We start from the raw sequence: 72,089 nt of genomic DNA on the forward strand, positions 1-72,089 counted from the left end.
ATGTTGAGTCTAGAAAATTTTGAAACGATGTTCATATATTCAATTGACCTTCGACTGCTCTCGACGATTCACGAACAATTAATTGTAAATAGATATGTGTGTATGTATATATAAATAATAATTCGGAATATAATTTGAAGTATTATTTGTTGTTGTTATTAAAAATTAATAAAATAAAAATAGGATATTATAATAATTATTACTTTTAATATATCTCTATATATAAATAAAGTATATTAAAAATAAATATTAAATGATTGTAATACTCGTTTGATGTTTCGATTGATATTAAGTAAGTTAAATTCAGACTTATGTAATTTTAAAATAAAAGGTGATCCGAAAATGTGTTATATAAGTTATAGGCTTATTAAAATTATATTTAGGACCTAATTATTTAATTTTATCATTTTTTTTATATTTTACCCATAAATGAGAGGGACAGTTGATGTAATTTTTATCTATTAAATTAATGACTAAATTTTATACCATAATGACCTAAATAAATAACGATACTTAAATTAAAATTTTGGGATTTTTAGGAACACTTTTATATTTTAACTATTTAGCAATGGACACGATATAATATCCCAATCAAACCGTCGGTAGATAAATTACAAAGTTAATACTGCTTAACTATTACGTCACTGTTTCTTAAAGTCTCATTCATGTTCCTATTTTCTTTCAATCATAGCACCACTTTATATATATTTATTATTATACCTATATTTATGTATATATAATATGCTTAAATCTCTGCATATGAAAACTATCATCACCATCCCTCTCTTTACTCTTGTTCTGTCAGCAAGTCACCCAACAACAATGAACCACCATCACCGCCAACTCCTTCCATCACCACCTCAAACCACTTCACCATAGTCACCACCCTTGTCCCTAACGGTTCTTGCTTCATGTTCGATTATGACTTACCGAACATTATAAATTACGGTCACCACAACCAAACTCACATGGCATCACCAACATACACCTTATACTACCAACAACGAACCATCATCAAAACCCGCTTGTCTTAATTGTGTTTAAGGAAGACGCTAATCATCACCTTTGATTAACCAACACCACCTTGCCTACTCTTTTAATCAATCACCATGACACCACACTACTCGTATGACACCCTCAATCTTCTCCACCTTGTCGCCCCTCCACTATCGTGAACCTACAACCTCCTTCACGAAACCACCTTCACACTACCACCACTGTCGACACACACCATCTCACGACCACCACCCTCCACCTACTTCAAAACCGTCTAAACGTCACTGTTTTGATTTTACTCATCAATAACCGTCCACGGTAACCTTTCATTCCTACAAACAATCACCAATTATCACCTCTTCCTATATATGATTATATGTACACCCACTATCATCATCCACCTACAAGTTTTCACCCATCAAACAATCATCACCTACGAAACCCTTTAAAACACTCGCGATCACCGTTTTCTCGCAAACCCCATGATGGTTTACCTGCTAGTCGCTACTATGTAAGCAAGATGGTTAATACTAGCCTTTTGTTTGTATTAAAGATGGTGTATAATTAATGATAATGAAAAAGGAGAAGTGAGGGTGACAGCCTAGTGAAGGTATCGAATAAAAGATTATTTACATGAACCAATTTGACAATTTATATATTACATGTTGGATGTTTTCTTTTTAAGATGGGACCGATCAATACAGTGCAAAGATGTTTGGATAATTTTTTTATTTGAGATGATTGAGTGGATTGTAATGAAACATTTTTTTCCCTCGAATGACGAAGTAGAAGAAGAAACACAGTGATACGATAACGACCTTGAATGATGGACCAAAGCCTTTTGGGTTGGCTACTATTATCGCAATATTTTTTTTTTTACTATAAGATTGTTGATGATTCGAGTGGACCGTTGATGAAATACATGTACGTTGATGATATCGTTATTAGTGGAAATGGAAGAAGATGATTGATGTTATGATCAAGTTGTGATGAATAATGATGATGATATCGATTTATGATGATGATGAGATGAGGAAGACAAAGAAAAACAGTTAAGGGTTTAAGGGATTTTGTTTATGAATTAAAACAGATAAGTAGATTAGCTCAAATGGTTTGGGATGTTTGTGTGATACAAGAGGTTGGGGGTTCGAACCCAGGCTGTGGCAATATTTGTTTTTGAAGAAGAAAAAGGAAACTGTTAGAAACAATTTAAAGGTTTTTAAATCCTAAGTTAGATCATATATGAACGAACGGAGGAATGGTTAGACGAGTTTCGTGTTGAACGAGAGGTTGCAAGTTCGAGCCCGGTCTAAGACATATTTTTTTAGGAAAAGCTTTTGAGGTAGCATTCATATTATTATTATTATTATTATTATTATTATTATTATTATTATTATTATTATTATTATTATTATTATTATTATTATTATTATTATTATTATTATGGTTAGTATTATGTTAACTATTATGAATACCCTTAATATAATTAAAATTATTACCTTTATTGTTTTTATTAGTATTATCATTAATTAAAATAATTATTAATACCATTATTATTATTATGATTACCGTTAGTATTATTATTAGAATCAAAATTATAGGAACTATCATCCAAAACTATCATTAATATTAAAATCATTAATAATGAAATTTATACTATTATCATTATTATATTTACTAGAATTATCATAGAATTATTATAACTACTGATTTAATAAACAAATGATATATATATATATGTAAAGATATAATTAAAATACATAACTTAATCATATAAAATTTGTATGTATTTTAAATATGCCAAAAATAAATATATTTAATAATAAAGTATATATATAGGTTATTAACACAAAAGTTATATCATTAATAATAAAATATATACTTGTTCGATCATGAAAATGTGTGTTAATAAATATACAAATGTTATAGGTTCGTGAATCCGAGGCCACCCATGCATTGTTCAGTTGTTTAATGTCGTTATATGTATTTTTACTACAAAATACAGTATGGTGAGTTTCATTTGATCCCTTTTATTCTTTACGTTTTTAGTCTGAGAATACATGCAAATGCTTTATTAAATATTTTACAATATTTATATGCGTGAGTTTCATTAATCCCTTTTTAAATGCTTTCGCAATATATATTTTGGGACTGAGAATACATGCGCTGCTTTTATAACTGTTTTACGAAATAGACACAAGTACTTAAAAATACATTCTATGGCTGGATTATTAAACCGAATTTTCCCCTTTTTATTAAGTCTGGTAATCTAAGAATTAGGGAACAGACACCCTAATTGACGCGAACTCTAAAGATAGATCTATCGGGCCCAACAAGCCCCATCCAAAGTACCGGATGCTTTAGTACTTCGAAATTTATATCATGTCCGAAGGAGGATCCCGGAATGATGGGGATATTCTTATATGCATATTGTGAATGTCGGTTACCAGGTGTTCAATCCATATGAATGATATTTTATCTCTATGCATGAGACGTATATTTATGAGAAATGAAAATCTTGTGGTCTATTAAAATGATGAAAATGATTATTTATGTTAAACTAATGAACTCACCAACCTTTTGGTTGACATTTAAAAGCATGTTTATTCTCAGGTATGAAAGAAGTCTTCCGCTGTGCATTTGCTCATTTTAGGGACATTAATTGGAGTCATTAATGGCATATTTCAAAAGACGTTGCATTCGAGTCGTTGAGTTCATCAAGATTATTATCAAGTCAATTATAGTTGGATATATTATGAAATGGTATGCATGCCTGTCAACTTTTGATGTAATGAAAGATTATCTTTTCAAAAACGAATGCAATGTTTGTAAAATGTATCATATAGAGGTCAAGTACCTCGCGATGTAATCAACTGTTGTAATCAACTGTTGTGAATCGTTTATAATCGATAAGGGTTTTTATCATTGTTTTTATGTTATTCAATCCTCTCGAGGAAATTCATTTCCAAGAAAGTTCAAAGTTTTTGAATAAATCCTTTAATTCTTTGTACAATTTCCCAAATTGTATGATCCGTTCAATCCTAAAATCGTTAAACTTAATCCGGAACCTCAAAGAATTAATAAAGGACAAAAACAACAAAAAGAAATAGGAAGTACTAGTAATTTTAAAACACCGAAAAACACTAAAAAATAGAAACAAATAGGTAACCCTAGATAAACCTTTAGTGAAGTGATCTCATAATAGAAATTAATGTATGAACTTACGTTCCTCCAACGCTGAATTAACTCCTTCACATCCTGAACCCGAAAGAAAATTCCACGAACGCTTAAGAGCTCAAGAAGTAGAATCTCTTGCTATAAATTTAGAGTCACTTTCCTTAGAATCCGACTCTGAACCAATAATTCAACCAATCATAGAGCCGATTATTAAAGAAGAAGAAATGGCTGATACAAATCAAACGATGGAAGCATTAATGAAGGCCACAAGAAAAGGTCAAGGCCACGCAATCATCCAACCCACGATGAGTGATGGCTTTGAAATAAAAGGTCAATTTTTACACATGATAACTAATACATGTCAATTCGGTGGAGCCCCAAATGAGGATGCTAACGAGCATCTTCGTAAGTTTGTAAGCATTTGCAAGCTTTTCAAAATCAAAGATGTCACCGATGAAGTTGCATGTTTAAAAATCTTTCCATGGTCCTTAAAAGATGATGCAAGAGATTGGCTAGACTCATTACCAGAAGGTTATATTGAAAACTGGAATGATATGATGGATAAATTTTTGTCAGAATTCTTTCCTGCTTCAAAAGCAGCAAAATTACAAAGTGACATAAATCACTTTAAACAAAAGTCTAATGAAACTCTTTATGAAGCTTGGACCCGATTCAATAAAATGCTTCGAATATGTCCTCAACACGGGTTGAATACATTCCAAAAGGTCCAAATATTCTATAAAGGAGTCAAGGTGGCAACTAGAAAAGATATAGATGTTGCAGCCGGTGGTTCGATCATGAAGAAAACACCTGAAGACGCTCACACAATCATTGCTGATTTAGCTTCCCATTCTCATAATTGGCATCAAGAAATAGAATTTTCTAGATCATCAAATGTTGCTAGTATTGAAAGCAATGATGAAATTGCTTCTTTAAATTTCAAATAGCAAATCAAGCAAGGCAAATCGAGAAAGTAACCAAGGAAATGCATGCTATCAGAGTAGGATGTGAACTGTGCCAAGGTCCCCATCTTACTAGAGATTGTGATCAAAGTACAATGAAAGAACAAGCAAATTTCTTAAGTTACTTACGAAAAGGTGAAATGAACTTCAGTGATTTTCCAGCTATAGAAGCAAAAAACCGAAAATATTCTCCTATAAACAGCTATCAAGTAGGAGGACCTTCAGGATCAAATAATAATAACTATCAAAATAATAATAACTATCAAGGAGGAAATCCAGGTTACCAAAATAACCGGAATTTCCCAAATCAAAATCAAAGAAATCCGCCACCAGGTTATAATAACCGAAATCAACCTCAACGAAATTATCAAAATAATTTCCAACACAATCAGCCACAACCACTAGCACTTATGCAACCACAACCATTAGCAATTATGCAACCTCAACCTGAGAGGAAATCTGGTTTAGAAGATCTCTTAAGAGATTTTATGGTTAAGCACGAGCAAAATGCAGAGCTCCAAACTCAGCAAATCCGAAATCAACAAGCCACAATACAAAACTTAGAAAGGAATGTTGGAAGGATATCACAGTTACTATCAGAGAGACCACCAGGTACTCTCCCCTCAAATACTCAAGTGAATCCCAACAACCCCCAAACAAGGAACGAGCATGTAAATGCTATAACTACTAGAAGTGGTTTAACTACTAAACCGGAGACTCTTAAGTCCCCGGAAGTTTCTTTATCTCCTTCTGTTTTACAAATACCGGTTGATGAAAATGAGCAAGTTGACAAAGAACAAGAGAAATATGATCCACCTGAGGTCATACCAAAGAAAAGTGAAGAACCACCAGTAAAGGTGCATAAGGAACCTATTCCATACCCAAAAGCATTAAAAAAGGACAGACTCGCAAGGCGATATGAAAAATTTGCGGACATGATTAAGCAAATTAGCATTAACATGCCACTCGCTGAGGTTCTTAGGGATATGCCCAATTACGGGAAGTTTTTAAAGGATCTCATATCCTCGAAGGGTAAATACCACGACGTTTCTGCCACATTCCTCCATGAGGAATGTTCGGCCATCTTAAAGAAACAAAATGTACCTCCAAAATTAGGAGACCCTGGTAGTTTTATCATACCATGTATGATGGGTGATTCGGTGGTTTACGATGCACTAGCCGACCTAGGTGCAAGTGTTAACCTAATGCCTTACTCGTTATATTTAAAACTTGACTTAGGAGACTTAAAACCAACCCGAATGGGTATTCGATTAGCAAACCAATCATTTGATACTCCCATAGGTATAGCCGAGGATATACTTGTAAAAGTTGGCTCACTTATCTTTCCCGTCGACTTTGTTATTCTAGAAATGCAAGAGGACACAAAAGTTCCTATCATTTTAGGACGTCCTTTCCTAAACACTGCAGATGCTATCATTAATGTCCAAAAAGAACAATTGAGTCTAGGTGTGGGAAACGAGAGAATAATTTGTCACATTGACAAAGCCATGAAAAGACCCACTTCTACCGATGACTCTTGTTTTCAAATTGATGTTATAGATCTTTGTGTAGAGAATGAATTAAAGGAGCTACTTGAAATTGATATCCCGGGGTTAGCCCCGGTAAGTGAGAATGAATACTTCAATATTGATAAAGATTTTGATGAGTTGATGAAGGTGGTCACGGATGACGAGACCATAATAGAAGAAATTCCCATGGAAGAGGAATCGTTTGAGGAAATCAAAAATGAAGATAGATTTCGTATAAAAAAATTCCTTAGAAGAACCACCCGTACTAGAGCTTAAAGAGCTACCCAAACACTTGGAGTATGCTTATCTCGAAGGTACATCTAAATTACCAGTAATTATTGCTTCACATCTTTCAGATAATGAGAAGGATAAGCTAATTTCTGTATTAAAAACCCATAAAAAGGCTATAGCCTGGAAAACAACCGACATTCCGGGAATAAACCCGTCTTATTGTACACATAAAATTCTCCTTGAGAATGACTACAAACCCGTAGTACAAAGACAACGCAGGCTAAATCCCAACATGAAAGAGGTTGTTAAAAAGGAGGTCGTCAAGCTTCTTGACGCCGGGTTAATCTACCCCATCTCCGATAGTCCATGGGTCAGTCCAGTACAAGTAGTACCCAAAAAGGGGGTACAACCGTTATATTAAATGAAAAGGACGAACTCGTCCCAACTAGAACAGTTACCGGCTGAAGAGTCTGTATTGATTACAGACGTCTAAATGATGCCACAAGAAAGGATCATTTCCCGTTACCTTTTATTGATCAAATGCTTGAACGATTAGCGGGAAAAGAATATTATTGCTTTTTAGACGGTTTCTCCGGTTACTTCCAAATTCCAATTGATCCCAACGACCAAGAAAAGACCAAATTCACTTGTCCTTTCGGTACCTTTGCCTATCGCCGCATGCCGTTTGGTTTATGCAATGCACCCGGAACCTTTCAAAGGTGCATGATGGCAATCTTTGATGATATGGTAGAGGATTGTATGGAAGTCTTCATGGATGACTTTTCCGTGTTTGGAGACTCCTTTGAATCGTGTCTTTTCAATCTAGAACGTATGCTTATCCGATGTGAGAAAGCAAACTTGGTCCTAAATTGGGAAAAATGCCACTTCATGGTGAAGGAGGGCATTGTACTTGGTCACAAAATATCTCGTGCGGGAATAGAGGTAGATAAAGCTAAAATTGAAGTTATCTCTAAGCTACCTAAACCATCAAATGTTAAAGCAATTAGAAGCTTTCTTGGTCACGCAGGATTCTATAGGCGATTTATCAAAGATTTTTCTAAAATCGCCCGCCCATTGACCAAGCTTCTTGAAAAGGATGCTCCATTTGACTTTGACACTAATTGCGAGAATGCATTCTCGATTCTAAAGTCAAAACTCACACAAGCTCCCATTATGGTATCTCCAGATTGGAGTATGCCATTTGAGCTAATGTGTGACGCAAGCGACTATGCTTTAGGTGTTGTTTTAGGACAACGTCCCGATAATCATTTTCTTCCGATTTATTATGCAAGTAAAACTCTAACGGGAGCCCAAATTAATTATACCACCACGGAAAAAGAACTCCTAGCGGTTGTTTATGCATTTGATAAATTTCGGTCATATTTGGTGTTGTCCAAGACCATTGTTTACACGGACCATTCGGCACTTAGGTATTTATTCTCGAAACTAGATGCAAAACATCGTCTCATACGTTGGGTTCTTTTACTTCAAGAATTTGACATTGAGATACGTGACAAGAAAGGAGCTGAGAATCTAGCTGCCGATCATTTATCCCGACTTGAAAACCCCGAATTAGATAAACTTGATAACACAATCATCAAGGACACATTTCCTGACGAATCTCTAATGAGGGTTGAAAAAGAATCTGAAATCCCATGGTCTGCCCATTTTGCAAACTATCTTGCTTCAGGCATTCTACAAAAAGGACTTACTTATCAGCAAAAGAAGAAATTCTTTGCGGATTTAAAGCCTTATTTCTGGGAATACCCAGACCTATTTCGTGTTGGTGCGGATCAAATAATTCGCCGTTGTGTGTACGGACAAGAAGCTCAACAAATTCTTGAGCATTGCCATCAAGGGCCAACCGGCGGTCATTTCGGACCAAGCCACACTGCAAGAAAAATCCTTGAATCGGGCTTTTATTGGCCCACGATCTTTAAAGATTCCCATAATTTCGTTCGGACTTGTAACGCATGCCAACGAACGGGTAACATCACGAAAAAGGATGAGATGCCTCAAACCGGCATCCAAGTTTGTGAAATCTTTGACATTTGGGGAATCGATTTCATGGGACCCTTTCCAAGTTCACATAAGTGCAAGTACATACTAGTAGCCGTTGACTATGTATCCAAGTGGGCTGAAGCAAAAGCTTTGCCTACAAATGATGCTAGGGTGGTGGTAAACTTCTTGAAAAATCTCTTCTCACGCTTTGGAATCCCAAAAGCACTCATATCCGACCGAGGAACACATTTTACCAACAACCTTCTTGAAAAGGTGTTGAAGAAGTATGGCGTAACTCATCGTTTCTCTACTTCGTACCACCCGCAAACAAGTGGTCAAGTGGAGAACACGAATCGTGCTTTAAAACGCATACTTGAAAAGACGGTTAATAACAACCCTAAAATCTGGCAACGCAAGTTAGATGACGCGTTGTGGGCTTTTAGGACTGCGTATAAAACACCAATAGGTACCACACCATTTAGACTTGTATACGGTAAAGCGTGTCATCTACCTGTTGAAGTTGAACACAAGGCGTACTGGGCTATGAGAGAATGTAATACTGACCTTGTACAAGCCGGAGAAAATAGGTTATCACAACTTAACGAACTAGATGAATTAAGATTACAAGCCTACGAAAATTCTAAAACATATAAAGAAAAAACTAAAGTATGGCACGATGCACGATTAAAAAAGAAAGAATTTGAACAAGGGGATAAAGTATTGGTATTCCAATCACGTTTCAAGTTTTCACCTGGTAAACTTAGATCCCGATGGAATGGGCCATATATAATAAAACAGGTTTTTCCATCTGGATATGCAGAGTTGTATGGTAAAGACGGTGGAACTTTCAAAGTGAACGGACACAGACTCAAGTTATACTTTGAAGAAATCAATACTACGGAAAGAGACGAAACCACCTTCTACCCTAAGGACAAATAAATTCAGGGTAACTCTAAGGTTTTAAACTCCATTCTCGATTTTTATTCTTATCTTTAAGAGTGGGGTTAGATTGGTCTTTCCCTAGCAGACCCTAAAGAACTAGTCTTCTCCCTCCATTCTACCTTTTTAATTTCTTTTTGTTTTTATTGTGTAATTTCAAGATGCGCAGTCAGTATATCTACAACCATTTCATTTTAAAGTGCGATAAGATTTTACCGAGGGATGTGGTGTTAGATATTAAGAAAAGATGCGATAAGGCGAGGAAAGAAGAAAGACAGAAACTAAATGAGACAAACTATGCAAGAGGAAAATCTAAATCAGCTAAAAGGCGTAGAGCACGTCATTTGGGTAAATGTGTAAAATGTGGAAAACCGACTCACTCCGGAGATTGCCCAAAGAACCAAACGGACTCTAATTACGAGTACGTAACCTTATGCCGAGAAGGGCCTTTAAAATGTGCAGAAGAAAACCTCTTAAACCAGCGAGGTTACGCCTACGAAGCAATGGGGAGCGAAATAATGCGACTCCACTACGAGGCGAGCCAACGAGGCTTCACTCTTTAAATCTTTTTCTCGCCAATTGTGTGTTTGTGCATTTTTTTGTGTGTAATGTTTTGGTGTGTTTGGTTTGTTTTTGTTTATTGTATGTTCTATTAAAAAGGTCTACCATTTAAAAGTGATGAACCTTGAGTTCAATATGTTTTCATTAAAAACGATAAATGTTAAGTGTTACAACTGAATTATCGTTTTTCAAATTGCACGAAATTTCTTATTGGATTCATAAGATATCTGTTAAATAGTAAACCACGAAAAAAAAATAGAAAAAAAAATATCCTTTCTACTAAATTGAAGGTGAAACGCCTTGAGCTTAACTTGTTTCTTTGAAAATGAAAATGTTTAGGTGTCACAACTGAATTTTCATTCTTCAAAATTGCACAGAATTATTTTTTGTTAAATTCTAAAAGTCTATAGTAGATTGAAAAAAATTTACCTTTTTATCAATAACCGTAAAAATATATAACTTGTAAATCTTTGTCGTGGATAATGATAGGTTTGACGACCGAATTTATCTCTACCTAATCGATAGGAAACAAAGTTTTAAGTTTGAAAATTAGTTGATTTAGGGGTATACAAAAAAAATAGAGTGTATTTTAATTTGTGTAATTTTTATTTTTCATGTACTTAAAATTAAAAATGTTAATAATTTTAACACAAAAATATAGTTATTTTATTTTATTTTAAATTTGTTTTCGAAAAACATTAAAAACTTTAACTTTTAATGGATTGAATTTTATAAATTGAAATTAAAAATTTATAAACGGATTAAGATCAGGTGTAACAACCGAATTTCTGTTACAAATATAAATCTATAAAGGATATTTTAAAATCAATTGTTTATAAGTTGAAAAAAAAAAAAAAAAACAAAGCATACGCGAATCGTGTAGACCTACACGAAACGCGTGGAAGACAAAGCTTACGCGAAACGCGTAGACCTACGCGAAACGCGTAAGGTCAAAAGTAGCTGAACATAACAGACGGGCAGAGGGCTGTTCTTCACACACTCTCTTTCATTTTTTTCTGCTGTGGACGAGAAGAAAGCACAAAAACTCGAAAATCACACCCAAAAACTTAAATTAACACTTCCAATCTTCTCCAATTCTTCAATCTTTCAACATGCCTAGATTGGTAAGGGTTCTAAACCCATTTTACTTAGTGTTCTTCAAGTTTTTCATTATTTTTCTTTATAGCTTTAATCCGATTTATATGCATGTTTTTGCTGAATTTTGCTTGTTTAATGCTATATCTATGTTGTTAGTAGGATAATAAACCCGATTAGCATAAAAAAATGATGTTTAATTGGTTATTGAAAATTAGGGTTTATACAAAATTGGGGAAAATAGGAAATTGATACTGAGGTGTGTTAATTTGGTTGTAATTAGTTGTTTTTGAGTGTTTTGTTAGTAGTTAGAACTTTTGAACATGATTTTGATTGTTTGACTGTGTGATTTTTAATTTTAGCCTAAATTTGTTAATTTTTTGCAAGTTCATTTTAATGAATCAAGTATGAACTTTATTGCTGTTAAGGATTATTTAGAAGCTGAAATACACGCAATGTGATTGAATTGAATTCGATATACTTAGAAAAATTGCGTGTTTTCACTTGTGAATTAAACTTTGCATATGAAACTTGATTTTTGAATTATGATTTTTGGTTTGTTTCTGCTTTATTTTGAATTATAGAACTAAATCTTCCAATGTTGTTGAAATAGATTGATTCATGTGGTGATGAAACAAGCTTGTTTGTTGAATTTAAACTCTTTGCTAACATTGACACATCCTATTGGGATGATTTCCTTGTTTTTAAAATATTATGCAGGGACCATTTAGAATGAGGGCATTTAACCAACAACAAGCACAAGATCAAGTTACCCCCGAAATGGAACAACAACTCTTGAACCTACACCCGATCCTGCAATTTCCTAACGAAGTACATCAAAGGGTGCAAAAAGTTAAGGATTTACTCATTCTGGTAAATCGAACCATCTCTCCAGTTTACGTTGTTGATTGGGATCCCTTAGGAGACCCAGTCAATTTAGATACACCGATAAGGGAAATTTTAACCCAAAGTTTCACGAATGAATTTGGGGAAATTAGATATTATAATGACTTTGAGAGATTGTTTAGGTTAAATTCTCCTGTATACAGAGAATGGTGTTTAGAATTTTATTCTACTGTTAGGATGAATATACACCCGGAAAATATCGAAGATACTAGTTTCCTACAATTTAGATTGGGTGGTATAGATAGGGTAATGTCCCTAGGCGACATGACTATGGCTTTAGGGATTTATGACGGTAATGAGATGAATGCTCCAGGTTTTTGGGAATATATTTTTACAGGAGCTAGGTATACAGGAGATTATGATTCTTTGAGTGTCTGGCGCTCTTTTTCCCAAAAGAATACTTATGTAGCAGGCCAAGAATCATACCTTAAGATCACTGATGTTCGCTATCGAATAATTCATAAATTTATAGCGAACACAATTAACCAAAGGGCATTCCTTAATACAGATAAGATTAATTATGTTGACCTTTGGTATTTGGATGCAATTAGAGATAGGGATACATTTATTAGTATACCCTATGGAGTGGCCTACTTTTTAGCCCATTTTGGTAAGGGTGCTCGAGGATCCAGTGACATGTCGGGGGGTCACTATGTCACGTGTTTGGCAGCCTGGTTCGGTCTCGACCCGAACGAATTTGACCCTCCAATCCAACCAATAGCTCAACCGGTTCGTAATTTGGGATTGGAGGTGTATAGGACAGCTAAGGCTATACGTGTAAGGGGTGGGGTACGTAGTTTAAGGCAACAGGAAGTTGCTGCTCATGCACCTATGGAGGAGGATGATGAACCCGCGAGGGAAGCAAGGAGGAGACGCAGAGAGACAGATCAGGCTAGCTCGTCTCATACAGGTACTTCTGATTTTGATATGCTCCAAAACTCATTTAACGCATTGAGTTTAGATGTACGTAATTCATATCAAAACTGGGGAGCGAGATCAGAAGATCAGTACACTGCTTTATCTCGGCAATTAGGGGACATTAGGCATACCCAGCTAGATCAATATAATATGCTGTCCAACATCCGATATGATCAGAGGGGAATGGGAAATCAATTAGAGTGGGCGCACCAACAGGCATATCTATACGCGTCTAACCCGCAAGCTTACGCACCCTCAGCCTTTCCATCATATCCCCCATGGCAATCACCCGATGACCCTCTACCTCCACCCTATGACCATAACGCCGCCATAGCCGCGAGTCAGGATGCATATAGGCGTTTCTACGAGGAACAACGCCTAAACGAGCAACGGCAGCGACAGCAACAGGAGGAGGGCGAACGAGGAGGACCATTTTGGAGCCCATTTGACTAGTTCTATTGTTTTAATCATTTTTATTTTTATGGTGTGTAATAACATAATTGAATGGTGTGTATTGATATTTTTTATACTTCTTATGTTTTATTATATATTAGTAAGAAATTAGTGTGGGGTAATATTGTTTTGTATGATTGAAGTACAACCCCATGTTTGTATGTTTTTAACATGGTTTTGACAGGTACAGAAGAAAATGCAATTACACGAAACGAAACATCGAATTACATTGTGATACAAACGTTGGATAAAATCATAGGTAAAACAATTTGAAAATCCAAATGGGTTAACAAAGGAAGTTCCAAATACTTCACACTATTTGTCCTCTCAAATTTATACATTATTATCTGATTTTATGTAATGAGGGCATTACATAATCTTAAGTGTGGGGTGGGAATATATAAATTCCCGAGAACTTATAATTTGGTGATTTTTATCAAGATTTATAAAATTTTTAAACAAATATATCAAATGAATTTTTAAGGTAACTACGAGCAATTAAAGATCAGGTGTCAAAAACCGAAATTGTTGTCTCAATACATTAAAAACGCATAAGTTTCTTTGTTTAAAACCTATAAAAGAAAACCAAGTATAACAAGAATTTATAAAACCTTATGTTGAGAACCATATATCACATGTTTCTATGAAGTTATTGCAGATATCATTGCTTTGGAACGTATAAACCTGAATATTCCACTATTACGAGTAATAGAGGATGAATCAAGTCCATCCCGTAAGGAAGTAAGGTCTTCCAAATTGACACACTTGCTAACTTATGTTAGAAGATGTAGTCCAGAACAGCTGTAGGTTGACGAAAAATCTTGAAAAGTCATCCCTAAAATCGGCTGGAAATCCACCTAACCTCAGCATCAAACAGGGTTTTTGGTGGTCAGACTTATCCTAACCATGAAAAGGATATGTTTCGTACAATGGGGGGGCACAATGCAAATTAGCTTTTAAGACTAATGAATCTAATCCCCAGATGGATAATCTCCGTAAAGATTAACCGCATCTATGTTTGACCGCGGTCAACATACATATGCCATAACAAATTGAGGTGTGCAAACTCATGGTTCACCGATGATATTTGGACACGATATAATTTTGTTCTAAAACTTATGCTATTTTATGAATTATATTTGTGTAAAACCATTTTTTTTTTTTAGACATTCGGCTTCAAGTTCCATGATACTACAATCATGGGGGCGAATAGCTTGCTAATCGCCGACTGAGACTTCAGTTTTCAGTTACCCTCAACCGGAATTTGAGGTTAAAACCGGAAAACGTGTCTAGTGTAAAAACTAGCATGACATTTTATAAAATCATAAAACGTTTCCACAAGGTCCAATTTTCCCTAAGGATCCAAATTTTTAAACCCTAATCACGAGTTTCATGTTTGTTTCTGTTGTCAGAATTTCGTTTCGTGTGCGTGTGATCCAATAAATACTGTGTTGTGTAATATATTTCATATAGCGTGTGTTTCATTTCGTGTAGTGTGTGTTGTCTGATCTAATGTTCGATAATAAAGATATATATAATGTTCTAATTCTGTTCAAAGATGTAATTGCTTGAGGACAAGCAACGTTCAAGTGTGGGGTATTTTGATATTGCTTTAAACATACATATTATTCGACGCAATATCATTTATATTTCATAGGTTTTTACCATCTACAAAGACATTCAATGAGCATTTCACGAGAAAAACAATAAAAGTAGACAAGAGCTTGCTATTCGAAGAAACGACGATAAAACGATAGTTTTAACCAAATTTATATCAAGAAACGTTTATCCGAATGAAAGTACAAGATAATTGAAGAAAAGAGTTCAAATGGAAAGTGCCAAGTCAATTTAACGTCAACACGGGATCAACAAAGAACAAACGAAAAAGAAAAATAAAGAAAACTGCCATCAACTCATACGCGAATCGTGTAGGATTACACGAAACGCGTAGTAATTTTTTCTTACATGAATCGTGTAGCCTCTACACGAAACGCGTAATATTAGGCCGAGTTTAATCATTAGCCAGAAATGGGGCGGCTGCTTTTTGGAGATAAAAACTAATTCTTTTAGAACTGAGATACAGCAATGAAGTCACTATCACCTACTACATCTTGTAGGCTTTAAATACGGAGTACTAGTTGAATATGAAGGACACAAATATTTATACACACATACAAATTATTGTCATTTATTACTCTGTATCATTTTCATTTTAATCTCAAGGTTCAATATTTAGGATAGTTTCAAATATTAAGAGTGTATTATTCGTGATTAAGGGTGTTATTGTACGCGTGAAAGGGGTGTTATTATTGTAATTTTCTACCGTTTGAAGTTAATGAAAGTGAAGATATTTTAGTAAGTTTACTCTGTTAAAATTATCGTTGTTATTATGTTTGCATATCCATATTTTTATGTTTACCCTAGCGTAATGAATAGCTAAATTTTCATAGTGTTTGCTTAGATGTAGAGCCCCTAGTGAAATGGATTGTTACCATTTGTAAAAGTTAAAAATGTAACTTTAGTATTTTTAATATTGAGCCTAGTTAAAAGAACCATTTTTATGTAATTAGGTATTTAACCCTTGCCACTTAATTTATTAAATTTAAAATAACAAAAGTTGTTTTTATTTACATAAATTAAGCTTCAACATTAAAAATGATCTAGACGAATTTATGGATAAGTTATTAACACCAATTTAGAAATAAACTTCGGTGGTTTGGGTAATATCAATAATTATATGACAGTGTAATTGTAAAAAGGGAAACCGTTACGATTTGGGTATTGGCGAAAGTCAAAACTAGGCTAGATCTCAATTTAAATACTTAAGGAATAGTAGCTATCTAAAAAGAATCCGATGAAAATTAGATTTTATTTAGTTAGTCTTAACCTTATATTTATTCGAAAGAAAAATATAAAGTTTATTACTAAAACATTTTAAATAGGGCGTAAACTCAAAACAATCCATGGACCTAGGGGTGACACATTTAAGTAAACACTCCCATTTATCCCATTATTATTTCTTGTGATCATGCATATTTTAACCGAGGGGTCTTAACATGCTTGCTCAACGTAAAGAAGGGGTTTAAGGATCTTAGAACGTGGCTCTCCGGTCCGGCTACCGTGAATAACCCTGGCCGACATGATGATGTCGGCGGGGTGGCCAAGTGATTAAGTCCACCTTCGATGACGTCCGTCGATCAGAAGGCCCCAAGCAAGGTTGTAGGTACCAGTTAATAAAGAACTAACCTGTTAACCTTTAGAAGATGATAGAGGATATAAGTTACGTAGGATGTGTGGTAGAAGATGGATACGTAACGTGGTATGTTGCTAACGACGATTAGGGTTTGTATTTATAGACAAACCCTAATTCTAGAACCGTCATAGGATAGTGATAATCGTTTCCATAACCATCTCCCCCGAATCACGGATATAATTATGGAAAAGATATTTGCTTGTTAGCTAAGCAACCGCCGTAAAGGGACCAGATACGGATCAGCATGCCGCATGACGCATGAGAGCACCCCGCATACGCACCATAGCGCATGCCCGTGTGTATGTTACATGCGCATGCGGGCTGCGGTATCATTAAGTCCCCCCAGTTTGATGTTATATGACGCAAGTCATATGATATCAAACTATTAAGCGAAAAAGAGAAAACAAAAGGACGACGAGCATTTAATGTCCTCGCGTGCGCCTCGATGCCTGTCACAATCGCAGAAGCCCATTCGGCTGACAAGACATAAAGTAACAGTGCCGCAGGCACGTGCGAACCACGCGCGTGTTTGTAATCATTCTTAACTGACACCACGCGCGATCAGCAAATGCTACCCGTCGATTGCATTACACGTGTATGGCCACGATCACACCATTCCAACCCACGCTCCCCCAATCTTGCCTATAAATAGCCCCAAATCACACACATTTTCACTTTTCCGGTGTCAAGCTTCCCAAATACGCTCTCGCCTCCAAATCCTATCAATTCCGATCAACTCCGTCATATTCCGATCGTCATTTAAAGGTCAGTCGTTCTCCATTCATCTAAAAATGACCAAAGCTAATGAAACTTTCGTAGAGAATGTAGAGTCCAACATAGGCCAGAAAAACATCGACCACTTAGTTAAGCAATACCCCCCTCTAGCGGGTTACAATCCGGTACCACCACTGCCTAGCCAGCGAGCCCATCAGCCACCAGAGAATAAGGTGGCGATCTACGAACATGCTTTTAAGCATGGTAATTTTAGGGTTCCACCCACCGACTTCTTTTTAGGCGTACTAGATCATTTCAAAGTAGGGCTAGGGCAATTGCACCCGTATGCTATAGGCAAAATCGTTCTATTCGAGATGTGGTGTGTTGCACTCAACACAGTACCATTGGTGAAGGTTTTTTGCCACCTATTCCGCTTAGCCAACCACCATAAATCTTGGTTCACCTTCTTCGCACGCCAAAATTTCACAAAAACCCCGAAATCGAATGCGGGAAGTTGGAAAGAAACTTTTTTCTTCGTCGACCAGACCGTAGTAGGCACTGGCTTCCCGCAGACGCTCATTTGGTGCGAGAAGGTAGAAAAAGATGTGAACAAGATGCCAGCGTTGGATGACGAGGAGAAAAAGTTGTTGAAGCAGTGCGTCAACGCACAACTGGTGCACCGTTCGTATGGTAATGTTATGCTGCGGTTGGGGAAGATCTCCGCGTATTGGCCTTGGGAGGATGTGCGGCCGGCCATAGTTGGCCCCGATGGAAAGGGTAGGAATAGCATAAACGCGTACTTACATAAATTTTTGTATATTTTCTAACGCAGGCGTTTATTGTTTGCAGAGATGAGGATGAAGAAGGTGCTTACCGCGGAGGAGATTGCTGGGATCTCTTTCCGCAAGCAGGATGTGGACAAACAGCTAGAGCAGGCAGCTGCTAGCGAACATGTGGAGGAAACGCCGGCGGAGTCAGGCAATAAACGCAAGGCGGCTGGGACGTCCGAGGCTCAGAAGAAGAAGAAGAAGACTCCTAAGCAGCTGGAGGATATGCGCAACGACAATTTTGTTGCCATCGAGCCGCGGTCCGCAGACCTACCTCCCCCCATTAATGGTGAGCGTTTATTTTATCGCATGTATACCGCGTAGAAAAATCTGCGTACTAATCTGAGTATTTTGCAGAGCATGTGGAGGAGACGCAGCCAACAACACCGCGGGTCAACCCCGAGCTGCAGGCCACTGCCACATCCAAAGACAAGGCGATCCCCGTCGAGTCTGAGTCTACATTACCTCCTCCGCAAGGCAGCTTCCGTGTTGCCAACCTCCGCCAACTTTGCCAGTCCTCCGCAGAAAATGCTGCGGAGCAATCTGCATTCTTGCAGCAAATCTTCCCAGCAGAGTTCCGCGAGCAACTGGCCGCGCTGCCGTTTAACCAGGCGCTCAACGCCTTTGTCCAGAGCGGGCTGGTATTCTTTGGGATGTTTGCGGATCAAGCCCGTCGATCCTCCAGCCTATACGATGTTGCACTGCGCAAAGAGGTGGAGTTGGGTTTGCTGCAGGCGGGTGTAGATCAGGTCAAGAAGGACAGGGACGCTGCTGAGGAGGCCCGCAAAGCTGTTGAATTGACTGCGGCCGAAACCAAGACCCTCTTGATTCAAGAAAGAAAAAAGAATCAAGAGCTTGTGGGTGCGGTTGATCAGGCAAAGGGGGAAACTGAGCGAGTGAGGCTGGAGTTGGAAAAGGTGACGAGGGAGAGGGACGATGCGGTTACCAATCGCGAGCTGGCCGAGGCAGATATGACAAAGCTGCGCACCGCACTCCCCGCAATTGCGCAGAAAGTGATGGACTCCGAGCCCGTGTCCGACCGGTTTAATGCCTATGTCGATGCGGTCAAGGACCATGAGGTGAACAAGGCTGTGCGGGAAGTGATCCAGGCATGCGGCCTAACTCCACCGTTCCCCGACATTTTCCAAAAGAAATTAAAGGAGGGAACGGCCGCGGCACTGCTGGAGGCGGAAGAGGCAATCAAGTCCATCCCTATCCCTTTGATCAATGCGTTTGCGGCTGACCCGACGATGCCGCTTGATGGGTTTTTGAAGGAGGATTACTAGAGTAGTTTGTGCCGTAAGCCCTAATCTAAGGCAGGTAATTGTAAATGTATTTTGGAGCCCTAAGTCCCATGTTGGGCAGGCATGTGAAACAATTACTTATGTAATAATTTATTTGGATGTGTATATATGTTTGTCTGTTATGCATGCGTGATATCCTTGTTTATATATCGCGAATCAAAACAAATTATGAACCGCATGCGCATGCGCATAGTTAACCACAACTTATGCGTATGCGGATGGTACTGCGTAAAATAAACCAATATTTTAACTTACCTTTAACAATTTAGACTCAAAAGCTACTGCGCTATTGCTTTGTCATGTACTAGAGGTGCACTATTAGTTATATGGTAAGCAAACGCAACTAAAAACAAACCAATGTTTTTATGCTTAGGAGTTCCTCAAGCAAACCAATGCGAGAGCGATTACGCACAAGCAAACCAATGCTTGTATTTTTTTTTATTTTTAAAGTCGACTTTGCAGCCATCTAGTCTGCGTGGCGCTTGGCTAGGGGAAAACCAATTCCCTTCGCCTGCCGTTATTGTCTAGCCTTGTAACCAAACAGGCTTCTGCCGCACGGGGGCTAGAGGACACCCCTTAAGTAGGCAGGAAACGCATACAAAAAATATAAATGGACAACAAAAGTATGCGCATGTAATTATTTTTATTTGGCATTAATTATGATTACAACTGCGACATATCCGAAAGGATGAAAAATAAAATAATGTGCTAAACAAATTGGAGTGATCAAGTCCATCTAGCTACATGTAACATTTTTTCAATAACGTCGCATGCCAAGTGCGTTTCACAGGTTTGCCATCTAATGTCTCTAGATGGTATGCCCCGGTGTTGCTTGCTTCTGCTACCCTGTATGGGCCCTCCCAACGAGGTCCCAGTTTCCCAGTATCTTCCGCATGACTTGCATCGTTCTGGCGCCAAACCAAATCACCGCACTTATAAGTGCGTGAACGCACACGCTGATTGTAATACTTTGCGATTTTCTGCTTGTTATTTGCTTCGTTAACAGCCGCAGAGAGTCTGCGTTCTTCAAGCAGATTAAGATTTTCCCGCAGAGCTTCAGAGTTATTTTGCTCATCAAAGTTTTGTATGCGGAACGTTGGTACCCCAATCTCTGCGGGTACAACAGCTTCTGACCCATAAACCAAACTAAACGGAGTCTCACCAGTGCTTGCTTTGGGTGTGGTTCTATGCGCCCATAAAACCTTTGGAAGCTCATCCACCCAACCAACGCGGTCATGACCCAACCTTGCCTTGATTCCAGCAACTATATCTCGGTTGGTAACTTCGCACTGGCCATTCGCCTGCGGATGCGCAACTGAAGTAAAAGTTTGCTTAATATTAAGCTCCACACACCAACTGCGAAAAGGATCGCCGGCAAATTGTGTACCGTTATCACTAACAATTTCATTGGGTATGCCGAATCGACAGACAATGTCTTCCCATACAAAATTCCGCACTCTTTTCCCTGAAATTGTTGCCAGCGGTTTCGCTTCGACCCACTTCGTGAAGTAATCGATTGCAACAATTAAGAATTTGACATTTCCTGCGTGTGCAGAGTATGCGTAAGATAATGACGTAAGTAGCATATTTAGCAAATGAATGGCAATATTACCTTGGCCTTTGGGGAATGGTCCGACTATGTCGATCGCCCATTTGCAGAATGGCCATGGTGAGGAGACCGGTATCATTGGATGCGCAGGTGCCCTGCTGATAGGTGCATGTATTTGGCATGATTCGCATTGCTTGACAATACGCGCCGTGTCTGCGTACATAGTAGGCCAATAATAACCTAACCGCATGATTTTTGACACAATGGACCTGTGTCCCGAATGAAGGGCGCATGCACCCTCATGCACCTCGCGTATAACTTCCTCTGCCTCTTTCGGACCTATGCACCTTAAATGCGGTCCCAAATAGTTTCTTCGATACAAGACGTCACCCTCGAGGGCATAAAGCGGTGCCTTTGTGCGGACTTTCTTCGCATCAGAGGAGTCCGCGGGTGAAGTGCCGTCCCGTAAAAAAGCGATGATGGGCGTCATCCACGTTGGGCTTGATTCCTCAACCAGTGCCACTAGAGGCATCATGACAATAGATTTTGCGTTGAGTTCCTCTATTAGAATTTTCTTACCCATATGATCAAAAGCCAAGGCAGCTAGTTTGCTTAGCGCATCCGCCTTCTTATTTTGCCCCCGCATTACGTGCGAGATTTGAAAAGCCTCGAACTGGTCAGCGAGATTATGAACAAGCGATAAATATTGCTGCATAGCAATGTCGTGCGCTTCGAAGTCTCCGCAGACTTGATTGCATACTAGCTTTGAATCCACGTAAGCGTGCAAGATTTTAACATTTAGCTTATGCGCGATGCGCATACCTGCTAGCAGAGCCTCATACTCTGCTTCATTGTTTGTGACAGCAAAATTAAACCGCAGTGCGTACGTATGTTCCTCACCGCCTGGACCTGTCAAAATTACACCTGCGCCTGCGCCAGATGCGCTACACGCACCATCGGTGTATAATTCCCATGGTGATAGAACAGGTGCGGGCGGATCTTGATGTTCTGCTGACGCTTCGACATCCGCAGGTATTTCTGCTAGGTAGTCAGCAAGTATTTGACCCTTAACCGCACTGCGTGAAGAAAAGTTTATTTCATGTTCTCCCAATTCGACTGCCCACTTGGCCATTCGGCCAGAAATCTCGGGCTTGTACAGTACCTGAATGAAATAAAATGATTGCGTTAGTCAATGCGGTAACCCCGGTCATTGCCGCAAAGTAATCATGTACCAACCTGTTTGATTGGCTGATCAGTTAGAACCACAATCGGATGTGCTTGAAAGTATCGGCGTAAACGCCGCGCTGTATGGACAAGCGCATATACTAACTTCTCTATTGGCGAGTAGTTTACTTCGCTTGATGTCAGCGTCTTGCTTACGAAGTAGACCGGCATTTGTGTCTGAGAAAACCTCAGCGTTAAAGTTCTGCGAAATAAATAATGCAAGTAAATTGATAAGTTACCTTTTCGTGGTCTGCGATGAGAACTGAACTGATTGCTTCCTTTGATGCCGCAAGGTACAGCGTTAACGTCTCCCCAGGGACTGGCGCAGTAAGTGTTGGTAACTCTGCAAGCACCTTTTTCATCTCCTGAAAGGCTGATTCTGCTTCCTGAGTCCAGACAAAATCCTTTTTCTTCAAACAGTTTTTCAAAGTGTTAAAGAATGGTAGCTGACGCTCTGCGGCTTTTGAAAAAAACCGCGTGATTGCTGCGAGCTTCCCAGTGAGACTCTGCACATCTTTCTTTGTTTTCGGAGATGGTAAATTATCAATAGCTTCAATCTTTTTGGGATTAGCCTTGATACCCCGCGCTGTCACCACATGACCTAGAAACTTGCCTTCCTCCTCTCCAAAGCTACATTTAAGCGGATTAAGCTTCATGTTGATCCTTCGCAGAGACGCAAACGTTTCTAGGATGTCTGCGAGCATGTCTTCTTCGGTGTTGCTTTTGATTACCAAGTCATCGACATACGCTTCAAGATTTCTGCCAATTTGAGGCTTGAATGCTGCGTCAATTACACGCTGATAGGTCGCGCCCGCGTTCTTCAAGCCGAAAGGCATCTTTGTGTAACAATAAATACCCTGCGGCGTATGAAAAGCAGTCTTGTCTTCGTCTTCCGCAGCCATTAGAATTTGGTGATAACCTTTGTATGCGTCCAGAAAGCACTTATATCTGAATCCAGACAAAGATTCAACCTTCCAGTCTATCTCCCGGAGAGGGTAATTGTCTTTAGGACATGCTTTGTTAATGTCTTTAAAATCAACGCACATTCGCCAGTTACCATCAGCCTTTTTCACCAACACCGGATTGGCAACCCATGTTTGATAACGCACTTCGCGTAGAATGTTTGCTTTGACAAGGTTGTCTACTTCTGCGCATAGCCAATCACTGCGGTCTAAAGCCATATGCCGCTTCTTTTGTCTAACAGGTGTGAGCGATGGATTAACATTCAATTTATGTTCCGCAATGTCCCGCGGGACACCTGTCATATCTGATTCGCGCCATGCGAAAACATCTGCGTTTGCGGACAATATACCATGTAACTTAGCCTTGGTTTCAGCTGATAAACCTGCGCCGATTTTTATACCCTTATCTGGATGCAAGCGATTAGCAATGACCGCACTGCTTGCAATCTGCTCCCCGACGCTAGGGATGTTAATTTGCACAACTGACGCACATATCTCAATCGTTTGATGTGACGCCATTGTGGCAACTCCTCCCTTAGTAGGAAACTTAATCAAACCGTGCACTACCGAAGGTATGATGTTAAAACGCCGTATGAAATTTCTTCCCAGTAGCGCATTATATCGCGAAGTCGAGCGAACCACATAAAAGTCAACTAATTCGTTCCTTATTAACTGCGGATTCTTGTCATCTTCGAGCTCTATTAATAACTCTATCCGTCCCACGGGCCATGAGCTTTCTCCGGAAAAACCAGACAGGGTGATATCAGACGGATGTAGCTGCGCCTTCACGTGTTCGGGAAGAAATTGATAGCAATGCTCGTACATAATGTCAACGCCGCTCCCAGTGTCGACATGCATGCGCTTGACCTGCACCCCGCAAGAAGGAATGCGGCACTTGATAATGATAGGTTCATTCACCCTGTCAATTGACATCACAGGAGGGAAAGTGATTGGAAGAAGTTCCCAATCCTGATGATCGTTATACTTTCTTCGCTGACCTAATTTCTCTGCGTCAACCATGTTAATGGTTAAATCAGCATTTTTGGCCTTATCCACTTTCTGCCACGCGAAGGTTTTAGTTTTTGACCCCTCTTCTGCGGCTTTCCCTTTATCTTTCTTTGGCGGTTTGAGGTGATCCAACTTACCCGCACGGAGCGCCTCCAGTACCCGTTCCATCAAGTTTTTACACCTATTCGTATCGTGCCCGTAATCATCGTGAAATTCACAATACTTTGTCTTATCCCGCTTACCAAATTCTGTAAGCGGAGTTGGGACCGCGAAGGTCGCGCATACTGGCTCCGTCGCCAAAATTTCTTTGGGCGTTTTGGATAAGCTTTTAAGAAGCGCATAGTTCTGATTGTTGATGCCGCGCTGATTATTGCTTCGATAATTGCCATTAGATCTCCCCTTTTCACTTCTGATAGGACCGCCACTATGGTAACGCCCGCGAGAATTATTTCTGCGGTTTTGATCTCGTGAGCGGTCATCATCATCCTTTTTTTCATTTCGCGAGCTGCTTGTGGGAACATCGTTATCTTCGCCACTCCGCATATAATCGTGACATTCTTTAAGCGCCTCAGCGTAAGTTGTTGGCACCGTATGACGCAAACGCTTGACTAGCGTTGGGTGCCGTTCTGAATTGATGCCATGTATGAGTCCTGATATCTGTTGTTCTGGCTTGAGATCTGGAATGCGCAAACATTCATTAGTATACCTTGTGAGATACTCTCCCAAAGATTCCTTGGATTTCTGCGTAATATCATGGCATTCAATGTGAGTGCGCTTGCATGGTCTTTGATTCTGATACTGCAATAAAAACTTTGTTCGCAGATCCATGAATCCGGCAATACTGCCCGCCGGGAGTTTATTGAACCATTCGCGAGCAATGCCCTGCAAGGTCATTGGAAATATTTGGCACGCAACCGGATCCACCCAACCTTGAGTGCGCATTGCACCCTCAAAGCGCTGTAAAAAGTCATCCGGATCGGATAAACCATTGTAAGTACCTAGCGTACCAGGTATCTTTGGTGCGGCTGGAAACGGATATGCAGTTATGTGCGGAGGAAATTTGTCAAAAGTAGTCGGTAGCTCGAAAGGTGGTTTAACAGGATCCCCTTTTAAACCCGCAAAGAAACGCCGCATCATGTCCTGAACGAAGTCAGGCTGCGAAAATAAGTGAACCATGTCAGGGGGTGCGGCCTGCATAAATTGCCCTGCAAGATTCGCCTACCCCTGAATATTTTGCCAAGGTTGACCCTGCATCTGCGGATATACCCACGGCTGCGGTGTTGGAAAAGAGGGATTACTTGAAGATGCCGAATACACAGGTTGTAAGGGGAGCGAGACCTGTGGCGCAAATGCCTGCGAAAACTGAGGATACACACTCAAGAGCCCAACCGTTTGCGCTGTGCTTTGTTGTTGCGCTGTTATTGGCGCCCAATGAGAGTTTGCGTCTGGAATGACACCAAATCCCCAGCTGTTAAGTAACGCCTGCGCATCCGCAGGGGTTAAGAATTGAGAAACTGGGCGCGGTGGTTGCCAAGGTTGCAGGGGTGTAAACGACGAGTTTTGCTGAATAGTCTGCGTCTGCAGAGGTATCGAAAAAGTGGTACTGTAAATAGGTACCTGGCCGTAGCAAACTACATGTGGTCCCATGGTTTCGCCACCAGCGTTTATCGGGATAACCCTTGGATCCACCGATGAAAAATCCAACCGCGTGGTTGTGACTGGTGAATTTGCTCTTGGCGGTGTAACCCCATCCGGATATACCGGCTTAAACCGCTGAAAGGGTTCGCCGGATACAGGTGGGGGGTACATTGTGTACCCTGCTTGAGCAGCCGCCTCCGTAGTCAAAACTGGCGTTTGCTGACTACCAGACGGCGCGTGTTGAATTGCTGTTTGAGTATGCTCCGATGATTCCTCGGAAGTCATGATACTGTTAAAAAGAAAAAATTAAAAAAAAAAAAAATTCTGTAAATAGCGAATCATAATTCAAAACCTAAAAAGAAAGAACAATTAAACAGTTTTGAATTAATTCGACTCTCAATGAAAGCACCACTTGATCATGCATATTTTAACCGAGGGGTCTTAACATGCTTGCTCAACGTAAAGAAGGGGTTTAAGGATCTTAGAACGTGGCTCTCCGGTCCGGCTACCGTGAATAACCCTGGCCGACATGATGATGTCGGCGGGGTGGCCAAGTGATTAAGTCCACCTTCGATGACGTCCGTCGATCAGAAGGCCCCAAGCAAGGTTGTAGGTACCAGTTAATAAAGAACTAACCTGTTAACCTTTAGAAGATGATAGAGGATATAAGTTACGTAGGATGTGTGGTAGAAGATGGCTACGTAACGTGGTATGTTGCTAACGACGATTAGGGTTTGTATTTATAGACAAACCCTAATTCTAGAACCGTCATAGGATAGTGATAATCGTTTCCATAACCATCTCCCCCGAATCACGGATATAATTATGGAAAAGATATTTGCTTGTTAGCTAAGCAACCGCCGTAAAGGGACCAGATACGGATCCGCATGCCGCATGACGCATGAGAGCACCCCGCATACGCACCATAGCGCATGCCCGTGTGTATGTTACATGCGCATGCGGGCTGCGGTATCATTATCTTGTAAACGTATTATTATCATTATTTACGAATTATTGTTTTAAAATATAAAAACAATACATAAAAACATTTAAATCCGTAACAGACTCTTTGTCACATCGTATAAGTCATACGCGAATCGTGTATGGTATACGCGAAACGCGTATGCCTGTAAATCAAACTGTACGATCAGAATCACACAATTCGCGTAGGTTTTATACGCGTATAAATACGCGAAACGCGTACTGTATAAACGCGGCTACAGTACCAGTTAGGGTAAAATTAGGGTTTTAATTATTTAATTATTTATATTTAAGGTTATTACTATATAATTAATATTAGTTATTATAAAATACCTTAATACATGTTTAACCTTATAATTAGTGTTAATTAAAAGTTTATAACTTATAATTAGTTTGTAATTAGTTAAATTACTATTCCTAATAATTTATATTAATATAATTAAAACTTGTCATTTAGTTAATTTAAATAATTTTATATTATAATTACTCAAAACAAAATTCTAAACATATAATTTTATTAAAAATTACTATTTTACTAATTACCATCTAGTAACATAATTAATGCATCAAAATTAGCATAATTTCATTTAGTTCCTTTTTAAGTTATTTATTGTAATCTTGTAATTTTATTTATGAAGTAAATTAGTTAAGTTATTTTCTGTTACTGTTATATTATAAATTCCTAATCCAAAACCCCCTTTAACTAAGTTTGACATCAAAGACTATTAAAAACCATTAAACACTCCATCTCCCTGTGGAACGAATCGGATTTACCAACAAACTAAACTACACGGATAGGACTAGTTGCCTATATATGTGTGAAATCAACCTGGATTCAATAAAATACTACATATACAATAAATCAATTCGTATAACAAAACAACTCAAATCCGTTCATAAATAAAGGTTACGATCCAGCACATCAGTCATGCTGAGTTTTTAATGGGACATGATGATTCACAAATTATAACGTCATCATATGCCATGTTACACGACCCTTACATTTTATCTGATATATAAACATATCAAGAACATATTTTCTTGATAGTTCTATCTTTCCCGGATATTCTGGTAAATTGACAAATCAAGATCGTGCTATTACCATTTCTTTCTTAGAACATTAACTATGTTCATTTCGAAATTCATATCTATGAATTCTGGACCGTTGCTCGCATTACTAGAGGTCGAGAGGATAATAAAAAGGTAAAGAGATCCAAAATATAAGAGAAAATATAAAGCCCGATGACAACACCGAAATTACAAACCGTGGATATCAGTACGTATAGCAATATAAAGACACGAGAGGATTATAAATACAATAATCCCTAGAGCATAATAGAAATAAACAGATTCTTCAGGTGGGAGTTGGAAAAGAAAAACGATCATTGCGATAGTTAGAATAAGAACAAGGATCAGAACAGGGTTAAGCATTTTCATAAATCTTTTTGAAATTGGGAATTGAGTATAAAAGTGGTGAAAACTAATGGAACGGAAAAGGTAAATTTATAAAGGAAATATCAGACAGAGTAATCGAGACAGATCACCGTATTTAATTATAGAGATTTTAATTTCCTTACTCGCCGAAGAATCAAATCTTTTAGATTTCGAAAATTTTCTTTAAATTCCTTGAATTCTGGAAATCAACCATATCTACGTCAAAAGATTTGACGAAACATTATTTCTTCAATTCACTCTTTTGCGATAACTTCACTCATACAATTCGAATAATCGAATTGTTCTATCCATATTACTCAATGATGATAAAACTCTATTTATCAACTCATATTCGTCATGAAAACATTTTTATTGTTAGCCATGACCACCTCACTCAAATTTCGGGACGAAATTTCTTTAACGGGTAGGTACTGTGACGACCCGAGAATTTTCGACTAAATTTAAAATTAATCTTTATATGATTTCGATACAATAAGCAATGTATGTAATGTTGAGTCTAGAAAATTTTGAAACGATGTTCATATATTCAATTGACCTTCGACTGCTCTCGACGATTCACGAACAATTAATTGTAAATAGATATGTGTGTATGTATATATAAATAATAATTCGGAATATAATTTGAAGTATTATTTGTTGTTGTTATTAAAAATTAATAAAATAAAAATAGGATATTATAATAATTATTACTTTTAATATATCTCTATATATAAATAAAGTATATTAAAAATAAATATTAAATGATTGTAATACTCGTTTGATGTTTCGATTGATATTAAGTAAGTTAAATTCAGACTTATGTAATTTTAAAATAAAAGATGATCCGAAAATGTGTTATATAAGTTATAGGCTTATTAAAATTATATTTAGGACCTAATTATTTAATTTTATCATTTTTTTTTATATTTTACCCATAAATGAGAGGGACAGTTGATGTAATTTTTATCTATTAAATTAATGACTAAATTTTATACCATAATGACCTAAATAAATAAAGATACTTAAATTAAAATTTTGGGATTTTTAGGAACACTTTTATATTTTAACTATTTAGCAATGGACACGATATAATATCCCAATCAAACCGTCGGTAGATAAATTACAAAGTTAATACTGCTTTACTATTACGTCACTGTTTCTTAAAGTCTCATTCATGTCCCTATTTTCTTTCAATCATAGCACCACTTTATATATATTTATTATTATACCTATATTTATGTATATATAATATGCTTAAATCTCTGCATATGAAAACTATCATCACCATCCCTCTCTTTACTCTTGTTCTGTCAGCAAGTCACCCAACAACAATGAACCACCATCACCGCCAACTCCTTCCATCACCACCTCAAACCACTTCACCATAGTCACCACCCTTGTCCCTAACGGTTCTTGCTTCATGTTCGATTATGACTTACCGAACATTATAAATTACGGCCACCATAACCAAACTCACATGGCATCACCAACATACACCATATACTACCAACAACGAACCATCATCAAAACCCGCTTGTCTTAATTGTGTTTAAGGAAGACGCTAATCATCACCTTTGATTAACCAACACTACCTTGCCTACTCTTTTAATCAATCACCATGACACCACACTACTCGTATGACACCCTCAATCTTCTCCACCTTGTCGCCCCTCCACTATCGTGAACCTACAACCTCCTTCACGAAACCACCTTCACACTACCACCACTGTCGACACACACCATCTCACGACCACCACCCTCCACCTACTTCAAAACCGTCTAAACGTCACTGTTTTGATTTTACTCATCAATAACCGTCCACGGTAACCTTTCATTCCTACAAACAATCACCAATTATCACCTCTTCCTATATATGATTATATGTACACCCACTATCATCATCCACCTAAAAGTTTTCACCCATCAAACAATCATCACCTACGAAACCCTTTAAAACACTCGCGATCACCGTTTTCTCGCAAACCCCATGATGGTTTACCTGCTAGTCGCTACTATGTAAGCAAGATGGTTAATACTAGCCTTTTGTTTGTATTAAAGATGGTGTATAATTAATGATAATGAAAAAGGAGAAGTGAGGGTGACAGCCTAGTGAAGGTATCGAATAAAAGATTATTTACATGAACCAATTTGACAATTTATATATTACATGTTGGATGTTTTCTTTTTAAGATGGGACCGATCAATACAGTGCAAAGATGTTTGGATAATTTTTTTATTTGAGATGATTGAGTGGATTGTAATGAAACATTTTTTTTCCCTCGAATGACGAAGTAGAAGAAGAAACACAGTGATACGATAACGACCTTGAATGATGGACCAAAGCCTTTTGGGTTGGCTACTATTATCGCAATATTTTTTTTTTTACTATAAGATTGTTGATGATTCGAGTGGACCGTTGATGAAATACATGTACGTTGATGATATCGTTATTAGTGGAAATGGAAGAAGATGATTGATGTTATGATCAAGTTGTGATGAATAATGATGATGATATCGATTTATGATGATGATGAGATGAGGAAGACAAAGAAAAACAGTTAAGGGTTTAAGGGATTTTGTTTATGAATTAAAACAGATAAGTAGATTAGCTCAAATGGTTTTGGATGTTTGTGTGATACAAGAGGTTGGGGGTTCGAACCCAGGCTGTGGCAATATTTGTTTTTGAAGAAGAAAAAGGAAACTGTTAGAAACAATTTAAAGGTTTTTAAATCCTAAGTTAGATCATATATGAACGAACGGAGGAATGGTTAGACGAGTTTCGTGTTGAACGAGAGGTTGCAAGTTCGAGCCCGGTCTAAGACATATTTTTTTAGGAAAAGCTTTTGAGGTAGCATTCATATTATTATTATTATTATTATTATTATTATTATTATTATTATTATTATTATTATTATTATTATTATTATTATTATTATTATTATTATTATTATTATTATTATTATTATTATTATTATTATGGTTAGTATTATGTTAACTATTATGAATACCCTTAATATAATTAAAATTATTACCTTTATTGTTTTTATTAGTATTATCATTAATTAAAATAATTATTAATACCATTATTATTATTATGATTACCGTTAGTATTATTATTAGAATCAAAATTATAGGAACTATCATCCAAAACTATCATTAATATTAAAATCATTAATAATGAAATTTATACTATTATCATTATTATATTTACTAGAATTATCATAGAATTATTATAACTACTGATTTAATAAACAAATGATATATATATATGTAAAGATATAATTAAAATACATAACTTAATCATATAAAATTTGTATGTATTTTAAATATGCCAAAAATAAATATATTTAATAATAAAGTATATATATAGGTTATTAACACAAAAGTTATATCATTAATAATAAAATATATACTTGTTCGATCATGAAAATGTGTGTTAATAAATATACAAATGTTATAGGTTCGTGAATCCGAGGCCACCCATGCATTGTTCAGTTGTTTAATGTCATTATATGTATTTTTACTACAAAATACAGTATGGTGAGTTTCATTTGATCCCTTTTATTCTTTACGTTTTTAGTCTGAGAATACATGCAAATGCTTTATTAAATATTTTACAATATTTATATGCGTGAGTTTCATTAATCCCTTTTTAAATGCTTTCGCAATATATATTTTGGGACTGAGAATACATGCGCTACTTTTATAACTGTTTTACGAAATAGACACAAGTACTTAAAAATACATTCTATGGCTGGATTATTAAACCGAATTTTCCCCTTTTTATTAAGTCTGGTAATCTAAGAATTAGGGAACAGACACCACTTTATATATATTTATTATTATACCTATATTTATGTATATATAATATGCTTAAATCTCTGCATATGAAAACTATCATCACCATCCCTCTCTTTACTCTTGTTCTGTCAGCAAGTCACCCAACAACAATGAACCACCATCACCGCCAACTCCTTCCATCACCACCTCAAACCACTTCACCATAGTCACCACCCTTGTCCCTAACGGTTCTTGCTTCATGTTCGATTATGACTTACCGAACATTATAAATTACGGCCACCATAACCAAACTCACATGGCATCACCAACATACACCATATACTACCAACAACGAACCATCATCAAAACCCGCTTGTCTTAATTGTGTTTAAGGAAGACGCTAATCATCACCTTTGATTAACCAACACTACCTTGCCTACTCTTTTAATCAATCACCATGACACCACACTACTCGTATGACACCCTCAATCTTCTCCACCTTGTCGCCCCTCCACTATCGTGAACCTACAACCTCCTTCACGAAACCACCTTCACACTACCACCACTGTCGACACACACCATCTCACGACCACCACCCTCCACCTACTTCAAAACCGTCTAAACGTCACTGTTTTGATTTTACTCATCAATAACCGTCCACGGTAACCTTTCATTCCTACAAACAATCACCAATTATCACCTCTTCCTATATATGATTATATGTACACCCACTATCATCATCCACCTAAAAGTTTTCACCCATCAAACAATCATCACCTACGAAACCCTTTAAAACACTCGCGATCACCGTTTTCTCGCAAACCCCATGATGGTTTACCTGCTAGTCGCTACTATGTAAGCAAGATGGTTAATACTAGCCTTTTGTTTGTATTAAAGATGGTGTATAATTAATGATAATGAAAAAGGAGAAGTGAGGGTGACAGCCTAGTGAAGGTATCGAATAAAAGATTATTTACATGAACCAATTTGACAATTTATATATTACATGTTGGATGTTTTCTTTTTAAGATGGGACCGATCAATACAGTGCAAAGATGTTTGGATAATTTTTTTATTTGAGATGATTGAGTGGATTGTAATGAAACATTTTTTTTCCCTCGAATGACGAAGTAGAAGAAGAAACACAGTGATACGATAACGACCTTGAATGATGGACCAAAGCCTTTTGGGTTGGCTACTATTATCGCAATATTTTTTTTTTTACTATAAGATTGTTGATGATTCGAGTGGACCGTTGATGAAATACATGTACGTTGATGATATCGTTATTAGTGGAAATGGAAGAAGATGATTGATGTTATGATCAAGTTGTGATGAATAATGATGATGATATCGATTTATGATGATGATGAGATGAGGAAGACAAAGAAAAACAGTTAAGGGTTTAAGGGATTTTGTTTATGAATTAAAACAGATAAGTAGATTAGCTCAAATGGTTTTGGATGTTTGTGTGATACAAGAGGTTGGGGGTTCGAACCCAGGCTGTGGCAATATTTGTTTTTGAAGAAGAAAAAGGAAACTGTTAGAAACAATTTAAAGGTTTTTAAATCCTAAGTTAGATCATATATGAACGAACGGAGGAATGGTTAGACGAGTTTCGTGTTGAACGAGAGGTTGCAAGTTCGAGCCCGGTCTAAGACATATTTTTTTAGGAAAAGCTTTTGAGGTAGCATTCATATTATTATTATTATTATTATTATTATTATTATTATTATTATTATTATTATTATTATTATTATTATTATTATTATTATTATTATTATTATTATTATTATTATTATTATTATTATTATTATTATTATTATTATTATTATTATTATGGTTAGTATTATGTTAACTATTATGAATACCCTTAATATAATTAAAATTATTACCTTTATTGTTTTTATTAGTATTATCATTAATTAAAATAATTATTAATACCATTATTATTATTATGATTACCGTTAGTATTATTATTAGAATCAAAATTATAGGAACTATCATCCAAAACTATCATTAATATTAAAATCATTAATAATGAAATTTATACTATTATCATTATTATATTTACTAGAATTATCATAGAATTATTATAACTACTGATTTAATAAACAAATGATATATATATATGTAAAGATATAATTAAAATACATAACTTAATCATATAAAATTTGTATGTATTTTAAATATGCCAAAAATAAATATATTTAATAATAAAGTATATATATAGGTTATTAACACAAAAGTTATATCATTAATAATAAAATATATACTTGTTCGATCATGAAAATGTGTGTTAATAAATATACAAATGTTATAGGTTCGTGAATCCGAGGCCACCCATGCATTGTTCAGTTGTTTAATGTCATTATATGTATTTTTACTACAAAATACAGTATGGTGAGTTTCATTTGATCCCTTTTATTCTTTACGTTTTTAGTCTGAGAATACATGCAAATGCTTTATTAAATATTTTACAATATTTATATGCGTGAGTTTCATTAATCCCTTTTTAAATGCTTTCGCAATATATATTTTGGGACTGAGAATACATGCGCTACTTTTATAACTGTTTTACGAAATAGACACAAGTACTTAAAAATACATTCTATGGCTGGATTATTAAACCGAATTTTCCCCTTTTTATTAAGTCTGGTAATCTAAGAATTAGGGAACAGACACCCTAATTGACGCGAACTCTAAAGATAGATCTATCGGGCCCAACAAGCCCCATCCAAAGTACCGGATGCTTTAGTACTTCGAAATTTATATCATGTCCGAAGGAGGATCCCGGAATGATGGGGATATTCTTATATGCATATTGTGAATGTCGGTTACCAGGTGTTCAATCCATATGAATGATATTTTGTCTCTATGCATGAGACGTATATTTATGAGAAATGAAAATCTTGTGGTCTATTAAAATGATGAAAATGATTATTTATGTTAAACTAATGAACTCACCAACCTTTTGGTTGACATTTGAAAGCATGTTTATTCTCAGGTATGAAAGAAGTCTTCCGCTGTGCATTTGCTCATTTTAGGGACATTACTTGGAGTCATTAATGGCATATTTCAAAAGACGTTGCATTCGAGTCGTTGAGTTCATCAAGATTATTATCAAGTCAATTATAGTTGGATATATTATGAAATGGTATGCATGCCTGTCAACTTTTGATGTAATGAAAGATTATCTTTTCAAAAACGAATGCAATGTTTGTAAAATGTATCATATAGAGGTCAAGTACCTCGCGATGTAATCAACTGTTGTGAATCGTTTATAATCGATATGGACTTCGTCCAGATGGATTAGGACGGGTCTTCACATCTCAAGGGCATCAAGTTCATCCCAAAAACCTTTCAATTTCTAGTAATATACCTCTACTGTGCAGTCTGTTTGTTTGAGATCTACAATTGCAGTTGTGAGCTGGAAGATTCTGTGGCCATCAAGTTGTGAGTAGTTTTCTTGCAATTCTTTCCATAGATCTGCTGCAGTGTTCACGAAGTTCAAGGAGTTGCCAATTTGATCTGTGATGGTGTTGAGAATCCATGAAATGATCATGTCATTTGTGCGTTCCCAAAGAGCTTTGTAGAGAGGTTGAACATCTGCTTCTGTGAATTCACCGGTGATAATCTTTAGTTTATTCTTTGCATTGAGAGCAATCATAATCGAGCGTTTCCAGGAGCTGTAGTTGTCAGAACCTGTCAATTTCTTTGAAATAAGGATCATTCCTGGATGATCTTGTTGATGGAGGAATAGAGGATTATTAGGAGAGGTGACATCATTGATGTCGTATGCAATTGGAGTTGAATTGGTCGCCATTATAGCAATTGAAGGTTGAATTTGTTGAATTTAGAAATTAGGGTTTGACGAACAGAGTTTGAGATGAATTGTGAATGTAAGTGTGAATTTGAGGATGAATTAGTGTATGAGAGTGTGCGGAATGAAGGAGATGATGTATCAAATGAGTTGATTGAATTGTTTGGATCGATTGATGAATCACTGGATGTGATTCGCTTCTGATACCATAAAAGCAAATGAAGAAGATGAAGATGAACAGAGCTTCATTGTATTAAGAAAGTGAAAACTGTTACATTGAAATGAAAACAAAGATGATATATATACTACTGCAACTACACTATACAGTTAAATAACTATATTTCTAACCATCTAACCATCTAACTATCATAACTAAATTCTGTTACAAGTGGTGAGTTGACTCTGCAGTTTGACCCGTTGACTTGAGGTTGCAGGTTGTTGTGGTGATGTATCATCAGCTGTAGCATGTATACCATTAGAAACACTTACAGCTAATGATCGTGATTCCAAGATGCTGCAGGTGAGTAAAAATCGAGATAAAGATCGGTGGTAGATGTCTCGAGTTTATTCTTCCTGAATCGGTGAACAATCACAACCTCGTGATTAGTAATAACAATGATCGGTTATCTTGGACTTTGGTCGAAGTAAATAACAAGAGTGTTGATGTCGTTGACATAGATGGTATAAAGAAAGCCGTCGAGATTAAATGTGAGGATTCAAATGGCACCTCCAGTGAGGTTATGTTTGAATGTCATTCAAAAAATGCCAAGAACATTGTTTCATTGGACTATAAGTCGTCAAGAGTGATGAAAAATAATGGAACACGAGATGGTGGGAGCAAGAATAAGGCTCCTATTGGATCGTTAGTTTTTTCTTCAGATAAGGATGTTGAAGAAGGTGGTTCTCCGACAAAGGATTTCTCCTCGGCTGTAGATTGGGATAATAGCGTGAAGACAGATGCAGCCCAAAGATCGAGTAAATCTTATGCACGCTTTAATTTTGGGAATTCCAAAGACGACCTTGTTATTCCCGAGGCTGAAGAAGGCACGCGTGATAAACCTTTTGTTTCATCGAGGGGACCTTTGCATTTCCAAAGTCCAGTTGAAGATAAATCTTCACTGAATCAAAATTCGGTATTTGGGCCATCCCATTATGATGGTAGGTTGGCCTGTTCAAGTTCAAATGAGGCGGACTCCTTTAAGCAGACTCTAGATTTTGAGCTCCAAAAATCATTGGGCCTGAATGTTGGTCCTGCTAAGGAGAACAAATTATTACCATGTGGTTTGAATGGATCTTTGAATCAATATGAGAATTCAGTTCATGTTAATGAGCATATTAATGAGTCTTTGAATTCAAAGGATGTTAACGGTGACTGTGAAGACTTAAATGTGGATGTTATTTTAAAATGAAGACGTCTAAGATTTCTAGTGGTGCTCTAGTGGTGCTCTTGGACGCTTTAGATAAAGATGATGTCGATGAGGATTATTGTTCATGCTCTGATTCGGACACGTAATATTCGTTGAATGGGGTCAGACTTGGCTCGAGTGACATCTCATAAGCATTTTTGTTTTGTTTTGCGATAGGCTTCCCTCGTGTGTTGTTCTTTCGTTTGGTTTCTCCTTTAGGTGCCTTTTTCGCGTTTATTTTGTTGTTTCGAGTTGGTGATCTAGTCGGTCCTAATTTGTAGGTCGTGTCTTTTCGTGGTCTCATGTTGTTTCGCTAGCTTCTTGCTAGATTTTTAATTAATATAATAATAATCATGCTTTATAAAAAAAAAAGTAATGCTACATAGATTAATTATTAAAAGCAAGGTTTAAATTAATAGTTTACATTATATGGAGTGACAAAACCAGTCCTCTTGAATTAACATTAGCACATGAATATTTCTATTTCTATTTCTATTTCTATTTCTATTTCTATTTCTATATATACTAAAAGCCCAACTGCATTTGTTCGATTGATATCCATGAAACTACACCAAAAAATTTCAAAACTTACCCCCACACTTTGTTCATAGTTTAAATTTTGTAGGCGTAAATACTAAATAGTTTAAAAAAATATTTTATTAATAAAATTTAAACAAACTTCACCAAAAAAATTTACCGTGCCGTATCTTCCCGCTCGCCAAGAGTTAAATTTCTCCGACATCACCCTTAAACACGAAATAATTTCACGAACGCAACGCAACTAACTACGCTCGAAACAGACGCTTTCTGAAAAACGCTAAATATTTCGAGCTATCTGTCGTACGTATGTATACACGTATGATAAACAACCCAAACTAACTATATCATATCGGTGGTTTCATCCCCCATTTTTTACGCAATTTTCCCGGCGTATAAAACGCACGCCATTAAGTATACTAGGTACTACACACGTGTATTCAAACACACCCGCAACAACGCGTTTTAATTTTGTAAATACGCGAGTTAGGTTTTTCCGTCATCACCGTTTAACTCGAAATAATTTTACGAACATAACACAACTAAATATATTTGAAACGGAGTTTTTTAATTTAATACTATGACAAGACCTAACTTGCCAAACGTTGATAATTACTCAACTTCCATTCCTTAATCTCATGATCGTTAAGTTAATTTAATTGTGTATGTATATATATGTACACTCGTTAACCACATCATCAAATTAAGTTAATTCGTGCACAAATTAGAAACAACGATCCATGAATATCGGAACAAATTTGTCATGTTTGATTGTCAAATCGTGTGTAGCTTTTTGTCGTGACAACATAAAAATACTTTCCTTAAACTTTATATATAACTCTGTTTTTAACAGCGATATCGATATTGAATGCTCTCATTTGTCATCCACACATGCGTTAGGAGGAAGTCCAATTCACGACGATGTTGACAGTACAATCGAATGTTGGGAAAACCCCTCAGAGACCTTCCCAAATCGCATTAATGTTGATAGTACCATAAAAGGAAATCACATTGATGATGCCAGTACCATCAAAAATTGAAAACTTCCTTCTTTGAGTGAGAATCGAACCTGGATTGACACTACCCAAAGTTTGAATCCCACCTAATACCACTTAAGCCAAATTTCAGTGGTTAATTCTTATATATATATTTGTTTGATAGTTCATGATGCAACCAGAGGCGGAACATAGAGTAACCCAAGGTGGGTATCCGTCCACCCTGGATTTTACGGAACAAAAATTTTTACACTAAAAAAAATTATTAAAAAATAAGGTTTTTTTTTTAGTGTTCCCGAATATGAAAGATTTTTAAAAAAAAATTACACCCGCCCCACTTGTATCCGAGTTCAAGTTCCGCCGCTCGATGCAACATATGTTCACATGCATGTGCATTATTACTTCATTTATGGAGACTAACTTTATGATTCTAAGGAATGAAAACTTGACTAAAATATCGAGAAGATGTGAGTTAAAGCGAGTCAGCTTCATAAGATACAATGCATACTTTCAATGTTAAATATTTGAAAATGTATTGAACTTGTAACGAAATATACTAGCTTATAACCCGCGACTTCGCGGGATTGTACATATAAAACTTTTGCATTTATTTAATTGACGTAACGAAACATGTGAAGTCTACTAACGTTGTTTTGCACATAATGATAATTGATTTGCCGGAATTTCAAGAGCTCCATCACACAAGGAATTCAAAAGCCATATGCCCATAGCATTTCATATGTCCAGTTTATCATATGCAGTACTAAAACCCTCCAAAAGACTCTTTTGGTGTTTAATAGCAAGTATAGTATACATCTTCCAGATTTTCCACCTAGATTTGCAGCATTAATTCATTATAAGACTCTTATCATTATTAGTAAATAACTAAATTTGTTAGCAATAAACTTGTATAACTGAATTAGTACAAAATCTAAAGAACCACATTAGCCAACAACCTCAAGACAAAAATGCTAGCATAATGGCCAAAGTAACAATAAAATGACTCAGAACCATGTCAAGAGCCACTTGCTCAGGCTTGGTTACACTTGTTTTTGTTCTGCACAACGTTTGTTAGTATGGCTATTATATAAATTTTATTCTACGATAAAAAGATTAGAAAATGAAACAATAATTGTAATTAATATAAAAAAAAAAACTACTTACAGATATACTGAGTCTTACATTCAATTTTTCAAAAACAATAAATGTAAGAAATTCGATTTATAACCTTAATTATGAAAAAGAATAAAAACTAATTAAATAAAAGGCATGTCTCCATATTTCTTTTTCAAGCAGCAGGCAAAGATTGTACTATCATTCTCCACTTTTGACCCTATTTCTCAAACTCAAGCTAAATGCAGATAAAAAGAAACATGATACACTAACTTAGTTATGTTTCTTGGAACTTTGTGACAAATGTTTATTGGAAACTTGTGACAAAAAAATAGCTAATGGCCACTATTAATTAGTCTTACCTGAATGAAATAAAAAATTGGCATCTAACCATCTAACCACATAAAGCACTTATTTTATAAATTAGACCTTTTACCATCATGTGTGGGTAATGAGCAACGACTACATACCAACACTTATCTGCTCTATGGCAAATTGTGCTTGTCTTAAACCATTCCCATCTAAAATAAAATGACTTACAAATTAGTAGATTGTCGATTTACCTCGATATAAGAGGCAAGCAACTAACAGGAGAAACTCATCACCTGCAAAGTAACCTTAGGAACACAAGGTGGAAGTTGATGGTAACAATAAAAATGAATAATTTTTATTAAACCCACCTATTTTTCGTCTCTTGGATATGTAAGTGATTGTCCTATTATTTAAGTTGTTACCAAAAACTTCTAGTATGCAATAAAATATGGATCCATGTAAGGTGGACTATAGACATTTGTTGAGAGCAGGTGTGGTATTCGTGGAATAAGGGATACCGGTAAAGAAAGGTAACATATCGTATGTTATGAGTTGAATTGTCCTCAAAACATCTTTATCAATGATTAAAGAGGCAAAGCCCATGTCATCTACCTAAGAATTCAATGCCACCAAAGTCCATATCATCTACCATTATATATCTAAACGACACAAATAAACAAAAATCAACTACCCGTTCCTGCGCATACTCATCTATTTTATTGTGATTAAAATGAATGATATGATTACATATTTTATTTGAGGTGATTTTTTATCAAGTCATTTATTATTGAACAATGCTTGTTGTTAACTTCTAAAAATAAGTTATATGTTTAATACAAACTTCTATTATAAATCAACTATCTATAACACTAAACTGGAATAGACAAAAAAGTATTGGCAGTTGGGTTTTCTAATCTCGCAAACTTAATAGACAATAATATAACATAATCTTACCGGCTCTCCACTTAAAGAGGTGCCGGCGTATATCTATTTTTACAGGTCACCATGCAAATTTTGTTCTATAAAAATATATTTAGCAGCCCTCTTATAACAGTCTGATTCTTATGAACAATCTGCACAGATGACACTATTTTTGTGTAAGCCTCATACAATTATCAATTAGTCTTACCTTAAATATAGGATTTTCATTAAATAAATTATTCATAACCCGTAACGGGTCAAAAGTGGCACGCATCCAAAAACTTGTTTGTCCTAATTCGTGTTAGTTGACAAAGTTAGTAGTTAATTTGTGTAGTTTCTTGTGTGTTAACCTAAATTTACAAAATATAGAAGCGTTGACGGGTTGGCAGAACCCCGTCGGTTCTTAGCCACTTTTTAGACTACTTTCGACCTGCTCATAAATAAGTATGTGTAGTGCATATGAAAAGTGTACCTTTTATACACCGAATCCCATTTGGACATGTTTCAAATCGTTATATGACCACCTCCGAGCCTTAAAAAAATAGGTGTCTGAATTGAAGTAGGTTCGCATCCACCTGACTGAAATGAGAACAATTAACGAAGCACACATTGTTATTCAAACAGTCAATCCGTAGAGCCAACTTGACTGCAAATATTTTGAGGTTAGTTCATTTGACTATAGCCAAACACAAACATATTACATCATATTACAGTGAAATTATAAGTGAAAATCACAAAAGCCACCAATAAGTATAGTTTCTTACCCGTAGCTCGATGACAAAATCTCCATCATTTCTTTTATAAATCACGAACCCGTATTGCCTTCTCTAACACCATCTGTTATAGAACTTGCATAGACCCTTATTGTAACGACCCTGGATTTTCTAACGTTTACTTATTAATAATTATTATTAATACTTGTGATTTAATGAATGTATTGTTTATATACATTTACTTGTTACCATATTTGACTTTAAATGCCCGAAACGTCTTTGTGACACACGTACATTACACGAATAATATCTTCGAGTATTATTTACATTCATGATTAAGTTTTATTAATCATTTTAATTAACTAAGGATACTAGTTAATTACTTGGGCCTTTATTAGTGTTAATGAACTTTTATTGGATTATTACTTAATTGGACTTGGGCTCATGACTAGTGGACTTAGAAGCCCACCCTACATCTTTAATGGACTAACTAGCCCAACTCATTATGTAAGTATTACAATTAAGATGAAACTAGTTAGTTTAATGCATATAGAATCTTGTTACAAGTTACTTACATCTAGTTCCCATGCAAACACATCATATAACCACCTTTTGAGCCATAAACATGCAAGAACCTCATGGACATTTTCCTTCCTCTTGTGGCTCCCCATACCGTCGGTTTTGGGTGTGTACAAGGAAGAGTTCAAATTTTATTTTCATTACTTACACACTTGCATTCTCTCATTCCAAAAACACACACTTACTTGCTTTCATCTTTTCTCTCATTTTGCTCTCTTTCTTGTAACTAACTTGAGCTTTTTCTCTCTTCTTTTCTCCTTTGCAAAACCGAACCAAACACCTCTCATCATCATTCTTTTGTTGTTGTTTTGTTACTTGTCTTTGATTAGTTGTTTACTTACTTGTAGTTGTTACTTACTAGTATTTAAGAATCAAACTCTCTAGTTTGTTCTTCATTCTATCTTGTATTTACAAGAACACACAAGAATCTAGACTTACTAGTTTATGGTTCTACCTTTAAAGTTTTAAAAGATTAAAATTCATGTGTTGTAAAAACCATACTTGTAATTCATGTTTGTAAACTTAAAGTTTACATTCTTAAAGATCAAGCCTTGGCTTGAATCTTTAAAGTATGAACAACCATGACTTATTACTTGTTTATTTAGTTTATTACTTCATTTCTTTCACTTATTCAATTCGTGTTTGTTGTATAATGGTCAAGTGTTACTAGTTAATCTTGATCTCATACTTTCTTGAACTAAAGTTAACTTTATTACTTAGGATTCAACTTAATAACTTTAGATCTAGACTTTTGGGTCTTGGATCTTCAAGATCAAACTAAGAAATATGTTCTACAACTTAAGATCTTGATTAGTTAGTTTACTTTCAAGTTTGTAGTTCAATATTACTCTTACAATTCATGTTTGTGTCAAATCTAAGATTTTGATGTAACTTTGGTTCATCAAACTACTTGCAACACTTAATTGAGTTGTGCTACTTATCTTAGACTTACACTTGTGTTATGATGGTCAAAACTTGGTAAAGATGATGTAAACCCATCAATGAGTTGTACACTTGAAGCTATATGCATCAAGGATGAGAACCGTGATGAACATCAAGCACCAAGAACCCACCGGAACCTACTGTTTACTGTTTTCTGGGTCTGATCAGTACAACCTAGGCTACTGTAATGTTGTTATTCAGTTAGCTCTGTTCGATTATATAACTTTTCATTTAAGACTCGTCTTAATCCGAGTTACGGTTTAGGATCTATGGCCCTCCGAACGTCACTATGTCCATTTAACGTTGTGCTGAAAATTCTGACCTACTCGCACTTAAACCGTCACCACGGTCAAAAAAAGACGAGTTTGCTTCTGGAATTTTTACCACAACTAAAGGACTCATATACAGATCCATGGCCACTGGTCTCACCTTATTTCAGTAGGTATAGAGGCCGTGGCGACTGACCGAAGTCAGCCTTTATTTTAAACTCTTTTCATGAACGAAACTTACTTTACACCTTTTGTTTGATGATGAATGATGATGACCCTTAAGACCTAATTTACATACACTTAAACCTATTGGGACGATTTACTGACTTAGTACTATTTGACTTAGGTTGAGTACTTTTCGGACCTACGTACTTGCTTACTTCCCGACTCGACTTTACTACTACTTTACTACTGTGAGTTATAGCATCCCTTTTTACTTTAATTATTTTGGGAACTGAAAATACATGCGCATTTTACGTTTTACATACTAGGCACGAGTACTTAAACTTTATATATGTGTGGGTTATACAACGGCATAAACATTCTCTTTAGCTCGGTAACGTTTAGTCATTGGTTTTTGAACCGGTGAACGCGAATCTTAGATATGGATCCATAAGGTTTGACATCCCCACTTGGGCTAGTAGCACTAGCATTTAACGGGTGTTTAATACTTCGTAAACATACACACTTGCCAAGTGTACTTTCAGGGGGTTATAAACGTTAAGTTAGTTATCAAGTGCCCACGGTTAAACATATACTTTATCATACTGTTTTGAAACGCTCTTTGTAGCACTGAAATCTCGTGGCCTACCTTACATTACTGTTATACTTAAACTATAGTTCACCAACCTTTGTGTTGACGTTTTTAAGCATGTTTTTCTCAGGTGCTTAAGGTTAGCCGCTTCTGCTGTTGTAATAGTCTTGCTGTAGACACCCGCTGCTTTAGAGATGTCACCGCATGAACGTTTATCTTGCATTCATAAACTTTATTACTTTTGAAACTATGATTTGTAACGACCTATGGGTCACATACTCTTATCCTTGCTTCTATTCGTTGAAGCATACTTTTGGTTGTTAAACATTGATGTTGGTTAAGACATCACCCTTTATCATGAATGCAAACGTATTTTGAAATAGCATATAGTGTTTGACCTTGTAATGATCCTGTTGTTGATGGTCCGTACATGATGATTTAGTACGGGGCGTCACATTTGGTATCAGAGCATTGGTTGTAGGGAATTAGGTTGCATTAGTGAGTCTAAGACCGACCCGAGTAGGATTCACTAATAGGACTAATCTACAACTTGCTAGTTTACTTGTTTCCGCTGAACTTACTGCATGTTGTTGCTTACTTTTACTGCTATATGCCGTATGCTATTACATGATTTCACTATTGCATGCTATTACCTGCTTTCGATTGCATGATACTTGTCGTTATTGCCATGCTACTTACTGTTACACATGATTTAGACTGTTGTAGTTACTTGGCCTAATACGTGCTTGCTTTATGACTTACTGACATGGAAAATTTATTTTTCCTTGTTCAGATGTCGGATATTCCACCTGCTATCATTTTGGGCAGCGATTCAGACACTTCAGCCACTTCACCTGCCGCTGTTGTCGATCCCCCGATCCCGTCGGTGACACACTCTAGTGACCCAGGCGCTTCATCCTCCGGAGCTAGTAGTCATGCGCCTGCCCCAGTGGGTACTGCAGACGGAGCCCAGGACCTCCCGGAGATTCCAGCTCCACTTGCCCCGGTACCTCAGGAGCCACAGTACCATCCCGGTGGTGTTTTGATTCCCACGGAATTTGGGGAAGGTCCATTCTATAATAAGTATCGTCATTGGTGCCGACGCGCTCCTGATGGACGTCTCGTGCCGATCCCGCCTTTTAGATACCGACAGATGATGGCCGCCCGAGGAGAGCCAGTACAGCCACCCGTGTAGCCACCTCCACATGATTCAGATGACCCGTCATCCGACGACTCATCCACAGACGACTCTAGTGACGATGACTCCGACGAGGAGGACCCTGATGATGCACCTGTACAGCCACCCTCCACCCCGCCGAAGAAGTGGTACCGTTTCGATGGTACCATCATTCCAGGGATTAATGGAGGTCGAGCATTCACTGACGCATATGGTCGGCGTCGTAGGGTTACCGCCCGTAAGCGGCTTGTGCCGTATCCTACTGATCCCTTCATCCGTAAGCCTTACCGCTTCGCAGCCTCTACTTCTGGAGCTAGACCGTCTGCACCGCCAGCTCCACCAGCACCACCCATACCGACTGCACCGCCTGCCCCACCATCCCCCTCTGTCGAGGAACTGATGAGGGAGGTGGAGATCCTCTGTGCTCGGGTAACTGAGCTCGAGGACTAGATGTCCCACGTATTGGACATCCTACACCCACCTTCACCGTAGGGCCTTTGTAGTAGATTTCATTATGTAATCTAGTTGTAGTTTTATGTATTACTTATGTATTGTACGAACCTATGTGGATGTATGCAACTTATTATTAATGAATGGAACTTTGCGTTATTTAATTCTTGCACGATGTTCTATTTACGTTACTGTATGATTCTGTAGTATTTGTACCTGGATTGCATTACTTAATAAACATGTGACGTGTTGATTCCATGTTGGTTACCATATACTGTATTATTACTATTTGAATACTGGATTTTGATTTGAGTCAAAATTTTTGTTTAGAACACCATGGCCAACGGGCGATCAACACCTACCGCAGCCCAAATCGAGGAGATGATCAATGAACGAGTCACCGCAGCTTTAGCGGAAAGGAACCTCCAAGCTCCACCACCACTTCCACCAGTTATTCAGCCCATTCGTAATGGGTGCACGTACAAAGAGTTCCAAAGCTGCAAACCCCACAACTTCAGTGGAACAGAGGGGCCGGTTGGTCTCACTAGATGGTTCGAGAAATTAGAATATGTGTTTCGAGTTAGTAACTGTTCAGAGGCGAATAAAACCAAGTTTGCTTCATGCACGTTGTCTAACGGCGCACTAACATGGTGGAACACGTTGGCTCAAGCAAAAGGTATTGATGAAGCATTTGCTACCCCATGGGAGGAATTCAAAGGGGCCCTGACTGAAGAATATTTCCCTAGGACTGAGATCCAGAAGATGGAGATTGAGTTTATGCAATTGAAGGTCGTGGGAAACGACCTCGATGGGTACAATCGTAGGTATTTGGAACTAGCCCTGATGTGTCCTACCATGGTCACCCCGGAATTCAAGCGTATGGAGAGATATTTGTGGGGACTTCCTAAGTCCATTAAGGGAAACGTCACCTCGTCCAAGCCACCCAATGTCCCAGAAGCGATGTGCATGGCGCATACTTTAATGAACCAAATTATCATCGATGAACCGGAGAAAGCTAAATCTGAAGCGGGTAGTAGTGAGAAGCGAAAATGGGATAACAACAGAGGAAGGACCTATGATCAAAACCCTGCGAAACAACATGAGGGTTTCAGAGGAAACAACAATGGTGGAAACCCCAATCCGAACACCAACTCAAACCCCAACTACAAGGGAACCTTACCACAATGCAAGCGGTGCTACAAGCACCATACTGGGTATTGTAACGTTGTTTGTGAAAAGTGCCAACAGACTGGACATATTAGTAAAGACTGCAAGGTCACCACCCTGAATGTGAAGGCGAATCCCAATGGACAAAAAAAGTGCTACGAATGCGGACAAACGGGCCATTTCAGAAATACGTGCCCCAACAAGCGAAAGGACGGCGGACCACCCCGTGGTAGAGCTTTCAACGTTAATGCAAGGGATGCACGCGAGAATCCCGACTTGGTGACAGGTATATTCACTATCAACAATCTATTAGCTTCTGTCTTATTTGATACTGGTAACGATAGAAGTTATGTATGTAGACACTTTTGCGATAAGATAAATTGGTCATTAGTTCCTTTAAAAGAGGGTATGCTTGTCGAGGTCGCCAATGGAAAACTTGAGAAAGTTGACCATATAAGTCGAGGAGCTATTATCAACATAGCTGGTGCAGATTTCGAAATTAATTTGATACCCATCAAATTGGAAAGTTTTGACGTGATCGTCGGTATGGACTGGTTGACCAAGATAAAGGCTGACATTATCTGTGGAGATAAAGCTCTTCGTATACCACAAGGAGATGGTGAGCCACTGATCATTTACGGAGAGAGATGTACCTCGAAGCTGAACCTCATTAGTTGCGTGAAAGTGCAAAAGATCATGAAGAAGGGACGTCTTGCTGTCCTAGCACATGTGAAAACGGTAGAAACCGAGGTGAAGAGTGTGAACGACGTTCGAATTGTGAACGAATTTTCTGATGTCTTCCCTGAAGAATTGCCTGGATTACCGCCGCCGAGAGCAGTAGAGTTTCAGATCGATTTAGTACCAGGAGCTGCACCTGTAGCTCGCGCACCTTATCAACTCGCACCTTCCGAGATGCAAGAATTACAGAGCCAACTACAAGAGCTGTTAGATCGAGGATTTATCCAACCAAGTTTCTCGCCTTGGGGCGCACCTGTTTTATTTGTAAAGAAGAAGGATGGATCCTTCCGCATGTGTATCGACTACTGTGAACTCAACAAATTGACAATCAAAAATCGGTATCCTCTTCCCCGTATGGACGATCTTTTTGATCAACTACAAGGATCGATCGTTTACTCAAAGATCGATTTGTGATCCGGTTATCACCAGTTGAGGGTGAAGGAAAGTGACGTGATGAAAACTGCATTCAGAACCCGTTATGGTCATTATGAGTTTCTCGTGATGCCATTCGGATTAACCAACGCCCCTGCCGTGTTCATGGATCTCATGAATCGTGTCTGCAAGCCATACCTGGATAAGTTTGTTATTGTCTTCATAGATGATATCCTCATCTACTCTAAGGGCGAAGAAGAGCATGAGCAACACCTTCGACTAGTACTTGAACTCTTGAGACAAGAGCAACTTTATGGGAAATTCTCCAAGTGTGAATTTTGGTTAAAGGAAGTCCAATTTCTGGGTCATGTTGTGAGCGACCAGGGTATCAAAGTTGATCCCACCAAGATTGAAGCTATCATCAAGTGGGAAACCCCCACTACTCTGACTCACATCCGCCAATTTCTAGGTCTCGCCGGTTACTACCGAAGATTTATTGAAGGATTTTCTCTGATTGCGCGTCCTTTGACTGCGCTGACTCACAAAGGGAAGAAGTTCATTTGGGAACCCGCACACGAATCAGCATTTCAAACTTTGAAGAAGAAGTTAACCACCGCACCTATCCTATCACTTCCTGAGGGCAGTGACGACTTTGTTGTTTATTGTGATGCATCGAAAAGTGGTTTTGGTTGTGTACTGATGCAACGCACAAAGGTTATCGCTTACGCCTCCCGTCAATTGAAGATTCACGAGCGAAATTACGCTACTCACGATCTCGAACTTGGAGCCGTTGTCTTTGCGCTCAAATTGTGGAGACACTATTTGTATGGAACTAAAAGCACTATCTTCACCGACCACAAAAGTCTCCAACATATATTCGATCAGAAACAACTGAACATGCGACAGCGACGATGGATCGAGACATTGAACGACTACGATTGTGAACTTCGTTATCATCCTGGCAAGGCCAATGTTGTATCTGACGCTTTAAGCCGAAAGGAGAGGATGACACATCTTCGTGTTAGGGCTCTGAACATCACCATCCATTCGAATCTCAACAGCCAGATCCAAACAGCCCAAGATGAGGCTCTCAAGGAGGAGAATATATCTCATGAACATTTGAACATTCTTGTCTCTCGATTTGAGGTTAGGGAGTCTGGACTCCGATGTTATGCCGGAAGAATTTGGGTACCTCTTTATGGAGATCTACGGAACCTTATATTAGATGAAGCCCACAAGTCGAGATATTCGATTCATCCCAGAGCTGGCAAAATGTACCACGATCTTAAGGAACAGTACTGGTGGCCGAATCTTAAGAAGGACGTTGTAACTTATGTTGGTAAGTGTTTGACTTGTTCGAAAGTTAAGGCCGAGCATCAGAGGCCCTATGGATTGCTTCAACAACCGGAAATCCCACAATGGAAGTGGGAAAGGATCACAATGGATTTCATTACCAAGCTACCAAAGACGGTGGGCGGATACGATACTATCTGGGTTATCGTTGACCGTCTTACCAAATCTGCACACTTCCTAGCTATGAAAGAAACGGATACGATGGAAAGACTTGCTCAATTATACATCAAAGAGGTTGTATCTCGTCATGGTGTACCTTTATCGATCATCTCAGATCGCGATCCCCGTTTTGCTTCCAGATTTTAGCGTTCCTTACAAGAAGCCATGGGAATCCGTCTCGACATGAGTACTACTTATCACCCACAGACCGACGGACAAAGTGAACGAACGATTCAGACCTTGGAAGACATGTTGCGTGCATGTGTCATTGATTTCGGAAAGGCCTGGGAAAGGCATTTGCCGTTAGCCGAATTTTCTTACAACAACAGTTATCACTCTAGCATTAATGCCGCACCTATTGAAGCGTTGTATGGCCGCAAGTGCCGATCTCCTATTTGTTGGGCCGAAGTAGGTGAAAAGCAAATCACCGGACCCGAGGTAGTACATGAAACAATGGAGAAGATTGCTCAGATTCAAGCGAGACTTAAGACTGCCCGCGATCGTCAAAAGAGTTATGCCGATCTTAAACGTAAAGACTTTGAATTCAACGTGGGCGACTGTGTAATGTTGAAGGTTGCACCTTGGAAATGTGTGATCCGTTTTGGAAAACGTGGAAAGTTAAACCCACGATACATTGGTCATTTCGAAATCTTGGAACGTGTTAGACCCGTTGCTTACCGTTTGGATCTACCAGCACAATTGAGCTCAGTTCATCCTACCTTCCACGTGTCAAACTTGAAGAAGTATCTTGCTGCATCCGAACTTATCATACCACTGGAGGAACTTACAATTGATGACAAACTCCACTTCGTGGAAGAACCTGTCGAGATTATGGACCATGAGGTCAAAACTTTGAAACACAACAAGATTCCGATCGTCTGAGTACGATGGAATGCCAAACGAGGACCTAAGTTTACTTGGGAACGAGAGGATCAAATGATGCAGAAGTATCCTCACCTTTTCCCGACTCCTCCATCTACCTCAACTTAAAATTTCGGGACGAAATTTTCTTTAACAGGTGGGTAATGTAACGACCCTGGATTTTCCAACGTTTACTTATTAATAATTATTATTAATACTTGTGATTTAATGAATGTATTGTTTATATACATTTACTTGTTACCACACTTGACTTTAAATGCCCGAAACGTCTTTGTGACACACGTACATTACACGAATAATATCTTCGAGTATTATTTACATTCATGATTAAGTTTTATTAATCATTTTAATTAACTAAGGATACTAGTTAATTACTTGGGCCTTTATTAGTGTTAATGAACTTTTATTGGATTATTACTTAATTGGACTTGGGCTCATGACTAGTGGACTTAGAAGCCCACCCTACATCTTTAATGGACTAACTAGCCCAACTCATTATGTAAGTATTACAATTAAGATGAAACTAGTTAGTTTAGTGCATATAGAATCTTGTTACAAGTTACTTACATCTAGTTCACATGCAAACACATCATATAACCACCTTTTGAGCCATAAAATGCAAGAACCTCATGGACATTTTCCTTCCTCTTGTGGCTCCCCATACCATCGGTTTTGGGTGTATACAAGGAAGAGTTCAAATTTTATTTTCATTACTTACACACTTGCATTCTCTCATCCCAAAAACACACACTTACTTGCTTTCATCTTTTCTCTCATTTTGCTCTCTTTCTTGTAAGTAACTTGAGCTTTTTCTCTCTTCTTTTCTCCTTTGCAAAACCGAACCAAACACCTCTCCTCATCATTCTTTTGTTGTTGTTTTGTTACTTGTCTTTGATTAGTTGTTTACTTACTTGTAGTTGTTACTTACTAGTATTTAAGAATCAAACTCTCTAGTTTCTTCATTCTATCTTGTATTTACAAGAACACACAAGAATCTAGACTTACTAGTTTATGGTTCTACCTTTAAAGTTTTAAAAGATTAAAATTCATGTGTTGTAAAAACCATACTTGTAATTCATGTTTGTAAACTTAAAGTTTACATTCTTAAAGATCAAGCCTTGGCTTGAATCTTTAAAGTATGAACAACCATGACTTGTTACTTGTTTATTTAGTTTATTACTTCATTTTTTTCACTTATTCAATTCGTGTTTGTTGTATAATGGTCAAGTGTTACTAGTTAATCTTGATCTCATACTTTCTTGAACTAAAGTTAACTTTATTACTTAGGATTCAACTTAATAACTTTAGATCTAGACTTTTGGGTCTTGGATCTTCAAGATCAAACTAAGAACTATGCTCTACAACTTAGGATCTTGATTAGTTAGTTTACTTTCAAGTTTGTAGTTCAATATTACTCTTATAATTCATGTTTGTGTCAAATCTAAGATTTTGATGTAACTTTGGTTCATCAAACTACTTGCAACACTTAATTGAGTTGTGCTACTTATCTTAGACTTACACTTGTGTTATGATGGTCAAAACTTGGTAAAGATGATGTAAACCCATCAACGAGTTGTACACTTGAAGCTATATGCATCAAGGATGAGAACCGTGATGAACATCAAGCACCAAGAACCCACCGGAACCTACTGTTTACTGTTTTCTGGGTCTGATCAGTACAACCTGGGCTACTTTAATGTTGTTATTCGGTTAGCTCTGTTCGAGTAGATAACTTTTCATTTAAGACTCATCTTAATCCGAGTTACGGTTTAGGATCTATGGCCCTCCGAACGTCACTATGTCCATTTAACGTTGTGCTGAAAATTCTGACCTACTCGCACTTAAACCGTCGCCACGGTCAAACAAAGACGAGTTTGCTTCTGGAATTTTTACCACAACTAAAGGACTCATATACGGATCCATGGCCACTAGTTTCACCTTATTTCAGTAGGTATAGAGGCCGTGGCGACTGACCGAAGTCAGCCTTTATTTTAAACTCTTTTCATGAACGAAACTTACTTTACACCTTTTGTTTGATGATGAATGATGATGACCCTTAAGACCTAATTTACATACACTTAAACCTATTGGGACGATTTATTGACTTAGTACTATTTGACTTAGGTCGAGGACTTTCCGAACCTATGTACTTGCTTACTTCCCGACTCGACTTTACTACTACTTTACCACTGTGAGTTATAGCATCCCTTTTTACTTTAATTATTTTGGGAACTGAGAATACATGCACATTTTACGTTTTACATACTAGGAACGAGTACTTAAACTTTATATATGTGTGGGTTATGATGTCAAAGCTAAGGGGTATAAAATACTATTAAATTTTAGCAGAAAATACTATTAAATACGATACAATTTTACACAAGATATTTATTTATTTATAGAATGGATATACTTAAACCTTGCTACAACACTTATAGGCAGTGTACCTAATCGTACAGTAGTGTAGTTTTTAGTAAGTCCGGTTCGTTCTACAGGGAATCTTTTTAAACAAAGCTTAACGCTATATTAGTTTACTTTTATAAAAATACAAATATATATATATATAAGTAATATTATTATTATAAAGGGGAGTTTTTACCGTTTAATGACCGGTTTGTCGATTTTAAAACTTTAGTCGCAGTTAAAACCAAATGTAAAATATTAAAAATAAATACAAGACTTAAATTAAAGCGGCAAGTAAATAACGATAATGAAATTGAGAATAATAAAAATGCGATAAAATAAACTTGCGATAATTAAAAAGTACGATAATTAAAAGTGCGATTAAATAACAATAAATAAAAGTGCGATAATTAGAAGTGCAATTAAATATAAAATAAAGGAAATTAAATATGAAATAAAAGAATTATGCTTACTTAAACTTCCGTAATCATGATGTTTGACGTGTTGATTTTAGTTTTATGCCCATGGGTTAATTGTCCTTTGTCCTGGATTATTTAATATGTCCATACGGATTTGTCCATAATAGTCCATCAGTCATAAATATAAAGAGCGAAAGCCTTCATCAAATTATTCTTATTCCCGAAGTCAAATATTCCAACTAATTGGGGATTCGAATTGTAACAAGGTTTTAATACTTTGTTTAATGAATACACCAGGTTATCGACTGCGTGTAAACCAAGGTTTTACTACTTTGTTAACAATTAAACCAATTACCCTTGAATGTAATTCACCCCTGTTTCAACAAGTTTATTAACTTTTAATCCAGTTCCGTATCCGGTAAAATGAATAATTATTGGTATTTATAGATATCCCGCCCACCGTACCTAGTCAAGCGTATGTGGTTATATATAAATACGTCAAATTATAAGTTTGTATATTAAATTAACAAGGTATTGTTTAGTTAATATAAAACCCATTAATAGCCCATAGTCTAATTTCCACAAGTGTCGTTCTTTTGTCCAAACCCCAATTATGGTACAAAGCCCAATTACCCAATTTTAGTAATTAGCCTAACATCATGATTACTTCGGATTAAATAAGCATAATAATAACTTAGCTACGAGACATTAATATAAAAAGGTTGAACATAACTTACAATGATTAAAAATAGCGTAGCGTTACACGGACAGAATTTCGACTTACACCCTTACAACATTCGCTAACATACCCTTATTATTAGAATTATAATTAAAATTAAAATATAAATTATAAATATATATATATATTTTACGTATGAATGAGGAGAAGAAAAAGATGATGATTACGATCAGAATGCGCGAGCTTTATAGGGAGTTTCTGAAATTGGGGCTCCGCGACTCGCGACCTTTTTGGCCTTCAAACTCCGCGAGTCGCGGAGTTTACTTTTACAGCTCACCCATGTTTGGAGTCTTTCTTGCCGACGATTTATTTTATATATATAATATATATATAATTAATATAATTAATTATATATTATATTATATTTATATACATAGTTAACTTGTAATTTTTAGTCCGTTGCGTCGAGCGTTAAGAGTTGACTCTGGTCCCGGTTCCGAATTTTCGAACGTCCTTGCGTACAATTTTATATTTTGTACTTTGCGTTTTGAATCTTGTACTCTTGTAATTTCGAGACGTTTCTTATCAATAATTGGAACCTCTTTGATTGTCTTTTGTACTTTTGAGCTTTTTGGTCGTTTGCGTCTTCAATTCGTCGAATCTGTCTTTTGTCTTCACCTTTTATTATTTAAACGAATATCACTTGTAAATAGAACAATTGCAACTAAAAGCTTGTCTTTCTTGAGGAATAATGCTATGAAATATATGTTCGTTTTTAGCATTATCAAATATTCCCACACTTGAGCGTTGCTTGTCCTCAAGCAATATCGTCTTGAAATACTAGAATCACTTCTTTATTCTTCACACTTTGTACATCAGTGATTTCTATACGGTGGTATAAACAATGGTAGTAACGATATGGTTTACAGTCCCACATGACTATAAAAATTTAGATCCATTAAGGAAATTGGATCTTTATGAAAACATTTGATCTTTTGAAAATTAAATCTAGTTTTTATCCTAGATAAGTTTTCCGGGATAACCCTTTACCGGTGTTTGCAAAATATTTTTGTGGGTTTGGTGGGTTTCAGATTTGAAAATTTTAGCTCAAAACTTATGGTTTTGTGTCACCCACTTGCTAACCTTGTATTTGAAAAGCAACACGTCCAGTTTACTTGTCCCGTATATTACTTTTTGGTAAACTACCGTCCGGTTGTAAAGGAAAGCGTTGAACAAGCAACTGTTAAGGCAATGTCCCCTGACATGCTTTTAATTATGGTCTATAACGTGTCGGACGTAATTACTATCCTTGGTAGGAGCAATAGTAAAGCTCACCCTTATGATTTTTTCGATCTGGCACAAGGTCCTGTCTTTGACCATGCTATGCAACCACCGTTCTTACGGTTGACACCCGATTTAGTTCAGGTGACCTAATGAATTCCAGGTGAATTCCTAGGATTTTACGTTCAATGGTAATGAACGCATTGAAAATAGGGTTTTCAGAAAACAAATCGGTTTGTAATTTTGATCAAAATATTTTCTCGTTCAAGCTCGAGTTTAGATATCATTGAATTTCATGAGTTTGTAATTCTCAATCTTTAAGGTCAATCTCTAGGATTGAGTAATATCAGTCTTCAAAGCTGATTTTTAATCTTTAAGGAGATTATCCTTTCTGGGGATCTGATTCATTAGTCTTATCCAGCTAATTTGCATGGTGCCCCCCATTGTACGAGATAAATCCTTCTCATGGTTAGGATAAATCGGACCACTTGGCGACCCTGTTTAATGCTGAGGTCCGTGGATTTCCTGCTAATTTTAGTGATGACTTTTTTAGATTTTTCGTCAACCTACAGCTGGTCTGGATGACAACTTCATGACCTAAATCAAGAAGCGCGTTTCTTTTTCAGAAGACTTTACTTCCTTTTAATGATGGAATTGATTCATCGTGTAGATCCATCTTTTCTTTTCTTTCATCGGGTAAAATAGTTTAGTTTAGTCCAAAGCAAAAGTATTTTCGGTTATTTGTTACAGATATATATGTGACATATGTTTAAGATAACTTGGTAAATTTTCCCACACTTGGCTTTTATTTTCCTTTTTATCGTCCTTTCCGAGGTAACAATAATTTCGGTGTTAAAACCTAGTTTTATCGTTCATAAATATGTATAAACATGATTTTGAGTTCATTTAATTGAAAATTTTGAAAAATTTTACTAGAATTGGGTAGTCAGTATATAAGACTAGGGCTGTTCTTTTTTATCAGAGAGCACTAGATTCTAATACAACTACTGCTTTACTAGTATTTTTAATGGTAACCAAGTGTATAAAGTAAAAAATTTTAAAATCCGAAAGAATTTAACCCCTTCCCACACTTAAGATCTTGCAATGCCCTCATTTGCAAGAAATCAGTAATAATTTAAATTATTGAGGGTGATTTGTGTGAAAATGATTAAATTTTTACCAAAGTTTCTAAATATATTGGCGTTTGTTTGCTGAATGATAAATGGTGCACATCATTTGTTCATTCCGTCTTGTTGTTATTTCACATATATTTTGCATCTTGTCGTCAAAATTAGTTGCTTTTGCTGAACTTAATGCCAGTCTTTGAAAATGCGTTGTTTTACCCTGTTGTGTACATAAGATAAACTGCAAACATATATACATATTTTTGAAGTTTGGTATATTACCCCACATTCAAAAATTATTAAAATCTAAGAATAAAAGTTAGACACTTATAAAAACTATTACAATATTAACAAAAGTATTAAACGTATCAATCATTACAAATTACAAAATAAATAAAACTAAGTAGACTAGGGATGATACTGGTACCAATAGGGGTTCCAGGCATAACCATAGGTGCTATAGAATGCTTCGGCAGGGTTATACGTAGGATACGGTGGTTGCATCTCTATAGACCAGGGAGGGAAGATGGGTTTCGGTGTAGGAATATAGTTTCTACCTATATGTTGGCAATGAGCTATGATTTGGTTCTGATGAACTTGCCAATCTTCAAATGCTCTCTGTCTAGCATTTTCGTACTCCTGAGAAGCTATAAACCTTTGCATTTCTTGCATCTCATTCCCCCCTCCTACATTACCTTGCTGTTGGTTTCTCTCAACCTGTGGATGTCTACCATGGTATGGTACTGCGGCATTATTTCGCCTCTTTAAAACTTTCGCACCATGGTATACATTTAAACCTATAGTATCGCGGGGTTCTGGTTCTTCCACTAATAATCCCCCCCGACTTATATCCACACCGAGATATTCACCAATCAAAGTAATAAAAATACCCCCTCCTATTATGCTATGCGGTCTCATCCCCCGAACCATAGCTGATAAATAATAACCCACACAATACGGTATACTTACAGCGCTTTGTGGGTCTCGAATACACATATGGTAAAACAAATCCTGTTCATTTACTTTTTCCTTGTTCTTACCCCTTTGTGTAATCGAATTAGCTAAAAACCTATGAATTACTCTTAATTCAGCTCTATCTATGTCCAAATAAGAGTAATTTCCCCCTTTGAAACGGTGATGGCTTGTCATTTGACTCCACACACCGTGTGTATCAAAATTTTCATCTATCTTTCTACCATTTAGTATCAACCCTCTACAATCGGCAGATGCTAACTCCTCAGGCGTATATATACGTAAAGCCTGAGCCATGTCTAGTAAAGACATGTGGCGCATCGAACCGCCTAACAAAAATCTAATAAAAGATCGATCGGTTAAACTAGCTACCCGATCATTCAACTCTATACTACATAACAATTCTTCACACCATACTTTATATACAGGTCTACGCATGGTGAATAGACGTACCCAGTCATTAAAAGTAGAATTACCATACCTCTGTACAAGTAATTCCCTAATTGGCCCGGCCAATTCTACAGCTTCTAAGGGTCCCCATTCTATGACCCTCGGTACCTCAACAACCTTAGAATGAAGAGTATGCAAACCCCTTTGGTATTTTGGATAATCTATCCAAAGTCTGTCAAATCTCAGGTTCGGGTGCAACTCTTCCAAGTGCATATCAGAAAAGGTCATGACTGGATGAGGTATATCCTGCTTGTAGTAGTTATCCACCTCCTGTTGTTCCGCATTCTCAGCAGGAGCATTGCGGGCTTCGGATGAATATTCACCCCTTTCAGTCTGCAAAACACATCAAACACAATTTTTGTGCATCCAAATATGCATTAGTGTCAGCAAAATCATCAATCAAAATAATTACAATGACATGATCAATTTATATCAAACTTAAGCTTATTTTCATATTTTCATCAAATCTACACTTTTTCAAATAAGCATATACGAAAATGTTCGCCAAGTTCAATAGCATTCAACTCAAATAACATGTCAAAATAATCATTACTAGCAATTAAACAAGTTTCAAATGGCATTATCTTTCAAAAATCAAGTTCATGAATTTTAGACTTGAAAAAGTCCACTTTAATTCTCAAAATCATGTTTAGGCTCAAAGTTTGAATCATTTAACTACCTAGACATGTTACACTACTTAATTTAGCAACAATTCATGACAAAAATCGGCCATAACCTGTTTATATCAAAAAGCCCCAAATTTGCTCAAGAACACAAACCCTAGATTACTCTAAATTTGAAGTTTAAGGCTTCTAATCATGTTAAATAGCATCAATCTAGGTTATACAAGCATAATACATAAACAATTTAATCATAATTACACTAAAAAGCATCAAAATCAAATTGGGGGAAAAATTGCTCAAGAACACTAATTTCGGATTAAATGGTGTTTAGGTGTAGAAATTTACCGTTTTTCTTGAGTAATTCCTTGATAGCATCCTTCTTAACATGATTTTAGTAAAAGATTTGGTGATTAACGGTTAAAAATTGTGATTTTGGGGGTTTTTTCGGGTTTTTCGTGCAGTTTTTCGCAGTATGTTTTTGTTTTGGGTTGGGACTGATCTGTTATGCGTTTATATTTTTTTTTCTGTATTTTGGTCCCTCTGCGACTCGCGGTGAATTACCCTTCAAACTCCGCGAGTCGCGGAGTTTGCTAATTTTTTTTTTTTTTTTAATCTTTAACTTATAAAACAATTAAGTAATTAATTTTAAAATTTTGTTTCCCTTGTTATTTAGGACGAGGTCGTTTCGGATCGATGTCCTAGTCCGTCCTTCGACAAAATTTTAAAATTTGTCTTTTTGTAGCGATTGTTTTAAAAGCTAAGATTTTTGGGTTTTTTAATGATTTTGGCATACTTTAATTCAATAAGATTAAAAATAATGATAATAAAAGTTCTCGTCCCTCCCTCGGGTAAAGCAATTTCGGTTCAAAGACCTAGTCTTCAACTTACGACGAATTTAAAAATCATATTTTTAACTTAATGAGATAAAGTAAATTTTTGTTTTTAAATTCACACAACTTAAATATAAAATTCAAAATTAATATTAAAAATTCACACCAAACTTAAAATTTAAAATGCATAAAATTAAAAATTCATAAAATAAAAAATTCACACCAATCTTAATTTTAGAAATTCATATTATAAATTCACACCAAACTTATATTAATTTTTCAAATATTTACAATTTTAAAAATATTGTTTTTACAAAGTTTACAATATTAATTTAAGATTTAAATATTAATTTTAAAAACATGGTAAAAATAAAATTAAAAATCTTTTTGTCTTTTTATCCCACTTTAATCAATCAAATATTATCAAAAATATGCGCCCCTCTTTTCGGTAAAGTAATTTCGGTTCCAAGACCTAATTTAACTCATGACGAATTTTTGAAATATTTTGGGTTGATTGATTAAAGATATTTATACCTTAAGAATAAACGTTAAATTTCGCAGTGATGTAATAAATTTTTGAATGATATCAATAATTTCGGTCGCCAAACCTAATTTTATTCAATACCAATTTAATACTTTTTAGCGAACAAATTAGCGTTTATTATCAAAAGGTTAAAAATAAAAAAAATAAAAATAAAAACTGTACAGACATACCTGTGAAATAGATTTCTTAGTTATATGATCTATCCCATTCATAAGATAGTCGGTTTAATTGGTTTTCCATAGCTACATAGGCGTAACCTCGAGCATTCAGTGTCTTTTCTTCTAAACATATGAACGGTCCGTCTCTGCATAAAGTAACAAATTCGGTATTTGAATAGGTTTGATTATTTGAACATTTACCTCCATGTGACCATTTTCTGCATTTGTGACATCGTTCTAGGTGTCGTGCTCTTCTTTTCGCTGCGGATTTTGATTTTCCTTTACCAAATTGTAACTTATTATCTTCGCATCTGGATTCTTTTCTAACTCCGTCCATTCTTTCTCTGATTACTGATACTATTTCACTCGGTAGTATGTCATTATTACGTTTAGTGATCAAAGCGTGTAGCATTAGACCATGGTTTAGTTCACAGGCAGTCTTCATTTCGTAAAAACCTAAAAAAAATAAAAATTCAGAATGGGGGGAGAAGACTAGTTCTTTAGGGTCTGCTAGGGAAAGACCATTCGGGTTCCATTTTCGAGAACTACACGAAAACAGACAATCTAACTCTAACAGAAATACATAAACCCCTTTGATTCTCCCCACACTTAGTCAGCTGTGGTGTCGAAATTGTGATTAACTTCATTGTCAACTTCCATCGGACCATGTATGTAATGTTTAACTCTGTGACCATTAACTTTAAATTCAATCCCATTTGAATTTATTAATTCTATCGTTCCGTATGGGAAAACTCTTTTGACTATGAATGGTCCAGACCATCTTGATTTCAATTTTCCAGGAAATAGCTTGAATCGTGAATTGAAAAGAAGAACTCTGTCTCCTTCTTTAAATTCTTTTGAACTTCTGATTCTTTTATCATGCCATTTCTTCGTTCTTTCTTTATAGATTAACGAATTTTCGTATGCTTCATGTCTTAATTCTTCTAATTCGTTTAGTTGACTTAATCGTAGACGTCCGGCTTCATGTAAATCAAGATCACATGTCTTCAAAGCCCAAAATGCTTTGTGTTCAATTTCTACTGGAAGATGACATGCTTTTCCATAAACAAGTCTAAAAGGTGTGGTTCCAATTGGAGTTTTGTAGGCTGTTCTAAAAGCCCAGAGTGCATCCTCCAATTTAATGGACCATTCCTTTGGATTTGATCCTACGGTTTTCTCTAGAATACGTTTTAAAGCTCGGTTGGTATTTTCAACTTGTCCACTTGTTTGTGGATGATATGCGGTGGAGATTTTATGAGTTACTCCATATCTTTTAAGAACTTTCTCAAGTTGATTATTACAGAAATGAGTACCCCGATCACTTATTAAAGCTTTCGGTGTTCCAAACCTTGCAAAAAGACGTTTTAAAAAGTTGACTACAACTCGTGCATCGTTAGTTGGGAGAGCTTGTGCTTCCGCCCATTTAGATACATAATCAATGGCTACGAGTATATATAGATTATTATGAGATTTTGAAAATGGACCCATAAAGTCAATACCCCAAATGTCAAATACTTCACATACTTGGATGACATTTTGTGGCATTTCATCACGTTGACTTATTTTTCCGGCCCTTTGACAAGCATCACAGGATTTGCAAAGTAGGTGTGCGTCTTTGTAAATTGTAGGCCAATAGAATCCAGCATCATAAACTTTTCTTGCTGTTAGTTGAGGCCCATAATGCCCTCCTGTTGGTCCTGTGTGACAATGGTTTAATATTTTACTAGCTTCATCTCCAAATACACATCGGCGTATTATTCCATCGGGACAACTTTTAAACAGATGTGGATCTTCCCAGAATTAGTGTTTTATATCACTGAAGAATTTCTTTCGTCTTTGGTACGATAATCCTTTTTCAAGGAATCCACATACTAAATAGTTTGCATAGTCTGCAAACCATGGAATTTCTTTATAATCTATCTTCAATAGATATTCATCAGGAAAGTTGTCTTGTATGGCCGATTCATTTAGAACTTCTAATTCGGGATTTTCAAGACGAGATAGATGATCAGCGGCGAGATTTTCTGCTCCTCTTTTATCTCGGATTTCAATATCAAACTCTTGTAAGAGTAAGATCCAACGGATTAATCTTGGTTTAGCATCTTGTTTTGAAAATAGGTATCTAAGAGCAGAATGGTCGGTATAGACCACCATTTTTGCTAGAACGAGATATGATCAAAATTTGTCAAAAGCAAAGACAATAGCAAGGAGTTCTTTTTCAGTAGTTGTATAGTTTGTTTGTGCTCCTTGTAACGTCTTACTAGCATAATATATAGGTTGAAATCGTTTTTCAATCCTTTGTCCTAAAACGGCTCCCATTGAAAAATCACTTGCATCGCACATTAGTTCAAATGGTAGATTCCAATTTGGTGTTATCATGATCGGCGCATTAGTGAGTTTCTCTTTAAGAATATTAAAAGATTTGATACACTCATCTGAAAAGATGAATGGAGCATCCTTTTCTAGGAGTTTATTCATAGGAGTGGCAATTTTAGAAAAATCTTTTATGAAACGTCGGTAAAAACCGGCATGCCCTAGAAAACTCCTAACTCCTCTAACATTGGTGGGATGTGGAAGTTTAGCAATTACATCTACTTTAGCTCTATCCACTTCAATTCCTTCTTTTGAAATTTTATGTCCAAGAACGATACCTTCTTTAACCATGAAATGGCATTTCTCCCAATTAAGAACTAGATTTGATTGTTCGCATCTAATGAGCATCCGTTCAAGATTAACTAGACATGATTCAAATGTATCACCGAAGACTGAAAAGTCATCCATGAAAACTTCCATGCATTCTTCTATCATGTCGTGAAAAATCGCCATCATACACCTTTGAAAGGTTGCAGGGGCGTTGCAAAGTCCAAATGGCATGCGTTTGTAAGAAAAAGTACCATAAGGGCACGTGAATGTGGTTTTCTCTTGATCTTCGGGTGCTATTGGAATTTGAAAATATCCGGAAAATCCATCTAGAAAACAATAGTAACTATTTCCGGCTAATCTTTCCAACATTTGATCTATGAAAGGTAAGGGAAAGTGATCTTTTCTGGTGGCGTCATTTAATTTTCTATAATCAATACACACACGCCATCCTGTTACAGTCCTAGTAGGAATAAGCTCATTTTTCTCATTTGTAATGACAGTCATGCCACCCTTCTTAGGCACGCATTGAACTGGGCTTACCCATGGACTATCAGAGATTGGATAAATTAGACCTGCGTCTAGCAGTTTAATAATCTCTTTCTTAACTACATCTTGCATATTAGGATTTAGTCTTCGTTGGCGTTGCACATACGTTTTATGACCTTCTTCCATAAGGATTTTATGTGTGCAATACGAAGGACTTATTCCTTTAATATCATGAATCTTCCATGCAATGGCTGGTTTATGAGCTTTCAACACAGAAATGAGTTGTGATTTCTCATTTTCAGTAAGAGAAGACGATATTATTACAGGTAAGTCAGATTCACCATGTAAATAAGCGTATTCCAAATGGTTTGGAAGTGGCTTTAACTCTAATTTCGGAGGTTCTTCTATCGATGATTTGTATCGATATCTGTCTTCTTCTTTTAGCATTTGAATTTCTTCTGTTGTTGGTTCATATCCATTAGCTATTAGTGTAGCTAACATTTCAGCTTCATCAATTGGTTCATTACCTTCTCCTAAAGAACATTCTCCTGTTCCTTGTAATTCTGGAAATTCTTTTAATAATTCTGCATGCGCATCTATAGTTTGAATATAATAACATGTATCATCTGCAGATTGTGGTTGTTGCATTGCTCTATCAACTGAAAAGGTAACACTCTCATCCTCTATACTTAGGGTCAATTTCTTACCGAATACGTCTATCATTGCTTTAGCCGTGTTTAAGAATGGTCTTCCTAATATGAGAGGAACTTGAGAATCTTCTTCCATGTCCAAAACAACAAAATCTACTGGAAATACTAAAGTACCAACTTTAACTAGCATGTTCTCCATTATCCCTCTAGGATATTTTATTGATCTATCGGCTAGTTGTATGCTTATTCTGGTTGGTTTTAATTCTCCAAGGTCTAGTTTAGCGTATAGTGAATACGGCATTAAATTTATACTAGCACCTAAGTCTGCCAATGCTTCTATTGAACTAAGACTACCCAGAAAACATGGAATTGTGAAACTTCCTGGATCAGATAGTTTTTCTGGTATCTTATTCAACAGCACTGCTGAACAATTAGCATTCATAGTAACAGCCGAGAGTTCTTCCATTTTCTTTCTATTTGAGATTAGATCTTTCAAGAATTTAGCATATCTAGGCATTCCTGAAATCACATCAATGAAAGGAAGATTTACATTTATCTGTTTAAACATATCCAAGAATTTGGATTGCTCGGCTTCAAGTTTCTCTTTTTTCATTTTACTCGGGTAAGGAAGTGGTGGTTGGTATGATTTAACATAAGGTTTAGCCTTAACTGTGTTATCTTCATTAACCTTTTCAACTACCGGTTCTTTTTCCTTATCTTGATCAGGTTGTGGTTCTTGTGTAGTAGGAATAGCTTCATCAGAAGTTATAGGTATTTCAGGTGGTTTAAGTGTTGTACCACTTCTTGTGGTAATGGCTTTAGCTGTTTCATTCCGGGGGTTAGCGTTTGTATCACTAGGTAGACTTTCCGGTTTTCTTTCACCTATTAACCTTGCTAGGTTACTTACTTCTTGTTCCAAATTTTGAATAGAAGCTTGTTGATTTCTAAATGCTTGAGAATTTTGTTCATTGGTTTGTTTTTGAGATGTGAAAAACTGCGTTTGAGTTTCAACTAGCTTTGTCATCATATCTTCTAAATTCGGCTTTTTATCATCGGTTTGTTGTGGTGGTTTGTTTTGAAAATTAGGTCTTTGCTGATTGTAAGTATTATTGGATACTTGTTGATTGCTAGGACCTTGTTGGTTGTTGTATGGAATATTTCGGTTATAATTCTGGTTTTGATTGTAAATCGGTCTTGGCGGTTGATAATTATTCTGATAATTATTTCCAGGCCTTTGGTTTATGTATGAAATATTCTCTCTTTGTTCCATTATTAATTCAATACTGAGACAATCTTTTGTCAAATGTGGTCCTCCACACTGCTCACAACTAATTCGTATTGAGTGAATATCCTTAGTCATCTTTTCCATTCGTCTCTCCACAGCATCTATATTTGCGGAAATGGAATCTAAGTCATGGCTAGAATCGGCTCTAGCTGCTTTAGATGATCTAACGATATCTTTTTCTTGGTGCCACTCATGTGAGTGGGAAGCAGTGTTATCAATAATTTTGTAAGCATCAGTTTTGGTTTTCTTCATAATAGAACCACCAGCTGCTATATCTATGTCTTTCCTTGTAGTGATGTCACATCCTTGGTAGAATATTTGTACTATTTGACAGGTATCTAAACCATGTTGCGGACATCCTCTTAATAACTTTTCATATCTTGTCCACGCCTCATATAGAGTTTCATTCGGCTTTTGTGTAAATGTAACAATTTCTGCTTGAAGTCTTACGGCTTTAGATGCAGGAAAAAATTGTTTAAGAAATTTTTCAACTAAAACGTCCCATGTATCGATCGCTCCTTCAGGTAACGATTCCAACCAATCTTTGGCTTCTCCCTTTAAAGTCCAGGGAAATAACATGAGATATATCTGTTCATCCTCCACTTCTCGGATTTTAAATAGTGTGCAGATCCTATTAAAGGTACGTAGATGTTCATTTGGATCTTCCTTCGGCGCACCACTAAATTGGCATTGATTAGTCACCATGTGTAGAATTTGTCCTTTGATTTCATAATCTGGCGCATTAATGTCTGGATGAGTAATTGCGTGTCCTTGGCCAGTGCGTTTAGCTCTCATTCGGTCTTCCATACTTAAAGGTTCCAGATTCTCCATAATTGAATTTGTTGAATCGGAATCACTAGAGGATTCTGATTTAATGGTTCGTTCCTCAACAATCTCTGTTTGAATGATTGGTGGTTCCGGAGGAAAGTTTAGTGGTTCAGGATCTACGAATCGTTCCTGAATATTCTCCGGATTCTCAATTGTGAGGTCGGGTTCAAAAAATGGATTATCGGAAATTTGAACTGAAGTACTTGGTCGACTGGATGACGATTCTAAAGAAAAATCAACGGCGGTAATATTTGCTAAATGTCTTGATCTAGTTACAGGTGGTGAACGTACAAAAGGTAGTGAACGTCTTGCTCGGTGCATTCACTGAATATCCTATTAGTTTTTAAAAGGAAAGAAAAATTATAATAAGTTATCCAATTAATAGACTTTTCTGATTTTGCCCACGTTTCGAATAGCCAAAAGGTGCAGCAGATGGGCAGGATTCGTTTGGTCTCAATATAATTGAGGACTGTTTGGCTCCAATAACCCGGTCCACGTACAAATCCAACTATTACTACGAACCAGAAAATTTTGATGTCTATCAATTTAACCACTTAAAATAAATTTTCGTAATTTTAAGAAATTTAGATAAGAAGTAGAATAAAAATCTATGTCCTAAAACTAGAATAGCGAGAAATAAGAAAGAAAAAGAGTTCGTCGAAAAAGGTCGAAAAAGAAAAATGGTTGAAAAATAAAAGGTGACGGAAAAATAAAAGAAACTTATAAAAACTTAAAAATACTTGACTAACCTAACCTTATTACTACAACTAACTTAAAATTATAATCGCAAATTGAGATTACTAATTGGAATGATAATTGATACATAGGTAAAAGTCGTCTAAAAATATTAAAGCTTACAGGAAAAACTAAATCCCAAATGAAAATAACTTAAAAAGAAACTAAAACTTAAAAAGGCGTCGCAAAATTCTAAAGTACCTAAATCTTAGTCTAAAGAAAAAGCACTTAAGGAATTCTACGGCAAAGCCTAAAAATCTAGAAGTAAAAATAACTATGGCAAAAACTAAGTTTAAAACTAAATATGAGCTAAAAATACAAAAGTTACGCTAAAACAATTAAAAAGGGACAAAATATAAAAATATACAAAAAGTTGTAAAAAGTACAATTTTTATAAAAATATTATTTTTATATTATTTATTTTATTAAACTATTAATTTTACAATTTAATTAAACTTAATAAACTAAAATATAAATTAAATAAAACTTAAATTAAAATAAAACTAATTATAATAATAATAATAATTAGGGTTAATAATAATTTTAATTAATAATTATCCGTAATAAATGCAATTTAGGATTTCTGTCGCGTGTCAGAATTACTCCACGAGTTGCGGTATTTAAAGCTGCAAACCCCGCGAGTCGCGGGGTTCCAGTTTTCAACTGACAGGTTATTAAAATTCAACGCGTTTTTCTTTATTTATTATTTTTTTATTTTCTGTTTTTAATTTTTTCTGTTTATAAAAAAAAATATGTGTATAATAAAAACTTATATTTAAAACTTAAATAAAAATAGAATTACTTTATAATTTTAATAAATAAAATGCTTAAAACTAGATTTATATATATATTTTTTTATGTTTTTAAATAAAAACAAAATACTTAAATAAAACTAATGTTTTTATAAAATAAAAATAAAGAAACTTTATAAAATTTAAATATTTAACAAAATCTTAAAAATATACAAATTTTTGTTTTTTCTTTTTATATTTTCGAATATTTAAAACGTATTTTTACAAAAGCGACTTTTAATAAAAGTAAACTAAAAATCTTTTTTTTTTTTTTATGTAGCGTTGCGCTTCCGGCTTTTAAGAGAGTCCCCGGCAGCGGCGCCAAAAATACTTGATGTCAAAGCTAAGGGGTATAAAATACTATTAAATTTTAGCAGAAAATACTATTAAATACGATACAATTTTACACAAGATATTTATTTATTTATAGAATGGATATACTTAAACCTTGCTACAACACTTATAGGCAGTGTACCTAATCGTACAGTAGTGTAGTTTTTAGTAAGTCCGGTTCGTTCCATAGGGAATCTTTTTAAACAAAGCTTAACGCTATATTAGTTTACTTTTATAAAAATACAAATATATATATATATAAGTAATATTATTATTATAAAGGGGAGTTTTTACCGTTTAATGACCGGTTTGTCGATTTTAAAACTTTAGTCGCAGTTAAAACCAAATGTAAAATATTAAAAATAAATACAAGACTTAAATTAAAGCGGCAAGTAAATAACGATAATGAAATTGCGAATAATAAAAATGCGATAAAATAAACTTGCGATAATTAAAAAGTACGATAATTAAAAGTGCGATTAAATAACAATAAATAAAAGTGCGATAATTAGAAGTGCAATTAAATATAAAATAAAGGAAATTAAATATGAAATAAAAGAATTATGCTTACTTAAACTTCCGTAATCGTGATGTTTGACGTGTTGATTTTAGTTTTATGCCCATGGGTTAATTGTCCTTCGTCCTGGATTATTTAATATGTCCATACGGATTTGTCTATAATAGTCCATCAGTCATAAATATAAAGAGCGAAAGCCTTCGTCAAATTATTCTTATTCCCGAAGTCAAATATTTCAACTAATTGGGGATTCGAATTGTAACAAGGTTTTAATACTTTGTTTAATGAATACACCAGGTTATCGACTGCGTGTAAACCAAGGTTTTACTACTTTGTTAACAATTACACCAATTACCCTTGAATGTAATTCACCCCTGTTTCAACAAGTTTATTAACTATTAATCCAGTTCCGTATCCGGTAAAATGAATAATTATTGGTATTTATAGATATCCCGCCCACCGTACCCAGTCAAGCGTATGTGGTTATATATAAATACGTCAAATTATAAGTTTGTATATTAAATTAACAAGGTATTGTTTAGTTAATATAAAACCCATTAATAGCCCATAGTCTAATTTTCACAAGTGTCGTTCTTTTGTCCAAACCCCAATTATGGTACAAAGCCCAATTACCCAATTTTAGTAATTAGCCTAACATCATGATTACTTCGGATTAAATAAGCATAATAATAACTTAGCTACGAGACATTAATATAAAAAGGTTGAACATAACTTACAATGATTAAAAATAGCGTAGCGTTACACGGACAGAATTTCGACTTACACCCTTACAACATTCGCTAACATACCCTTATTATTAGAATTATAATTAAAATTAAAATATAAATTATAAATATATATATATATATTTTACGTATGAATGAGGAGAAGAAAAAGATGATGATTAAGATCAGAATGCGCGAGCTTTATAGGGAGTTTCTGAAATTGGGGCTCCGCGACTCGCGGCCTTTTTGGCCTTCAAACTCCGAGGGTCACGGAGTTTACTTTTACAGCTCACCCATGTTTGGAGTCTTTCTTGCCGACGATTTATTTTATATATATAATATATATATAATTAATATAATTAATTATATATTATATTATATTTATATACATAGTTAACTTGTAATTTTTAGTCCGTTGCGTCGAGCGTTAAGAGTTGACTCTGGTCCCGGTTCCGAATTTTCGAACGTCCTTGCGTACAATTTTATATTTTGTACTTTGCGTTTTGAATCTTGTACTCTTGTAATTTCGAGACGTTTCTTATCAATAATTGGAACCTCTTTGATTGTCTTTTGTACTTTTGAGCTTTTTGGTCGTTTGCGTCTTCAATTCGTCGAATCTGTCTTTTGTCTTCACCTTTTATTATTTAAACGAATATCACTTGTAAATAGAACAATTGCAACTAAAAGCTTGTCTTTCTTGAGGAATAATGCTATGAAATATATGTTCGTTTTTAGCATTATCAGGTTATACAACGGCATAAACATTCCCTTTAGCTCGGTAACGTTTAGTCATTGGTTTTTGAACCGGTGAACGCGAATCTTAGATATGGATCCATAGGGTTTGACATCCCCACTCGGGCTAGTAGCGCTAGCATTTAACGGGTGTTTAATACTTCGTAAACATACGCACTTGCCAAGTGTACTTTCAGGGGGTTATAAACGTTAAGTTAGTTACCAAGTGCCCACGGTTAAACATATACTTTATCATACTGTTTTGAAACGCTCTTTGTAGCACTGAAATCTCGTGGCCTACCTTACATTACTGTTATACTTAAACTATAGCTCACCAACCTTTGTGTTGACATTTTTAAGCATGTTTTTCTCAGGTGCTTAAGGTTAGCCGCTTCCGCTGTTGTAATAGTCTTGCTGTAGACACCCGCTGCTTTAGAGATGTCACCGCATGAACGTTTATCTTGCATTCATAAACTTTATTACTTTTGAAACTATGATTTGTAACGACCTATGGGTCACATACTATTATCCTTGCTTCTATTCGTTGAAGCATACTTTTGGTTGTTAAACATTGATGTTGGTTAAGACATCACCTTTTATCATGAATGCAAACGTATTTTGAAATAACATATAGTGTTTGACCTTGTAATGATCCTGTTGTTGATGGTCCGTACATGATGATTTAGTACGGGGCGTCACACTTATCAACATGAAATGGAATTCATGATTAAGAAGCAACTTGTAACAAACAATCTGTATATATATAACTTGCATAGACCCTTATCAACATGAAATGGAATTCATGATTAAGAAGCAACTTGTAACAAACAATCTGTATATATATTAAAAGGATAGCAAGTAACAAATCATATACCTAAAGAAACTAAAACAAAATCAAACACTAACAAATATGATTGAACATGATTAGAAAACCTTAGAATGGAATCGTACTAAAAAGGGTTGACTTCCTGAAGCGTTTACCATGTAGTATTAAAACTATATTGTTCCCGTGGCTACGACAACATCAAAAAAAGTTACAAAAATAAGTAAACAGATCCAGAAAATTCAGCGATAAAGTCGCTAAAAACCTAATAATAATGTATAAAGAATAAGATTCATTTCAAATCAAAAACTAAAAAATCAACTGGATCAATTTTGTTTGCCTCCAGATTCATATAGATTTACTACGTCACATAACCAGTTCACACAAACCTTTAATCAAACACCTTGTATGTATAATTACTGAAGATCATCTCGATAAACCAAACTGATTATTGACACTGAAGATCATGTCGATAAACCCAATTGATTATCGACATGATATGAAACGTTCTTGATTCCAGACTGATTCTGAACTGATCATCAACAATTGATTAACAAAACATTGGATCAAATTCGAAATAACCATGTACGATTCACAAATATATCAATTCTAATTCTTAGAAGTGTACCTGTTGTTGACGTCCAACTGATGAAAATACACCTTTGTTACCAAAGTCTTTACTACTGTAAGAACCCTAATTGTTCGTGGTTTCTCTTCTATCAAAATGCCATTTGTTCATCTCCGAATGCACATAGTTTCGATCTGCATATGCTACTGTAAGAACCCTAATTTTTCGTGGTTTCTCTTCTATTGATCTCTTCCATCGTCCTATTTAGAGAGAGATGTTGATTTTATATTCAAATTGTTTCAGTGATTTTGTGATAATTATAATGGGAAAAGTGATAAAATCAATTTGTTTGGGATATTCCGATTTTGTTTCGGTATTTTGTTTTC

General features: G+C 36.2%; 2 protein-coding genes across 2 annotated transcripts; one reads left to right on the forward strand and one right to left on the reverse strand.

Annotated features, from left to right (window-relative positions):
- The first annotated feature begins 17,617 nt into the window (after positions 1-17,617).
- LOC139890448 (uncharacterized) lies at positions 17,618-25,080 on the forward strand. The gene is made up of 4 exons (XM_071873326.1): positions 17,618-18,512; positions 18,585-18,851; positions 18,920-19,010; positions 25,002-25,080. The coding sequence occupies exons 1-4, from the start codon at positions 17,813-17,815 to the stop codon at positions 25,078-25,080; spliced, it is 1,137 nt and encodes a 378-aa protein (XP_071729427.1). The 5' UTR covers positions 17,618-17,812.
- A 7,497-nt stretch (positions 25,081-32,577) lies between these two features.
- Positions 32,578-36,268, reverse strand: LOC139890449 (uncharacterized). Its single transcript, XM_071873327.1, has 2 exons — positions 35,825-36,268; positions 32,578-32,697 (listed from the first exon to the last, which is right to left on the reverse strand). Exons 1-2 carry the CDS (start codon positions 36,266-36,268, stop codon positions 32,578-32,580), a joined length of 564 nt encoding a protein of 187 aa, XP_071729428.1.
- Positions 36,269-72,089: the final 35,821 nt, after the last annotated feature.

This window comes from Rutidosis leptorrhynchoides, chromosome 2 (genome assembly GCF_046630445.1).
Source record: "Rutidosis leptorrhynchoides isolate AG116_Rl617_1_P2 chromosome 2, CSIRO_AGI_Rlap_v1, whole genome shotgun sequence".
Classification (NCBI taxonomy): domain Eukaryota; kingdom Viridiplantae; phylum Streptophyta; class Magnoliopsida; order Asterales; family Asteraceae; genus Rutidosis; species Rutidosis leptorrhynchoides.

Bases quoted from the DNA above. Each gene is read 5' to 3' on its own strand.
- LOC139890448 (XM_071873326.1), top strand. From the start codon at position 17,813: ATGACCAAAGCTAATGAAACTTTCGTAGAGAATGTAGAGTCCAACATA. The intron at 18,513-18,584 runs GTAGGAATAGCA...TATTGTTTGCAG, and splicing joins AGTTGGCCCCGATGGAAAGG to AGATGAGGATGAAGAAGGTG. The intron at 19,011-25,001 runs GTCTGAGTCTAC...AATTGCCATTAG, and splicing joins GACAAGGCGATCCCCGTCGA to ATCTCCCCTTTTCACTTCTG.
- LOC139890449 (XM_071873327.1), bottom strand. From the start codon at position 36,268: ATGGCGACCAATTCAACTCCAATTGCATACGACATCAATGATGTCACC. The intron at 32,698-35,824 runs GTATATTACTAG...TCGAACATGAAG, and splicing joins AAACAGACTGCACAGTAGAG to CAAGAACCGTTAGGGACAAG.